General features: G+C 36.3%; 1 protein-coding gene and 2 long non-coding RNA genes across 4 annotated transcripts; 2 read left to right on the forward strand and 1 right to left on the reverse strand.

Annotated features, from left to right (window-relative positions):
• The first annotated feature begins 8,889 nt into the window (after positions 1–8,889).
• LOC148783867 (uncharacterized) lies at positions 8,890–9,999 on the forward strand. Its single transcript, XR_016056065.1, has 2 exons — positions 8,890–9,061; positions 9,706–9,999. It is a non-coding gene; the product is annotated as an uncharacterized LOC148783867 (long non-coding RNA).
• A 20,883-nt stretch (positions 10,000–30,882) lies between these two features.
• On the reverse strand, positions 30,883–34,025 carry LOC148783868 (uncharacterized). Its single transcript, XR_016056064.1, has 2 exons — positions 32,902–34,025; positions 30,883–31,886 (listed from the first exon to the last, which is right to left on the reverse strand). It is a non-coding gene; the product is annotated as an uncharacterized LOC148783868 (long non-coding RNA).
• Positions 34,026–52,878: 18,853 nt separating this feature from the next.
• Positions 52,879–60,068, forward strand: LOC18442226 (PLASMODESMATA CALLOSE-BINDING PROTEIN 5). 2 transcript variants are annotated; one of them, XM_006852449.4, is made up of 4 exons: positions 52,879–53,115; positions 53,211–53,576; positions 58,409–58,436; positions 59,639–60,068. In XM_006852449.4, the coding sequence occupies exons 1-4, from the start codon at positions 53,043–53,045 to the stop codon at positions 59,796–59,798; spliced, it is 627 nt and encodes a 208-aa protein (XP_006852511.3). In that variant the 5' UTR covers positions 52,879–53,042; the 3' UTR covers positions 59,799–60,068. The 2 variants fall into 2 exon arrangements, with proteins under 2 accessions (XP_006852511.3, XP_020527999.1); XM_020672340.2 differs by lacking the exon at positions 58,409–58,436.
• Positions 60,069–64,763: the final 4,695 nt, after the last annotated feature.

Raw genomic sequence — 64,763 nt, forward strand, 5'->3', positions numbered from 1 at the left:
CGGGGCGCGTGGGACGGCGAAGGCTGGGGCCTCCAATTCAAGGGGGATGGGATCGTTTAGGAGGATGCTTAGTTGGGACAGGTCGGAGAGGAGGTCCAGCAATGGCGGTGTGGTGCCCATAGAAGATGTAGAAAGGTGAGAGAGAGAGAGAGAGAGAGAGTATGGAGTATGAAGTTGGGAAGATGGGAGTTGGGTGCATAGTGGTAGGGAAAATTGGAGCATGGGAACTCATGGGTGTGTATGGTCTTCCATTGTGACTATGTGTTTAAAGCACAATAGAAACATGTTTTATTATCAGGCTATCACCATTACTATTATTAATAATATAATTTGTTGATATGATTTTGTTGTTGTGTGGTAGCTTTTTTTATTTTGTTATTTTTATTTGTTTCGTTTTTTTTTTCTTTTTGCATATTTATAAATACTTATAAGTTTTGAAAATAGACTGACAACTTCTTACAAGACGCAATATTTAATATTTTAAGATATGAAATTGTTTATTTTCTTTATATCCATTCTTTATTGAGGTCGAGTTGATGAATTGTAAAGTTTTCTAACTTCCAAAAACTCTATTGTATGTGTTATATTTTGGAGAAAATTAGTTTATCTGACGGACCACTACTGTCATCCACCCTCCGATTTTGGAGATCTTTACGTTTTCTTCTTTTTTTTTCCTCCCTTCAAATTTGGCATGCCATCCTCTTCGATCTTGGTGTTTAAGATCATGTTTGATAGAAAGATTTAGAATATAGAGAAGGCATTCATTCGATGAGAGATTTCCTCTAGACAATTAATATCTCAAAATTAAATTTTCTTTTTTTTCCTAAATTAGAATATAGAGAAGGCATGAATGGTCTAGAAAATTTGGGATGTAAATGAATTTTTCTAGAACCGCAATCTAAATCTTATAACTCTATTATTAGGAAAATGATATTCCATGTGCTTTTTATTTATTTATTTTCATAACCAGGTTAATCGGGCCTGAGAGGATGCATCCTTAATTTATGACCAAGCAAATATCCCAATGGGAGAAACATATGATTTTGTTTGCTCAAGTGGCGGGTTGTGGCCCGGGGATTTTACTCATCTCATACGGTACTGCACGAGATTTACATGACACTGTGTTCAATATAATGAAGTCCTAATTCACAATTGTAGGCAAAAAGATTTGTAGATAGAAAAATTAGGGTTTTTTTGTTATGATTTGAAAAATTTATTAGTTTATTATATATGAAAATTGTGGGCCTTAAGGATACAATAAGAGACTTGCCTATTAGGATTGGGAATCATGCATTACCACGCCAGTTCCTAGTCCTAATCGGCAGTTTAATATTTATGTTATATATAAAACAAAAACTTTATAACACTTAGTTGAATGGGTATTTTGGCTAGCATATGCGGCTGAAAGCATTTGGACTGGGGTTTGAACCTTCCCTCTAGTACTCCAATACCAAAATCGTTCAATTTCTTTTTTTTTGTTCAATTTTTCATTTTTTGATATTGCCTTATTGCCGATAAAGGGATTCTCGAGTTTATTTAAACAAGTCGAATTGGGATCAATGAGTGGTCGATCCACCCTATCGATATGTATTCTTAATACTGAGGTTCATCTCGTTCACCCCATATTTAGGATATTTTGTGTCAAATAAAAGATCACTTGATTCAAATAGTGACGATGTCTAACCAAATAAATTCCCAACACAAAAATTGGCAGAATATCGAAGGAACTATTGGAAATGTCTACATTGGGGCCAAAAGCATTCTCCTAACAAATCAAAAGGTGAAAAATCCCTTTAATATGATAAAAGGAAGCTTCCTGCCCAATCATGTCCAAATTGCCAATTAGATGCTCAAAAAATTGAGGCAGGGCCAAACTTGAGTCAAAAGAGATCAAAATCATAAGCTGACTGTTAAATCCCTAATCCTAGGTACCTTGAGGCTATGCTACAAAAATCAAGCTAATTAGATACCAGAAGACCAAGATATGGCCTGACGAAACTCAAAAGTCAATCTCACAACATCGATCTAATATCTAGAGATACAGTATGACTAAATCCATGTCAATTCGGTTGAATTGGTGATCAGAAGGTTTTAAACCTCAATCTAAGATTCCATGAGATCATTATCCAAAAATCAGACAGACTTGACAGAGGATAACCAAAATATAACCCGACAAAGCTCAATCGTCCATCTCATGTTATCAATCCAAGCCCAATTTACAAAGCCTCAAGAAGAGATAAAAATATAAATGGCCCAATAACTTTATAGATTGAAGGTATTAATGCAACAAGGCTACAGTCCAAATTTGAGCCCAATTCGATATCATATGAAAGATATATATCTTCTCAAATGCCTTGAATTGTAGGCAAGATCCGCTTAAATTAGTCCAACTTTACAAAAGGAATGTAATAATAAGTAGCCAATAAGCTCCAAATTTTTATGAGATTAATGTGATGCTGAGAAAAACCTTTGGTAAAACTTTCAACCAAATTTGATGTCTAGAATTGCTCTTTTTTACAACATCTTTAGTGCACCACAAGAATGGCATGTAGAAGAGAAAAAACAAAACTATATTGTGTCTGTGGTTCATTATGATCATGGGAATTACAGCAGGCAGTGAAATTTTTTACACAATGTTGGGAGCCATATCTCTCAATTCCTGTAGCCAAATGAGTACAAATTTTAATATGTTTCTCCTTGCTTCTTAACTCAGATCGAGGTCGAATTGAGCCAAACATATTAGAGGTTCGCAACAACTAATGTATATTAGTTCCCATGACCTCCACTCACTTTTGTACATTGATTCGAGCCAAATTTCACAGGGAGTTTTTGATGGAGGGCGTCATTATTTTTATTCTTTATTTTTATTCAACTTTAAAGGATATAAATTATAGTTTAGTTTTAGGATTCATTTCTAGGATTCTTTTATTTTTATTTTTTAGGGATTCTCTAGTTTTTATTTATTTTTATTTGCATCATATGTATATTCATAAATGCTATTCACGAGTATTGTTCATAGGTACTGTTCATAGGGATAAAACTGTCATTACAAAATTTAAGTTTAAGTTAAGATATATAGACTGTTATAATCATTGTATAGACATGTAATATCTTGTAACATTGAACTATACTACATAAGAGGCGGGTGGGGCCTTAAGGGTCAATTCCACACGATTTTTGGAAATTGAATGAGACAAAAGATTAGGCTTTTGGAACCCTAGCTTGGGGTATTGAGAAGAAACCCTGGGTTTAATTGAATTATGCTTGTGTTTAGTTTTGTTTCTTGCTTATTTTACTGTTCCCTCAAATTTTCTTGCATCGAATTGGTTTTAGAGCCCGCGATCTATACAGAAGTATTGAGCATTGTACAAACTTACTATAACACAGATTTTTTTGGTGCCCAAGGTCAACAACAAAGCATGTAAGTCACAGTGGGGGTCTACGGTTTGCTTATTTTCACTAAGGTTTTTCTAAACAACCTAAATCTTGAGGATTTCAACAGTTTTTTGTTAATTATTTACCTAGGGTTTGTGATTTCGACAAATCTATGGTAGCGAGAAGGGGTTGTAGAAGGTGGATTTTCATATATCCACTTTGTGATCCCATAAATGATAGGATTGAGGAACTTGAAAGGCAAGTAATGTTATACATCATTTTTGATATACTTGTATCTTCGGGATGCATAAATAAAAAGCCGGTAGTAACCTGGTCCTGCGGGTGCCAAAAACGCTGCTAGATCACGTGAACACTGTAAACATAAAGCCTGATATTGGGTGACCTCAAATGAAGTATCAGAATAGCCTCAAATTACATAAGAGCATAGTTTTAGATACCCTAAGGACACTCATAAAGTTTTGTCTCGTTCTGACAAGTTTTGAGCCGATTAAAATGAAACTCAGTTTTCAAATCCAATTCATATCAAGCTAAAAATGAGCCATATAATTACATCACTATTTTTTGGGTCTCAAAAGAGTATCTGACCATTGTTATTGGATCCAGAATGTCAAAAAAACCTTAGATACCAAATTTCGGCTCAATCGGATCCTATATGACTATTTTGGGCCTAACTGACAAAACATGGTGGGTTTTACACTATTGCGATGCAACCTCGGTGAACCAATTTTCATAAAGGGAAATTGTGTTTTCTCATTTCAGGATGAATGTCAAATGCTCATAACATGCTCATTTTGGGTCCAAATTAGCTTAAATTCGGACATGAGCTAGATCTCGTTGATACGCTCGTTTTGAAATATGGCACGCATCATGGCGTGACCAGAAACGAGAGAATTCTTAGAGAGAAGATGGGCTCAAAACTCAAAAATTCAGATTTTAAAAAGAGACACATCTTATTCTTTGGGAGGCTATAGCTCAAGATCCCGATGTCGAATCGTCGCAATATGGGTCCATTACAACCGTACTTCGAAGGACTTCAGTTTGATATAATTTTTGTGTGTGATCGGAGGCCAGATGATATCGAATTTTGAGGTTAAAGAAGACACATTTTTTTAGTCGTTGAAATCCCATTTTCCGATGACCTCCCAAATTTGGAATGCGCTCAAACAGATATTAAAATGAACAAAGTTTATCACAAAACGACTGTCATAGTATCATCTTCAATTTGTGATAAAAATGAAGTCTCAGAACATCATAGATCTTGCCAAATCGATGGTCAAAGAATCAAAACTTTATGGACTTGGCCGGATTTTGGGTTCTTCTTTAAAACTTTGTTTCAAGAAGATCAGTGGGTATCAAAATGTATGTAATAATCCAAGCATCGTATCTACAACGTTTGATTGCTCAAATTGCCACCGAAAACATCTGGAAAAGTTCTTAAGGCCTAACAATGGGAAAAGGCCTCTCATGGAGTGATGATTTTGTCATTTCATGAAAAGCGCTTAGCGTTATTTTGATCATTAATTTTAAAAATGGGATTAATATTTTTATTCATTAAATATATAATTTCCAATAATTCTAAAGGTTTTTAAGTATCTACTTATGTTTTGGGGTTACTCTATATAAGTAAAGTTAAGTCAAGTCATTTGTAAATAAGTTTTGAAAATCAATGTAAAGAGCTTGAGAATTCAAAAAGCTTAGGCTTCTTTTTTTCCTTTGATCCCAAATCCAAAACTCAAGGAGAGAGGAGAGAGAAATAATTCCTAGAGAGAAACTACCCCTAGGTACCCTTCACTCCTTAGAACTTCAAAATTCTAATTTCTTAGAATTCTACATTCCTTACTCCATACACCTTAGCTTTCTTACACCCTATCCTACTCCATACACCGTAGCCTACCCCATATACCTTAGCTTTCCTACACACCACCCTACGCCATACACCTTAAACCTACCATACACACTAACCTAATCCATACACTTTAGCTTCTGTATACCTTACGTTATCCCAACCCACAAGCCCATATACCTAGATCTTAGACCCTACCCTCAACCTACAAGGACCAAGACCTCTCTCTACATGCATGCAAAAGGGACCCTTGAAGGTACACTTAAACCCGAACCCATTCTAGGTCTACTCTCTCTCATCTTTCTCTTCTCCCTCTCTTTCTTTCCCTCTCTCTTTTTTCCCTCTCTCTATCTTCCACTCGGACCCAAGGTGGGTCTGAGTCCTCTTTATTTCTCTCTCTCTCTTCACTCCGACACAAGGCGGGTCCGAGCTCCACCCTTTCTCTCTTTGCGCTCTCTCTCTCTCTCCTTCTTTGTTCTCTCTCTCTCTCTCTCCCTCTCTTTTCTCACACTCTCTCTCGTCTAAAAGTCATAGACCCGCACCTAGAGCAAGTCCTCCCTCTCTCTCTTTTCCTTACTTTCTCTCTCTTTCGCTCTCTCTCTCTCTCATCTGGGTCACAGACCCACGTTGTGAGAGGGAGACGGCCCGTCTCCCGCTCTCTCTATTTCCCTTGAATTATTCTAACTACCGGGTTATATAATGTTCGAGCTATGAGATATTTTTATCTCTTTCACTCTCTTTTCTTCTCACCCTGGATCACTCTTAGGGGGCTCTTTGGGTTAGTGATATAGTTATGGACCAAGTCATGTAACTCCACTTTTCAAATCTTCAGGTACTAAGGCTTTGAGCCTTTGTGCTTTCCTTTGCCTCCGGTAATACCTCTTAGGAAAACTTACACCGGGAGGCTGCCCAATTCTCGGGTCATACCCTCACTTTGCTTATCTCATCATCTTCTTCTTCTTTTTTTTTTTTTTTTGGTTTTTAACTCTAAACCAAGCTCTCATTAACCCACTCTTATTTTTCTATTTATTCTCTTTCTTATCTATCTTTCATGTCACTCTAGACTTTAAGACTAGAACCACTAACCCATAAGTGCACTAAGAGGAGTTTACCATAAGCGGATTCTATCAGCAGTCTTTTAGTGAGAGTCTAAGTGAGAAATCGCGTTTTGAGGGAGGGCAAAATTCAAACCACGCTGCTGAACATCCGGAGGGCTTTCGACATTTATCTAAAAGGGCTACGGCCTGGATGCATCCCACGACTCAACCACGGTGAGGTAGGTGTTCGAGTCCACCTCTTTATCGCTTTAAAATCCTCTTATTATTTGGAAATACCTATCTGCACATGACATACAAGGCACACACGTGCAAGCTAGTCGAGCGGTTGTCCGAGAGGGGGTTCATCGAGCTCGGGTCATAGAGGGAGCCTGAGTGAGGTAAATCCAGGCCCGACCAAGTACATCAGCATATGCAACAATGCTCGAGCCTCAATAATAAGAAAGACGGTAATCTTTCAGCCTAAGAGGATCTCAAGTACAAGCCTTTTCATTTTTGCACTTTGTGTGGGGAGTCAAATGATGATGATAGTGACAGAAGACCTAGATGTGAGGAACATCACACTAGGGTTTCAATTTGGAGGATAAGATTCTTAATTTTGATATAAAAAAACAACAAGATACAGAGTGTGGTCTGCTACCAATCTTCGACACATACTTATATAAAGAATAAGATCTTGTAGGAGATCCAACGGAGAATTTATAGGTGAAGTTGTTGGTTTAGTCACTGATATCAAAGATGCACTCATGGTGTGTTCTAGAGTTGAGTCTGAAAAAATTCAGCTAGGTTATATGACTGAAGTGATGCAACTTCAAAAACTTGATGTGACTAAATATATTCTACTAACATACAATGGCCTTTTCCTCGAAGGTCTCAATTCTAATGCACAATCAATGTGATTTCATTAGTGCATCAACCATAAGTCTTAGGATCATGTTTAAAATATTGGAGTTGAATAATATTGTCGGACTAGTGCCAAATTCATCTTAGCATACTTCAAAACTTGAGGATGGGTTTTCTCCAGGGGAGACTGATGGAGGGCAAATTTATTTTTATTTTTTATTTTTATTTAACTTTATAGGATGTGTATTATAGCTTTAGTTTTGGGGTTTATTTCTAAGGTTTTTTAGTTTTTAAGGGATTTTAAGATTTTTATTTATTTTTATTTACTTCATAAGTACTATTTATGGATATTGTTCATAAGGGTAAAAATCTTATTACAAAATTTAAGTTTAAGTTATGATATATAGGCCATTTTAATCATTGTATAGTAAGGTAATATCTTTGAACATTTAATTATAATATATAAGAAGTGTGTAGGGCGTTGAGCTGGTCAATTTCATAAAATTTTTAAAAATTGAAAAAGAAAAAAACTTAAGCTTTTGGAACCCTAACTTGGGGTATGGAAAAGAAACCCCATATTATCTGAAGGGAATTTATACCATGAGACCATTTACCTTTTAAATAAGGTGGTCACAAAATTGGCAGCCCTAGATCTTTAGGTTAGAGAAGAGAGAGTATACATTCCCTTATTTGAATTATGCTGTTGTTTAGCTTTGTTTTTTGTTTATTATACTGCTCCCTCAAATTTCTCCTCATCAATTTTCTAACTCATAGACGAATGCATTAATATATAGCTATCCACGATCAATACTAATGAATGGTCGAATCATAACAAAAAGTTATATAAATATATGATACCGTAGTTGTCAAAAGAAGTAAAAAATATAAGAGCCATATCTTTTCAATCTGACATCATTTTGAGCCAAACGTTTTTGCCAAACATCGGTCTCGTGGTCTTCCATAAGAATCTGTCAGACGATTGTCAAATAGTGGCCAAATTTGAGTGCAATGACGAGGTGTAGAAATGGATATGCAATTTTTACTAGAAATGAAAATTTGAAACTTAAAATGGGTGAAAATTGGCGAATCATAGATGGTTTTCACTAAAATTTATTGCAAAATGATCGTGGTTGATTGCTCCATGATTTCATGGAAGAAAATTGAGCCGAAATAGTAAAAATATGATCCACTTCGATGGATTTTGGTAGTGGATGAAGATTTTGGTAGTGGATGAAGAAGGAAGCCTCCATAAAAGCAAATTGTTGAAAATTCCAATGTCCAGGCATCCTTTTTTGTCATTTTTAGCCTTAGCCTGAATTTGCTTTTAATAATCCATTGCCTTTTGAGCCATGCTTTTTATTTTCCACCTACCAACTTTTGATATTCCATCTATATTTTCCCATGTCTATAAAAACCTACTTAAACCTTATTTTTAAGGGTTGGAAAATTAGGCTTTTACCTAAAAGGAAAAACCTTGCCATAAAGAAAGGAAACTTGAACTCCCTGATGTGCCCCTGCCTCCATTCCATAGTCCCCAAATTGCCCCTCAATTTTACCAAAATATCTAAATTACTGCTAGTTACCCAAAATACCCCCAATTTTAGAAGAAAATTTCCAAATTGCCCTCCAACATAAAAATCCCCTAGGAACCTAAAACTTCTCATTTTTAATAACCTAAAACTCCCAAAATCCAAAAGAAAACTCACTACCCACTTCGGATTTGAAAAGTTCTTGAGCTATTGTGTTGTGGTATATCTTGCTTGGTTTTGCTCTCTCCTACCCCATTTAGTATTTTGGTTTTCCATAAAGCTTCTCATCTTAAGGAGATTCAACAGGGATGTAGATGAGTGTGTCAATGTGCTAGGTCATCCAGAGTGGCGGTGTGTTAAAGTCATTTGGAAATGATCCAAGGCAACTTGTTCCGGTAAAATGCTCCTGTTCTTGATTCACTTTGTTATTCCAATTTTCTGATTTTCAAGAACAAAAAGAGTTTGTTAAATAGCAGCAAGTTAAGATCTTTAGATTGTAATAGGTATATTTTTATGATTCTTATTATTTTAAGTTAGGGTGTGGTTTTTTATGAGGTTGCAACCTTAAACAATCCAATTAAGGCGTGCCTTCAAATTTTATTGTAATATGTAATTTTGATGTAAAAATTCTTAGAATTATCTGAAAATCTATTTTCATAACTAATTATAAAAATTTGAACTCCAAAAGTGGTTAAAATCAAGTAAATCTATGAACATATGAAAAATCTTGAAAATAGACGGTCTAGATAATGTGTTGCAAGATACACTATTTTTAGGACTCAAAATCTTTTTTTTTTCTTCTTCATATTCATACATCTTGATGTCGAGTTGATCAATTAGAAGGTTTTTCAACATTTAAACAAACTTTTCCAATGGATTTTTGAGGTGCATCTTTATTTCTACATTTAAGGTTGCAACCTTAAATAAACTTTTTCCTTTAAATTATAAGTTGACCTTTTGTAAGTAGCCTTGCTAGTATAGTTGCTGAAAATTTTCAAATACATATATCATACTTGTCTACATTGCCATCTTTTCGTAGGCAACAAAAAAATCCAAACGCTAGAATTGGGAAGAGGTCCTTGGGACACTCAATGAAGAGGCTAGATATGGAAAAGGCCACCGAACCATCACAAAGCTTCCAATGAGCATGCAGTATTCGAAGGGCGCATCTCTTTATAGGTATTTTGGATCAATGTGATTAAAAAAAGGGTGAGGTTTGTATAGGGTGTCAACTTTATATTATTGAAGTAAGGTGCATCTCGAAATTATGTTAAAAATATAATTTTAGTGCCACAAAGCCTTGTGATGATATAAAATCTATTGTTGCCCCCAATCACGAATTTGAAGTTTCAGAAATGACGACAATCAAGCATATCTATAAATACTTGGAAATATTGAAATGGACGGTCCAGATAATGTGTTAGAAGATGCACTATTTTTAAGACTAAAAATCCTATTTTTTTATGTTTATAAATGTCAAGGTCAAGATGATCCATATGACTTTTCCGGTATAGAAACAACCTTCTTTAGTGGGTTATTGAAGTGCACCTTACTTGTACCGTATGAGGTTGACACCTTACATAAACTTTTTTCAAAAAATACTCCGAAGTGGTTCCAAAACATTGATGGTCCACCACCTATAGATCACCAACCGAATAGGCTGTCGACATCTACTATTGATCTGCAAAGTAAAGTCAGTCAAACATCCTCAGAATGTGATAAAATTTGAACAACCTTCACGATATGCAAATCGAAATCTTCCCACTAGGTGTTTTAAATCTTCAAGTGACACGGAACTCTTGGGTGGACAATGGAAATAAGAGTTGGTCAAAACCCTAGTGAAAGAGCTCCAAATGGGGTTAAAGTTGGTGGAACTTTAATCTAAAGATTCTAAACTGTTCCAAGCATACCCTCTAAATGTCACTCCATTTGGACACCATTTGATCCCATTTTAAAGATTTTAAAAATCAGATGTCACAATTCCAGCTGATGGTTGAATTATTCATATAGATTGTGTATTGAAAAGGCCGTCCAATTAACAAAGCAAACCATAGAAAATGATCTTAGAATGAGATGAAACTTAGTTTATGATCTATGTTATTTCAAGACTATCATCCAAATTACAGATCATATAGGCATTATTTGGTCGCATTCTCAAAGATTCAAAGATGAAAATCATTGTTCCTTTTGACGGTGGAACTGGGAGCCCACTGGTTTCAGTAAAATCCACCGAATCTTGAATTGATGATGGATCATTTCCCCCATTTCATTTGGTATTCTGAGATGAAGTTTAATGCATATAATTCTCTTTCAATGTCTACAAACCCACATATCCATTGAATCCAATCCATTCAAGATTTGAGAGCGAATTGAATATCAAAATGGGGAACAATGAAACTGTTGCAGAATGACCTTTGAGCAATGTTTGATCCAAAACTCCTTGAATACATTGAGATTTTGTAGTGGATATTGAACCATAAGATGCCAAACTAAATTCTAATATATGGAGGAAATCTAACCCAAAGCCATGCCAAGTTAACAAAATAAGCATGAAAATCACTCAGCACTCAAGGTTTAATAGCTAAATAGACGATCGGAATAAATAAGGGAAATGTTTCTGTGGGACCCAATAATTTTGAAGATATATATGACCCACTTCTTAGCAGTTCCATCTGAATTAAATGCTAAGATTGCCTATACGATGATGTCATGCCAAACACTGTTATATATATTTTTTTTTTAACAAAATATTTGTTGATGAAATTTTGGGCCTCCCATCATAAAATTAGTGTAAACCTGGAAAAAACTAGCAGAAAAATATTTTATGTAAACATAAATGACCAAAATGCCACTAAAATTTTAAGAAGTATTTTCATAATTTTTCATCTACTAAAATATATATATTTTTTATTTATATCATGTGCGCCCTTGACTGATCTATGCAGGCCCCAAATTTTGCTTCAAAATTATTTGTAGAATAAAAATAAAAAATAAAAAACTATGAGTTGTCTGATCAAGATTGGATGCTTATAAGCTAGCTTGTAATATTGTGACTCAAACCATGCACTCAGATCTGACAACTAAGACCAAGGGTCCATAAACTATATATGTGGGTGGGTCACGTATCCCTCAATAAATAAAGCCCTACAGTTCATGGGCAAAACTCAAACTTCTCCTCAAGAGATTGCATAATTTGAGAAGAGAAAGAAGAAAGAACAAAGAAGAAAGCATCAGCCCCTTTTAATCATAACATAAAGTTAGCCAAGTCATATAATTCATGGGGTAATATCATTTTATGCCTTTATGCTTTGATTTGCCTTAGTTTTGTATTTTTTAAGTGTTAAACAAAGATGGATCAGTTGCCAAAATGCGAGTGATCACAAAGTAATAAGCTGCCCATAAAAGGCCTGGAGTTAGTCCCTTAACCTAAAAATATATAGGAATGTGATATTTCTTTAAACCTTGTCCTGTAATTGTAATGTGTTTTCTTTGATTTGATACATCTGGAGTCATAAAATATATCTAAAAGAAATAGTCTTCAAAATTCGTACCACTTTTTAGTGAAGAGAGGCGCCACTCTCTCAAAGCCAAAGCTTCATATATTCACCCTTGGACCACTGGCCTAGGATTTGAAGATTATAGGTTCTTTGTTTTTAATTTCTTTCTAATGTTGCTGTTATATGTCATTTTTGACGTACTTCTATCTCCGAGGTAAATTGTTTATGAAGAAAGTCTATCAGATCTTCCGATGAAGATCTATTGAATTTTAACACTTTAAACTAATTAAAAAGATATAAATAAAGTGGTAGAGAAAGTGGGACAGATCGAATTCAGATTTGAGGCCAAATTTGCCCGGAAACGAGCAGATCTACTCTCAAATATGTGGCAGAGTCAACATGATCTAGAGCATTAAAATACGATTATTAAGACAAGTTAACAGATAAAAAATAAATAAAAGAAGCAAAACAGTAAAAAGAAGAAGAAAGAGAGAGGAATAAATAATACCAAACTGGGCCGGATGGCTTGGGATTCTAGAGCCTTCGAGGGCTCGCCCGTATCAGAACCGATCCTCTTTGTCTCTCTGATTCAAATGTTGAGCAACAGATCTCTGGTGTAAAGGATCAGATCTAGGGTTGTTGTGCCTTAATGCTAGTTTTGGTCTAAGGTTTTTGTGCCCTAGGTCTAAGTTTTCTTAGTCTTGAGGGTTAGAACTTCATGAGGCTAGGGTTCTATATTCTCTTGGGTTTTCAATGTAGAGATTTTTCTACAGCTGTCGGCCTTTCTCGGGGTTTGGAGTCTCCAAAAAAGGTACTGTCAATAATCCCATTGGTATCAAAACCAAAAAAAGGACACCTTAGTTTTCTAAGGGGTTTTGTGATCTACAGAGGTTGAATATGAATTCTGATATTTTTTCTAATTTTTGGGATTTTTTCTAAATTTTTAGGAATTTTCCAAGGGTTTTTCCTATTTTTGATATTTTTTGGGTATTTTTTCTAATTTTAAGAATTTCTAAGTTTTTTTTGTCTCTTTTTCTCTCTCCTTTTGGGTTAAGGAGATGGGGTATTTATAAAATTCAATTGGTGATTTTTTCTAAATATTTTGGAGTTTTTTTAGAAATTTTTTGGATTTATTTTGAAGTTTTAGCCTCATCTAATTAAAGAAAATGTGTTTACTGCATCATCATATGCATTGATTGCATCATCAACCCGCGTCTAGGCCTGTCGAACCTATTACAGCCCGGCCCGGGGCCCAACAGTTGGGTCTCACATAGACTAAATTGTCATTTGTTATATCGTTTTATTTGTAGGTCTGATTCAGACGATTCTTAGACCGTTGGAAAGATCTTAGGCTCTACTTCAAATTGGGATAGGATTTGGGTAGTTTTGGGGCAATTAAATTGTGCATACTAAGATAATGTGATCCTAAGGGTTAAAAAAACCATAGATTTTGCCATATTTAAAATGGGGTGTCTATAATTGCCCATTTTTTGTACTCCCTGTCCTTCGAGGGACAGGTGATTGCCAAAGAAGTAGACACTTTGTCGTTTCATGTCCTTCGAGGGGTAGGTGAACGTCAAAGATAAAGCGGATATTTTAAACTTCTTCCTTAAGTCACGTGGTTAGGGGGCACACCAACTATCCCTCTAAGTCATTGCACTCACTAAGCTCACCCACCTAGGGCATTTTTCCTCCTAGGGTTTTTGGCGTAAGATGTCGGTGAGTTACACAAGCTTGAAACTTGAGTTTGATTTTTTAGCCATGCCACTTAACTTCAAGGGTTTTTGTAGTTTGAATTTTTAACCCTGACATTTTCTTTGATCTCCTTAGGGTTTCCTAAGGCTGTCTATAGGAAAAGGCTTTCTATAGGAAGAGACTTGTTTGGCCGAATCCGAAGTGAGAGACAACGCAGCAACGCGGCAACACGGTAATCATCATATATGGGTGTCCAAGCTCTTTCGTTTTTTTAAGATATTTTTTAGAATTTTTGAAAGTAGGCGAAGATTTGAAATAGAACCTAGAGCAAGGACATGCTACGATTTTAACAAAAAAATTAAAGTTTTTGGAAGACACAAGACATATGGTGAAAATTTTGAAAGAGAAAGATATTTCAAAAAACAACATTGGTTAACAATTTTAACTCTTGCAACCATAGAGCCCTCTAAGCAGTTTAGCGTCATGCAGCGATGGACCATATACCCGACCCTTTTACGTCAATACGGGGATAAATGGAATCCATCGAACAAGGTGGTTGTGCCATGGATACATCCAACCTTTTTGTGTCACATGGGGCTAGACGGTACCTCCCTCGACTCTTTTACGTCATACGAGTTTCACATTTTTCCATCGAACAGGGTGGTTGTGCCTTGGATACACCCGACCTTTCACGTCATATGGGGATAGACGATACCTACCTCGGCTCTTTTACGTCGCATGAATTTGACGTTTTTCCATTGAAACAAGGCGATTGTGCCCTGGATGCACCCAACCTTTTACGTCATATGGGGCTGGACGATTCCTGTCTCGGCTTTTTTACGTCGTACGAGTTTAACATTTTTCCATTGAATATGGTGGTTGTGCCCTGGATACACCCAGCCTTTCACGTCATACAAGGCTGGACGGTTCTTATCTCGACTCTTTTACGTCACACGAGTTTGATATTTTTCCTGTTTCGGCTCTTTTACATCGCACGAGTTTGATGTTTATCCTGTATCGGCCCTTTTACGTCGCACCAGTTTGACGTCGCACGAGTTTGACGTTTTCTGAATTAGACTTTGCGATATCGGGGATGAGCTTGCCTCATTTCACCTCAGGGGATCCAATCGAGAGAAAAACGCTCCCAGACGAGCCAATATCGTCATTGGCGAGGTTCACCAATCTCTAGAATGTGGTAGCTGGTAGTTATACTCATACCACCATAGAGTGTCTGGCTAGTGTCAAACCTTCATAACAGGAGTAGGAAGTTGGCTTCGAGAACGAGGCCAGATTGACTAATAGTTTAACCTCTTGTAGTGATAGAGGAAGTCTTTTCTAAAAAGGTTTTGAAAATGGAGGGTTTTAATAATCATATTGAAAAAACGCTTTTAAAAGGGTCAATCCTTACAAGTTTGCAACCTGTGGCCCTTTTCGTGGTCATTTTCTTTATTATATTTTAGGATCGTGAAAAACTCAAAAATCTCGAAGTTGTCCATGAAGAGTTCTCTGGATTCTTGTTGAGCTTCCATCTTGGAAAGGCCCCGATGTTTTTCCAGGATTCGTCGAAGTCACTTCGGTTTTCCATTCATATCACGCTCTCACATCTTTCTGAGTTGGTTCTGTTCGGAACCTGCATGGTTTATGAGGAGTCTTCGTCCTCAAGGTCTTGTGCCATATTGTTGGAACTTGCAAGTACTTTGTTTATACTTGAGTTTTTTTGAATTAGAAGCTCCTTCTTGGAGTTTTTTTTTTTTACCCGTGATGCCCTTTTAGGTTTTCACCATGTCCTTTTTTTTCTTTTTTTGATGCCTTTTCAGGTTTTTACCACTCTTTTGAGCTCGTTACGGGTAGTATTTTATGAGATACATCGCATTGATGGGGTCGTTGAACTCGCACCCCTCCTGATTCTTGATCTTGTAAGAATTGCCTGCGTGCACGTGGGTGACCACGAATGACCCCTCCCAATTAGGTTTGAACTTGCCTAAAGGGTGTGGGTTTGCAGGAGTATGGAATATTTTCTTGAGTACTATGTCCCCTTCCCTGAACTGTCGAGGAACAACTTTACTGTAATATAACCTCTCGATTCTACGCTGGTAAGCAATAATATTTTGTGTTGCTCGTAGTCGTCTTTCATCCAAATTAACGAGGGCAGCGATCCATGCTTCGATCTTTTGTTCTTCATCTGAATCTTTATGAATAAGCACTTGGAGAGACGATATCTCAACTTCAATGGGTAATACTGCTTCCTTACTATACACCAATGAGTACGGGGTCATGCCAGTAGGAGTCTTCTCAGTTGTCCGGTAGGCCCATAGCGCGTCATTTAGCTTTTCATGCCGATCTTTGCCACCTTCTATTATTTTGTCTATAATTCTGAGAAGCCCTTTGTTTATAGCCTCTACTTGTCCATTTCCTTGATGGTAGTAAGGTGTGGAGAATTTTTACGTTATCCCAACCTTTTTGCACACCTTAGAGACTTTTTCATTTTTGAGATTGGATTCATTGTCAGTAATGATTGACTCAAGAACACCGAACCTGAATACAATATTGTTCTTTATAAAACGGGCAACATGTTGCCCCTCAATTTTGACAAATGATGCGGCCTCTACCCATTTGGTGAAGTGCTTTGTAGTCGTTAATATAAAATGGCGGCCGTTTGAGGCTTTCGGTGAGATCTGTCCGATAATATCAAGACCCCACATGGCAAAAGGCCATACAAGCGATGTTGAGTTGAGTGGTACGGACGATGCATTGATGAGGTCTCAATAAATCTGACATTTGGGACACCTGTTTACGAACTTCCAACAATCTTCAGCCATGGTGGTCTAGTAGTTGCCTTGGCGTCTGATTTTCTGAGCTAAGGCGGCTGTGCCAGAATGACTTCCTTCATTGTGTAACTATGTTAGTACTTGGTCGATTTCTGGCTGATCAAGACACCGTAGAACGATGCCATTGAAGGACTTTTTGAATATGAGAGCTCCTTTTATTAATAATCCAATAGAAAACCTTTGAAGGGCTTCTTTATCTTTTTTGGTGGCTCCTTCCGGGTATAACTCATCGTTTAGCAAGGACAGAACATCGTGGAACCATGGTTTTGCCTTAACTAGTGTATTTGAAGTCACGAGAGACACTTTCACATCGTTCTCATTTTCTTACTCTATTTTTTCTTCGATCCTTGGTGGGGAAGGATCATGTTTGTTCCTGATATAGAATGGTAGCGTTGTGATTTTTGAAGGAATATCAACCATTGAAGCAAGGGTCGTAAGGGGGTCGGCGAACCGATTATTTTCCCTAATTACATGATGAAATGTGATTTTCTTGAAATATGGGATCATCTTTTCTTCTTTCACCTTCCAAATCCCTTGAACTTAGTTTATGACGAGTAAGGAGTCACCAATCACTCGTATTTATTGGATTTTCATTCCCATGGTGTTCTCGAGCCCTGCTATCAAGGCTTCATATTCAGCAACATTATTAGTGCATGGGAAATTCAATCTGATGGTTGTTGACATTAAAATCTTCTTGGGTGAGCATAGTATGACTCCTATACCTAACCCATATTCATTCCTTGCACCATCGAAGTATAGCTCCCAAATTGATTCCTCAATTGTGAAGAGGTTCTCATCAGGGAGATCCGTGTTGATGGGAGTGTTATTTGACAGTGCATGTTCAGCTAAGTGGTTAGCAAGGACTTGTCCTTTGATTGATTTTTTAGTAACATATTCGATCTCGAACTCACTCAATAACATTCTCCACTTCGCCAAACATTCGTTCAGGACTGGTCTCTCCAATAGGTACTTGAGTGGGTCTACTTTTGAGATGAGCATGACTGAATGAGTTAAGACATAGTGTCTTAACTTCTGCATGACCCACACAAGCGTCAAGCAATGCTTCTCCACATATGTGTATCTTGTCTCATAGTCCACCATAGTCTTGCTGATGTAGTATATCGTTTGTTATTTTCCATAGTCATCGTATTGTCCTAAAATTGCCTCCATGGTCTTGTTTCTCACTGACATGTATAAGAACAGGGGTTTGTCTGGACTAAGAGGACTAAGGATGTGAGGTTTCTTGAGGTACTCCTTGATTTGATCAAACACTTATTATCACTCATTATCCCTTATGAATGGGGTATCTTTCTTGAGTAGTCTATTAAACGATTTGCATTTGTCTACTAGTTGTGAGATAAAACGCCTTATGGCTTGTACGCGACATTGCAGCCCACAAATTTCTCTGATGTTCCGGGGAGAGTGCATTTAAGTGATGGCTCGTATTTTGGACGGGTCCACCTCAATGCCTCTTTGGCTTACTAAAAAGCTAAGTAATTTGCTTGATTCAACCCCAAAGGCACATTTTTACAGATTGAGTTTGAGTTGATGTTTCCGGAGTCTTTCGAAAATGATTCTCAGGTTGGTGAGATGATCAGGCCTGGTCTTTGACTTGACCAAAATGTCGTCGACATAGTCTTCCATGATGGTGTGCATTAAGTCGTGGAAGATGTTAGTCATTGCCCGTTGATAAGTTGCTCCTGCATTTTTTAGGCCGAAGGGCATAACTTTGTAGCAATAAGTTCCCCATTGCGTTATGAACGAAGTCTTGGTCTGGTCTTCTTCTGCCATGAAGATTTGGTTGTAACCTGAGAAGCCATCCATAAATGACAACATCTCGTGCCCCGCAATGTTGTCGACCAATGCATCTATTTCTAGTACTGGAAAATTGTACTTTGGGCATGCCTTGTTGAGGTCTTTGTAGTCAACACATACTCGGTTCCTCCTGTCTTTCTTGGATATGACCATTATGTTGGCTAACCATTCTGAGTAATTGATGGGGGTAATGAACTTCACCTTAAGCAACTTGTCGATTTCTTCTTTAATTTTGAGCTCAAGGTGGGTCTTTTGATGTCAGAGTTTCTACCATACAGGCTTGGCCCCTTCATCGAATATTAGGTGATGTTGCACCAATGTGGGATCTAGCTTTGACATATCATTGTATGATTAGGCGAAGACATCGTGATATTCCTTGAGAAAGGAAATCATATTTTCCTGCTCCTCAGGAGATAAGGAGCTTCCAATCTTGGTTAACTTTGGGTCCTTCTCAGTTCTTAGGTTTATGTTGATCGTCTTTTCTATGATAGCCGTTGGGTCACCATCGAACCTCTTCTTGAATTGTTCAACATGGGAAGTGAGTTCCTCAGGTTGAGAGATTTCTTCAGACTCTTGGCTCTCTTGATCTTCGTCTTGGTCATCCAATTCGTCATCTTGGGTATTGTGCAACGTTATCAGGCTATCTTGAGTATTCGTCATTTTTTAAATTCTTTTTCATTGTTTTCAGTTTTATCATGTTTTGATTTTTCAACGGTTTTTGAAATAGCACAAGAGGTGTCCCTTATGGGACTCGCGAGAGAAATGTTGAGGACTGGACGCGCAGAGTGGTTAGATGCCTTCCCTGCGCCTATCCGTTTTTTGGCACCGGGACTTAAAGGTGCTGCTAATATGCTTCTAGCGATTCTTGAAATAGGGGAGTGACTGACCAATTTCGTTCTTGGGTTTGAATTGGTGGATGAGCATGCTTGGATGTGTTAGAGCCGATTGTGCATACCTTCAAATCTAGGTAAGCAAAACGGTCTTCAATTCACAGTTCTTATATGTGCTGAGATGTGGAGGAAGAGTTATTCCGCGTTGGTGATTCAAGGATCACCTTAGGACGTTTTGAAGGATGGACATTGAGAGGATCGAGGCTTTGAATACCTCAATGTGCAACGCCCAGATCGCTTGAAGGCTTCATTCGGCTTTGCAATAAGGTGAGAGAACACTTGAGACCTCTTCAATCTCCATTTTCGGTTTTGATTCAGAAATTACCTCCGTGAAGCCTTGCCCTTGACTACTCAAGCCTTGGCCTAGTTGGAAGCCTTGGGAGAAGAGCATGTGCCAAGCTTTGAGGGACCCGAAACCATATCGAGGTTGAAATTGGATAATGTCATCCATCGATGCAAAAGTTTGCAAAATTTGAGGAACAGGATCACCGGCCTCGAGGCGTAATGTGGCACAATTGGCTTGCTTGAAGGAAGCGAGTGGGACTTCTCCGAGCTCGACTCCTATAGTTAACTTCCCGCTATGTACACTAGGATTGAGAAAAGCAGGGGTTTCAACAAATACCTTTACGACACCATTTTTAGTTGGAAATTTGAGGCATTGATGGAGTGTAGAGACGACCACGAGGTTTTCATGCAGTCACGGTCTTCCTAACAACATGTTAAAAGAAGGTTTTATGTTCAAGACATAAAACTTTATCACTTATACGGTAGGGTCGATCTTGAGTGTGAGAGGCAGTATGCCTTACGCCTTACACCTTGCCCTTGACTACCCAAACCTTGGCCTGGTTGGTAGCCTTGGGAAAAATGCATGTGCCAATCTTCGAGGGACCCGAAACCATATCGATGTTGACATTGGATAATGTCATCCATTGATGCAGAAGTTTGCAAAATTTGAGGAACAGGATCACCGACCTCTAAGCATAAGGTGGCACAATTGGCTTGCTCGAAGGAAGCGAGTGGGATTTCTCTGAGCTCGACTCCTACAGTTAGCTTCCCACTATGTATACTAGGATTGAGAAAAGCAGGGGTTTAGCACATACCTTTGCGATGCCATTTTTAGTTGAAAGAAGGTTTTATGTCCAAGACATAAATATTTATCACTTGGACAGTAGGGCCGATCTTGAGTGTGAGAGGCAGTATGCCTTCAGCTTGTCTTTTGGTTCCGTCATATGCAGCGATAGTTAGTTGACATGGCTCGAAGTCATCTGGTCTTTTGCCTATTTGCTTCACTATTTTCATAGGGCATATGTTTAAGGATACCCCATTATCAACAAGCACTCTTCGTATCTCATATCCTTACATGAACACGGTGATGTGTAGAGGTCGGACGTGAAATCAGTTGAAGCTGGCTGGGATGTCATCGTGTATGAAAACGATTGGTGTTGGTGCCATCAACTGATTGATCATTTCGCACAACTCATCTGGCTCTGTGTTGCTCGGGATGTGTGTCTTGGCAAAGACCTTCTTGATCTGGGCTTTATGTGGCTGTGAATTGGCGAGTAGCTCCAAGATGGAGATTTGAGCATAGATCTTCCCGAGATGAGCTGATAGATCGTAGGTGGTTGTAGATCCTTGAATTTCCTTGTTCGACTCATGATCTATGACCCCCACTGGTTGTTTGGTTTTTGAGGTAGTTCTTATTCTTTCATCGAGAGTATCGGCCATCAATTGAATGCATTTGAACACTCGGCTTTTTCGGGCTAAGGGGTCGACCTCGTTAGCTTGAAGCTTGATAGGGTCAGACCTAGCAAAAGTAATGGGAGATTTTGGGGTGTTGGCCTCTTCTTTGGAAGATGACGTATTTTCATTAGTCCTGACCATATCAATCTCTAGTGTGTCATCTTCATCATATCGATCTCATTTGGGAAGGTTATTGAGGTTTGAAGATGAAGGGATTCCCCTTAGGAGGCTCAAACGATCTTCTTCGGGATCTGAAAGTGATGATCACAAGCCAATATGAACTGACTATGATCCTCTTCTTCATCTCCACACTCAATCTTGTGAATAACAACATTATCTTTCGAGTTATCTCGAGCTCCCGGCTTTTCGGTCTTTGTGACAATATTTTTAGGGAGAGGATTTGTGAATATACCCCTCTTTTGATTAGGCTGTTCGACAAGTTGATTTCTAGGTGCAACAGTGATGTCCCCCCTATTGATTAACCCTTGAATCACCTGTTTCAAACATATGTTATTTGCACCACCTGCTCTTATTCGTGACTTGAAATGGTGTTTCAGATGGTGGCAGGAGATAAACCATATTCTTAGCCAAAAGTAATTCCAACACTTTTTTCTAACTGGTCTTTGAGAGGGGTGTAATTATCCTCTAGCCTTTGGTTATTATTTTGAACGTTGGCTCTAGGTTGTTTTGATTTTGATTGTTGAGTTGAGCAGTTGAACCTTGGGCCGATCCGTTAATGATGATGTCATTAACCTGGCCGGAAGCATTCCCCTTGTTTTGGTTCTTATTTTGGGGAGCTGTTATTGGCTTGTTGTCGAGCTTGGTGCTGAGGGGTGTCCCTATGGCTCTTTTATGTTGCGCCACCCGCTCGATCATGGAGTCGAAAGAGTGGGGGATAAGACCTTGGTTGAATAAGGTTCTATACTTGGGAGCAGCATTCTCTAAGATTATGGAGATCTTGGCTGGGTATGTAAGTGGACATTCTATGACCCACATTGCCGCCTCGCGGAGTGGACCGATGAAATCCTCGAAGGATTCTCCTTGGTTTTGTTTTGTTGCATTGAGTTTGCCTAGGGAGAGAGGTCATGATGTCGACCCGCGGTAGTGAGAGACGAATAGGTTGAACATTTCGTCTGGAGTGATGTGTGGTCGAGCGAACATTGTTCTCTGATGCCAGTTTAAGGCCTCACTGGTCAATGTTTGTGAAAAGATGGCCTTTAGTTGGTTAGACCTTTTTTGCAAAGCTCGAACGAAGAGTAGGTACACGTTGACGTGGGTATCTGGATTGCTCTTCCCATTGAACTTGTTTCTAAATTCTGGGACGGCAAATCCTAGGGGAAGGTCTTCCATGCCTCTAAGGGTCCCATGAACATAAGCCTTTGGGGGTAGAATTTCATGCATGCCCATTCTTACAAGCATATCATGCATTGCTTTTAAGGTGCCTTCTTGTTGAGTATTTGGCATGGCAATAGGCCCACTGGTTGGTGGGTTCCCAAGCGTAGAGTGATAAGTTGAAACTTGGGGTATATATTAGCTTGCATGGGCCTGAGATAAGCCACAGTCACCGAGGCGGTTTGATACATTGGTGCCTGAGGGGCGTACTAACCCATAGGTGTCGCCACCGGTTGCAGAAATTGCACGGTTTGTTATACTGGATTAACCAGAGGGACCGATTGAAGAATCGACTGACTCGGCGGTGCTAAGGGTTGACTTATACCACTAACTTGGTTGGGATTGACCTGTAAGCTGGGACATGGACAATGTAACCTAGGTCAACTAGAATTTTGAGGGCAACTTGACGCCTATCTGGCTTAAGGGTTGGTTTGAGTCGACACATCTGTTTCGTACAGTGTTCAAGACATCATGAGCTGTACCATGGTGGCTCGAGGTTGGGTTAGATCCCCTAGACCTAGGTGGGTCTTGGTTGTGAGATCGCTACACCTTAGAGTTATCTTAGTTCGAGTTATGGGAATTGGCTTTATATGTTGCATGAATTTCTTCCCTCACTCGACTTATACTTTGGTTGCCTAAAATCCCCCGTAGGACGATGCCTGGTCAGACTCCCTGACTATTCAAGGTTTTTCGAGTGGAGCTGACTTTTCGAGCCACACAGATCTCAAGATTGGGACTTTGCCTAATTGAAGACTTGGGCATTGGATAATGGATTGTCCTGAAGTCTGTCGATAACTCCAAGGGATTGCAGCATATTGGTCTCTAGGTTTGGGCAGGTTAGGCTTAGAGTCAGCCGTGGAGTAGTTATCATAGTCGTCTTGAATGGCTGACATGGTGATTGCTTTTGGCTAGGTTCTAAAATCTAGACTTAGGTAAGATCTAAACTCAACGACTTAGGGCAAACCTAGCCTGACATTAGGGGCAAAAACCTTAGCTAAGAGCTAGGCTTATCCTAGACTGGAACCTAGACTTACTAGACACAATGGATTTTGGTTAAGACCCTGAACTAGGGTCAGACTAGTCTAGCTCTAGAGGCAACTCTTAAGCTTAGACCTATGCTAACCCTAATGTATTATTTATTTATTTTATCTTTTTAATTTGATGAAACACAGTTAAACTAAGCATGGTGACAGCAGGGAAAATATGATTTCAGTCAAAATTAACAAACTAAAATAAAATCAAAAGGGCATAAACAAAACAGATCTATCTAAAGAAAAATATTTTTTTTATATTTTTTATATTTTTATTTTAGGTAAAAAATTGGTCAACAGGGTGCCAAAAGTTCTTAAAATGGTCCTGTGCTGGGACACTTGCAGTTGGGCGACACGGGTGGTGTTGCTGAAATAAAGCAGGGTTTTGGACAGAATGTATTCTGGTCATAACCGACTTTTGGGACCTTTTGTGATTGAAAATAGTGAAAAACAGTGAATAAAAATCATATTTTGAAGCTTGGATCAAACTCGAAATAGGCCCATGGTGGGCTCCAAACTATTTACGATGACAATCTGACAAATCTTTCAATGAAGATCTCTTGAATTTTAACACCTTAAACTAATTAAAAAGAAGTAAATAAAGTGGTAGAGAAAGTGGGAAAGATCGAATTCAGATCTGAGGCCAAATTTGCCCTAAAACGAGCAGATCTATTCTCAGATCTATGGTAGAGTCAACATGATCTAGAGGATTAAAATACGATTTTTAAGACAAGTTAACAGATCAACATAAATAAAAGAAGCACAATAGTAAAAAGAAGAAGAAAGGGAGAGGAAGAAATAATACCAAACTGGACCAGATAGCCTGGGATTCCCGACCATTCGAGGGCTTGCTCGTATCAAAATCGGTCCTCTTTGCCTCTCTGATTCAGATGTTGAGCAATAGATCTCTGGTGTAAAGGGTTAGATCTAGGGTTGTTGTACCCTAATTCTACTTTTGATCTAGGGTTTTTGTGCCCTAAGTCAATGTTTTCTAAGTCTTGGGGTTTATGACTTCAAAAGGCTAGGGTATCTATCTTCTCTAGGGTTTTCAATCTAGAGTTTTTTCTAAAGCTGTCGGTCTTTCTTGAGATCTGGAGGAGAATTTCCTTAGTTTTCTAAGGGTTTTGTGGTCTTTATAGGTTGAATTTGAATTCTAAGATTTTCTTTTCTTTGGGATTTTTCCTAAATTTTTAGGAATTTTCTAAGGATTTTTCCTATTTTTGGTATTTTTTTTGGGTAATTTTCCTAAGTTCGAGAATTTCTAAAGTTTTTATTTTGTCTATTTTTCTCTCCTTTTTTGGGTTAGGGAGATGGGGTATTTAGAAGATTCAATCAGTGATTTTTCCTAAATTTTTTGGCTTTTTTTTTGGAATTTTTTGGATTTGTATTGAGGTTTTTGCCTTATCTCATTAAAAAGAACGTGTTTACTGCATCATTAGATGCATTGACTGCATCATCAGCCCACATCTGGGCCTGTAGGGCCCGTTACAGCCTGGCCTGCGGCCCGACAGTTGGGTCTCACAGGGACTAAATTATCATTTGTTATATCCTTTTATCCGTAGGTCCGATTCAGGCAATTCTTGGACCGTTGGAAAGCTCTTGGGCTCTACTTCAAATTGGGATAGGATTTGGATAGTTTTGAAGTAATTAAATTGGGTCTACTAGGATAGTATGATCCTAAGGGTTTAGAAAACCATAGAATTTGCCAGATTTAAATTGGGGTGTCCACACAAATATGGAGAGAACCAGTAGTAACCTGGTCCCGCCGATAACCAAGACACAGCCCGACCATGGGAACACTACAATAATAAGTCTAAACCTGGGCGACCTCTAAAGAAGTGTCATAATAGCCTCAAATTGTATGATAATGTAGTTTGGGATACCTTAAAGACACCTATAAAGTTTCGTCCATTATGATAAGTTTGATGTGATCAGGACACCTATCATGCTTAAAATGGACCCTATAACTATAACTATATTTTCTGGGTCTCAAAATAGTACCAAACCACTGTTATTAAATCCGAAATCTCAAAAAACCCTCAGGTGCCAAATTTCGGCTCAATCGGACCCTCTAGGACTATTATGGGCCTAACTTACCATAAAAGGGTGGGTTTTACACTATTGAGGTGCAACCTCAGTGAACCAATTTTCACATTTATGGAAACTATATTTTCTCATTTCGAGATGATTTTCAAATGATCATAACTAACTCGTTTTGAGTCCAATTAAGCTTAAATTTGGACACGAGCTAGATCTCAATGATCCGATCGTTTTGACATAAAGCATGCGCCACGACATGGCCCAAAACAAGGGAATTTCTAAATAGAAGATGAGCTAAGAAACAAGAAAACTCAAATCTTATACAAGAGAACCGATTCTTTGAGAGGCCATAGCTCAAGATCCCGATGAGGAATCGTCACAAGTAGGGGTTCGTTGCGACCGTGCTTCGTATAGATACAGTTTGATACAATTTTTATGTATGATCGAAGACCGGATGACACTAATTTTGAGGTCGATAATGATATGCTTTTTCGATCACCGAAATCCCATTTTTCAGTGACTTCCCAAATTTGGAATATGCTTAAATGGAGACCAAAATAGACTAAATTTATCACAAAAGGATCATGACATTGTCCTCTTTGATTTGTGATAAAAACAATGAAGACTTGGAACATCATAGATCAAGCCATATTGATGGTTAAGTAATTGCAAAGTTTATGGACTTGGCCGGATTTTAGGTTCTTCCAAATAAATCCGTTTCAAGACAATCAAAGGGTATCAAAATGTGCACAAAATTTCGAGCATCGATTCTACGACTATTGATCACCCAAATTATCATCATAGATGTCTGAAATAGCTCACGATGCCTAGCAATAGCAAGAAGCCCCTCATGGAGGGATGTTTTGTCATTTGTTGAAAAGTACTTAAGGGTATTTTGGTCATTAGGTTAAAATGCGAGATTAATATTTTAATTCAATAAATATGCATTTTTTTACAATTGTGGATACTTTTGAGCATTCCACCCTTGTTTAGTAGTTGCTCTATAGAAGGAAACCCAAGTCGTTTGTATGAGAGGCCCTTAGACTCTTGGTCATTGGTAATGAAACTCTTGAGCATTTTAGAGTGGATTTCACTCTTGAGTTCTTAGTTCTTCTTTTACTTTGCTTGCAAGTCCAAGACTCAAGTGGAGAGGAAAGAAAAACATTTTTTTTAGAGAGAGAAATTGCCCATAGAACCCCATATTGTAGAATCCCAAAGTTCCAACTACCTTAGGATTTCCAACTTCCAACCCCATAGCCCCTAAGATTCTTAGCTTCCATACAACCTTAAAACCTCAACTCCTAGTCCTAACCCATACACCCTACTCTCCACTTTAGCTTGCCTACACTCTAGCCTACACTATACACTCTACACCATACACTATAGTGCCCCATGAACCTTAGCCTACCCTATACACCTTAGTTTCTATACACCATACCCTAACCTAACCCACCTAGGCCATACACCTAAGCCCTACACCCTAGCCTTGACCCACAAGAGCCAAGACCTCTCTCTCTCTCTCTCTCTCTCTCTCTCTCTCTCTCTCTCTCTCTCAAGTGTATGCAAAGGGACCAATGAAAGTGCACCTAGGCTCAGCCCCTTCTAAGTCTACTCTCTCTCCTCTCTCTTATTTATCTCTTTCTCTCTCTTCTTTTCTTATCCTTCTCTCCCTTCTTTCTCTCTCTCTCTCTATTTCTCTCTCTCTTTCCCTCTCTCTCTCACACTCAAACTCCCAGACTCGTACCTAGGGTGGGTCCGGTGAACCTTTCTCTCTCTATTTCTCTGTTACTTCCTGCACATTCCTTGCTCTTTCCTATTCTTGCACCTTCCCTGCACGCTTCTATTTTTGCTCCTTCCCTTCCCGCTTTCATTCCTACACCTTCACTGCCCGCTCCTATCCTTGCTTCTTCCCTGCTCGCTCCCATTCTTGCACCTTCCCTACCAGTTCCATTCCTGCACCTTCCCTGCTTGCTCCCATTCCTGCACCTTCCCCACCTGCTTCCATTCCATCACCTTCCCTGCTCGCTCTCATTCCTACACCTTTCATGCCTGCTCCCATTCCTGCACCTTCCTTGCCCACTCATATTCCTACACCTTCCCTGCCCGCTCATACTCCCGCACTTTCCCTACCCGCACCTTTTCTTGCACCTTCCCTACCCGCTCGTATTTCTGCGCCTCCCTTGCCCACTCCTATCCCTGCACTTTCCCTATCGACCCTTATTCCTGTGCCTTCCCTATCCGTCCAGAGTCCCAGACCCACACCATAGAGCCGATCTATCTCTCTTTCCCTTCTCTTCCATTCTCTCTCACCCTTTTACCTCATCCAAAACCCAGACCTGCACCATAAGCGGGTCCAATTCTTTTTCTTCTCTCATTTCCCCATCTCATCTACAAATCCGGACCTGCACATAAAGCAGGTCTAGCCTTCTCTCTCTTCTCTCCCTTCTTCTCTCTCTCTCGCTCTCTCTCTCTCTCTCATCTCACCCGAGGCCCGAACCTGCATCATAGGCTGAGCTAACCCTCCATCCCTTATAATCTCATCCTCCCTCACCCCCTCTTGTCCTATTGAGCTCGGACCCACACCTAAAAAGCAGGTCCATTACTTTTCCTCTGCATTCTACCTTCTTACCTTCCCCGCACATCTTGAGGTACTCGGACCCACAACATAAGCGAGTCCATCTTCTTTTACATCCTTTACCTCATTTCACCCTTGAACACTCAATTCTGGGCCTTCTTGAGCTAGCTTTTCTTAGAGGTCTAACCCTTACGTTACTCTAACAACTGGGTCATATAGCGTTTGAGCAGTGAGAGATTTTTCATATCTTTTTCTCTCACTCTCTTCTCTTCCCTCACTGGATCACTTTTAGGCGGCTCTTTGGGTTAGTGATATAGTCTTGTAACTCTACTTTCCCAATCCTCCGAGTACTAAGGTTTTGAACTTGATGCTTTCCCCTGTCTCCGGTAACATCTCTTAGGAGATTCTACGCAGGGAGGCTGCCCGATTCTCGGTTTATCCTCTTTCTCATCTTCCATCTCATCATCTTCTTCTTCTCTCTAAATTGAACTCCCTATCAATTCACTCTTATTCTTCTCATTCTTCTTTGTCTTTTCTTCTTCTTCTCTATTACTCTAACCCCTAGGCTAGATTTCCCAATCTACCAATAGGAGGAGATCCCAAAAGGTATACCCCGAAGGCCATTTTTAGTGTGCAGATTCGAATGTTGTGCAGTGTTCCGGGACACCCATATCAGGCCAACCCAGGACGACGAGAAATTTGGCCCAACCAGTTGCATCGTCATATATTCAACTCATAGTACTTCTTATGTTGTATCTCACGCATCGTTGGAAAAATGGGGTGGTTCAAATTCTAACCGCCCTGTTAATCGAAATCGACCACGGGTCAAGTCCAGTTTTGGCCGGTTTTGGTTCCGGCTAGGTATTTTTAAGGAAATTAAAATAAAAATTATATAAAATCCCAGAAAATAAAGGATTTTGTTTGTAATGTATTTTTTAATGTTTTCCATCATTTTGGCAAAGATTAAAATTTTTTTGGTCACTAATACTTATTTTTACATTTTCCCATCTTGTTTAGAAAATTCTAAAAACACCCCTGTGTACAAATCGCTTATTTAAAATCCATTTTTTCAGTAATTTTCAACTTCATTTGGATGTGTTTTGTTTAATCATGCTTAAAATATACTTTTCATATTTTATAATATATTGCTTTAAATTTTTTATTTTTTATTTTTTAACACTTTTTTTATTGCCCAGGAGTTGTCTGATTAGGCCAGTTGAACTGCTTCAGGTCCCATGTCCGATTAACCATTCCATTTTGATTTTGATTAAACTGATCTCAAGTCATATAATCTCAGTAGTTCTTTGACATCGGTTCAGCTTGTAGCTCCTTCTTTGGGTTTCGACTAGACTCACATAAGTTCATTCCATCTAATTTGGCTTCCCTTCGTTTTGGGTTTTATTTGTGAACAGATAAATTGTATTTTTCTGTATCTAGAATTGTGTACAGGGCCTCAACTTATAGGGTTACACACCGTGTATGAATGAATGCACCTTCCTAATGTGGGTACATAGAAAAGGAAAGAAGATATTACACAATAAATACATACAAGTTTCTATTAATTCACACTCCCTCTCAAACTCGAGATGGTTTGGCTGAAATCATGGAGAGTTTGGAGGGAAACCGAGAGTATTGAGTTGCAGTATGTGTTTTGGTGAAGAAGTCAGCCAGCTGCTCAGAGGAGGCAATATAAGAAAGAGAAAGTGTGCCTGCCAAGAATTCTTGCCGGACAAGGTGACAATCAACTTTAATATGCTTGGTGCATTAAAAAAACTTTAGATTTTTGAAAATGTAGATGGCGCTCTTATTGTTACAATAAAGTGGTGTGGGAGTAGCAACAATAACACCCATGTATGCAAGTAACCATTGAAGCCAAACAATTTCAGTTGTAGTTTTGGTCATGGTTCTATATTCGGCTTCTGTTTTAGATAGGGCAATACGTTTTTGTTTCTTACTTTTTCAGGACAAAAGAGAGTCACCAAGAAAAATGCAAAATCTTGTAATTGATTTGCAATCACCTGGATTCCCTGCAAAATCCGAGTTTGTGTATACCTGCAGTTTAAGTGAGGAAGAAGAAGAGAAAAACAAAACATGTTGTTTAGTATTCCTAACATAACGAATGATGCGAAAGATTGCAACTGATTGAACGAATCGAGGGGCAGTTAGGAATTGGCTAACTAGATGTACAACATAAACAATACTGGGACGAGAAATTGTTAAATATATCAATTTTCCAAGAAATTGATAGTAAAAGGTTGGATCTAGAAGTAGGTCACCATTTATTGCCCGAAGTTTGACATTCAATTTAGTAGGAGTGTCAACTCTCTTAGTATCATCCATGAAGCGAGCTTGGGAGACAATTTCTTAGGCGTACTTGTGTTGAGATAACAGATAACCAAGAGGAGAATAAGCAACGTTTAAGCCAAGAAAGTAGCGTAAGAGCCCTCAGTCTTTGATTTCAAATATTTGATTGAGTTTTCGTTTGATTTTTTGAATAGTGCCCTAATCATCACCAGATATTATCGTATCATCTACATAAAGTAACATAAGTGCTTGGTCAGTAGAAGTATCAGACACAAATAGTAATGGATCATGATGGCTCTATCGAAATCATACTGACACGACGGCATTATGAAAATTTTGAAACTAAGCAAGAGATGCTTGTTTGAGTCCATACAGGACACATTGAAGCCTACATACCCTATTCCGAAAATCTGTAACTTCAAGAAGTAACTTCATATATACTTCATCGTCAAGGTCACCACTCATAAATGCATTTTTTTACATTTAATTGATATAAAGGCAATTGTCGTACAAATGCACTAGAAATAAGTGTCCGGACAGTTATCATATGGGCTAGAAGCACCAGAGTCTATTAACCATGAAGTTGAAACAGTATTACCTAAAAAGGCAGATGCGGATTCTTTGTGCAATTGGGATTGTGAGAGCAAACATTGAAGTTGTTTCATTGTAAGAGTGATCGATGAAGAAGTAGTACCAATAGCCGATGGTGTTACGCTAATTGCTTGAGTTTTAATATTCATGGAAGATAGATCGAGACTGATTTGACTCTGCAGTTTATGTCTCCTTTTTTCTTTTATTTTTTTAACAAAAAAAAAAATATGTTACTAACAACAAGATAAGCTGTCAGAACACCAAGGGTGGTCCGTCACTCTATAAAGTTCCTTCGCTTATAAAAGATTACTACCACTCCACCTTTCTCGGAAAAAAAAGGGGTACATGTAGCAACTAAAAGAGGATGAGACAAATAAAAGAAGGAAAAAGTTTATATAAGGATGTTACCTTATAATGTAGAATTATAGATGCCTCTCAAAAATCCATCGGAAAAGGTAGTTTTAATGTTGAAAAGCCCTTTGATTGATCATCTCGACATCGAGATGTATGACTAAGAAAGATAAAAAGATTTTAAGTCTAAAAAATAGTGCATCTTACAATATATTATCTACGCCGATCATTTTCAAGATTTTCATATGTTTATAGATCTACTTGATTTTAACTATTTTTAAAATTTAAAATTTTATAATTAGATATAAAAATAGATTTTGAGATAATCCTAAAAATATTTAAGATCAAAATTATATACCATGATAAAATAGAAACAACGAGTTTAGAGTGGGTTTCCCTTTAAGAAGAACAGAGCCGAGGAAGAAGATATACATACCAAGAAGCTTCAAATTCGGACGAGGATCTTCCGATCTAGAGGTTGGCAAAGAAAATCAGAGATTCAGAGTGGATTTCATAGCTTTTTTTTTTGGTCAATATTTCAGAGACATAGTGGGTTTAAGAAACAACGGGTTATCAGAACACCAAGGGTGGTCCGTCACTCTATAACAACAAGATAGGCTGTCAGAACACCAAGATAATATGTTACTAACAACAAGATAGGCTGTCAGAGCACCAAGGGTGATCCGTCACTCTATAAAGTTCCTTCACTTTATAAAAGATTACTACCACTCCACCTCTGTGGGAAAAAAAGGGGCTACATGTAGCAACTAAAAGTGGATGAGACAAATAAAAGAAGGAAAAAGTTTATATAAAGATGCTACCTTATACTGTAGAACTATAGATGCCTTTCAAAAATCCATCGAAAAAGCTAGTTTTAATGTTGCAGAACCCTTTAATTGATCGTCTCGACATCGAGATTATGACTATGAAAAATAAAAAGATTTTAAATATAAAAAATAGTGCATTTTACAATATATTATTTACACCGTCTATTTTCAATATTTTTGTATGTTTATAGATCTACCGGATTTTAACCATTTTTTAAAGATAAAATTTTATAAGTAGATATAAAAATAGATTTTGAGATAATCCTAAAAACATTATAGATCAAAATTACATACATGATAAAATTTGAAGATACACCTTACCTCTAGCCCTACGGATATGCAAACTGCACCCATAAAAAAAAAAGAAGAAGATAGCAAGATCCAATAGAAAGGGAAAAAAAAAGTAGAGAGGGAAAAGAGATGAAGAACAGAGCGGAGGAAGAAAATGCACAGGCCGAGAAGCTTCAGATTCGGACTAGAAGCTTGGGATCTAAAGGTGAGCGAAGAAGATCTGAAATTCAGAGCGGATTTCAAAGCATTCTTTTTTTTTTTGGTTGGTGGTTACAGATATTTCAAAGACAGAGTAGGTTTCAAGAAACAACGAGTTTAGAGCGGTTTTCCTTTTAAGAAGACAGAGCTGAGGAAGAAGATGCACATACCAAGAAGCTTCAAATTCGGACGAGGATCTTCGGATCTAGAGCTCAGCGAAGAAAATCAGAGATTCAGAGTGCATTTCAGAGCATGTTTTTTTTTTTTTTTTGGTCGATATTCCAGAGACATAATTTCAGAGCATGTTTTTTTTTTTTTATCGATATTTCAGAGACATAGTAGGTTTTAGAAATAACAGGTGCCCCCCCCCCCCCCCCCTCCCCCTTCCCTTTTATTTCAGAGACATTGTAGGTTTTAGAAATAACAGGTGCCCCCCCCACTGCCCTTTTTTTTAGGGCTGGTTTTGGTGGTGGTTTATGTAGTGTTATGTTTTAATAAATGGGTTTGGGGCTCACACAAAGGATGGGTAGAGCGTTTGATCCTAATAAAAAGGGTTTCAAGTAAGAGACTGATAGATTTGATGCAATCCAAAATCATCCGTATAAAGAAATCCTATATTATGTAGAATTGAAATTGATATTGATAAGTTTCATAAATAAAATAAAAAGGTTTTTGAGATATATATATACCTATAGGAAGTTTTCTATTAGTGTGGATTCGTAATCTGCTACATTGCATCATTGCTCAATCTTATATATATGAGATGCGTGTATGAGATGAAAGTGCAGAGAATTTTTACGCTTTATTTAGGTCATTGTATAGAAAGGGTGGTTTCCTCTAGAGAGAGAGAGGGGGGCAAGGCCTCCTTACATAAGATGCAAGGTTCGTCTTAGAGAGGAGAGAGTTTCATATGGAAAGAAACATGTAGAATCTAAAGATTGAGAGGGCCTTCTATACATAAGATGTGAGCTTCTTATGGAAAGAAACATGTAGAATCGGAAGATTGAGAGGTTTGTTTCTTGTAGAGAAGTGGTTTTTAAAAGAGATTTTGGGTGGTTTTTCCTTTTAGTTAGAGAGAAAGTCAATTTATCATTACTCTCGCGTCTCTATCTGGTATTGTTGATAATGATAATGATTGCCAAAAGTAAAAAAAAAAAAGTAACTCTGGCGTCTCTATTTGGTATTGTTAGTAATGGTAATGATTGCCAGAAGTAAAAAAAAAGAAGTAACTCTCGCGTCTCTATCTGGTATTGTGGGTAATGGTAATGGTTGCTTGAAGTAGAAAAAAAAAAGTAAAAAAGAAGGTATCCTAAAATCTATGATGTAACTTTGATTGGTATAATCAGCGATTAAAAAATTGGCGAGTGGCAACGGACTCGCCCCTGTCAGCACGGGAATCGGTCCCTTCATATCAATTCTGCTAAAACACGCTGGATCGCGCGTTTTAAAGGAGAACCGACGATTCTATACAGTAAAATCGCTACATGACATCATTATGACGTGTGTACAGTAAACTCGCTACATGACATCATTAATCGCGTGGCATGACTTAAGGTAAACTCGCACGTCATTAATTGCGTTGCATGACGTGTATATGGGTTAAAATTTATCAAAGAACCTAGGGTCCACACCTCACCATGTGTCCCTAACTAAGGGCCTTTAGCTTCTACATTGGTTCGCACGTGATACGCGTTCGTAGTACAAGGAAGTATTTATTCACATCTGTCTACTTCCACCTTTTTAATGTGGGATATTGTGAAGAAAATTCGTAACATGAAAAGATGATATAATATCATATTTTATTTGGTTTGGTTACATCACATAGTGCCATGTGGTGTACCGGTTAGAGGTCGCTGTTCGAATTTTGGTAATTTTTTTTTTCTTATCTTGTCAAAAAAAATTTTCTTGTTAAAAAAACTAAAAGGTTTTTGTCAAAAAAAATAAAAGGTAATAAAAAGTTATTGTCATTTTTCTTATCTTGTCAAATTTTTTTTTCTTGTTAAAAAAAATAAAAGGTTTTTGTCAAAAAAATTAAAAGGTAATAAAAAGTTATTGTCAAAAAAAAAATGAAAGGTTCTTATCAATTTCTTTTCTTGTCAAATTTTTTTTTTTTGTCAAAAAAAATAAAAGGTTTTTGTCAAAAAAATAAAAGATAATAAAAAACTGTTGTCAAAAAAAATAAAATGTTCTTATATATATAAAAAAAAAAGGTAATACAACAAGTATTTCTTGTTGCAAAAAAAAAAGGTTCTTGTTAAAAAAAAACAAAAAAAAGATGATACGATAAACATTTCTTAAAAAAAAAAAAAAAGAGATAATACGATAAACATTTCTTAAATTAGATATGTAAAGGTAATACGTCAAACATTTCTTTAATTAGATATGTAAAGGTAACACAATATAGCCTCGGAGCATGTTAGCTCTTTTCTCTCTCTCTCTCATCTATGAATACCTATTGTTAGATTTTTTTTTTTTACCTGGGAATAAATGGTCTAATTATAGTTTTTATTTTATAACATGGTGGTCTTTAACATATCTTTAGGAATATTAATTTAAAGATACAGTTCATAAAATGAGGCCATTTCAAAAAATGGTATGCATTCTAATAATTTCTACATTGATAACCAAATCTTTTATTATGTTTATTAATTTATTTGTATTATAAATTATATAATGTAGTATTTTTCTTACAGTTGTCACTAGTATATTTTACATTAGATTATGTTATAACATATTTTGAATTTGTTATTATTTGTATAATAAAATAATTATAAAATGTAAACCAACAAATTTAATTTCAATATATAATATTTAGTTAGTTAATTTGTAATAATTTTGGATTATAGTCAGTTAAGTTGCAATAATTTGGGTTTTTTTTTAAACGATTAGGGTTCTCCACCAATTCGATATTTTGGTGGTCATTTTTTCATCAATTTAAACCATTCCTTATTGCAGTCGATGTATGATTATATACTTTATCCATGATAGTTCCACGATTTTTCTTTTGTATGATGTAAATTTAATGGTTAAAATAAGTTCATACATAGAAAGAACATCTCAATATTCGTATATTGATGAAAAAAATGAAAGTCAATAATGTAGTACCCCAATTTTTTATTGGATTCCTAAAAAACAATATTTATAATGAATTTTAATAATTTTTTTGAATATTTTATAAGGCTTAATCCAATCGATTCGGCCGATTCCTGATCGGGATCGTCGATTCACCGATACGTATGGGTTTTTGGGGTGGCCAATCCGGGGCACCGATCCATTTTTTAAACCACTGTGTATAATGGATTTCAGTTTGTTATACCCGTGGATGTAGTCACAGATATGTGACAAACTACGTAAATTTTGATGTTCTCTTTTTCTGTTATTTCTTTCCTACTTTATTTTTTCTTGCTTGTTGCTTGTTTTTGTCGATTCTTTTTTCTCATACATTATTTGCCGATAATCAACCCATCGGGTTTAGAGCTTTCGTGCATAATAGAGACGACGGTCTGCTGTTTACAAATAGTTTATAATAGCATGAAGTGTTTGCAAATATGTTGATGTGTGCAATAGGGGATTTGACCCATGCACAACAATTGATCAATTCATGGTATTATAAATCATTTGCAGATAACAAACGATCATCTCTTACTTGAAACCCTTTCCATTAAGGGCCGTTTGGGTACACAGCAATATATTATCTGTGAAATACATTACTGAAATAATATATTACCTAGAAATGAATTATTGTTGTTTGGACAGTATTGAATACATCCTGTGAGGTACGATGCTACTGTTTGGCTACATCTAGAAGAAATTTGAGAAATATAGTACCGTCATTTTGGGTTGCAAATATTACATAAATTTTACCTATAATAATATGATTTTTTTGAATGATTCTTAATACTTTTCTGTTTTAAGATAAAATATCAATTCATACAAATCCCACAGGGGTGGCAACGGGTTGGGTTGGGTTTGGGTTCGGCTGGACCCAAATTAGACCTGAAAAAAGAAGAAGAAGAAAAAGGGACCCGAACCAGACAAGACATGATTGGACTCGACTAAAAAATAAAAAATATATATTTAAATATATTTAAATGTTATATTGAATATACACATCTATTATTTAAATAGTATAACTAAATATATATATATATATTTATTTAAATATTAGTTAAATATTATTAAAATATTATATAATAGCACCATTTGGGTCGGGTACGGGTCAGCTTCACATGGATCCAAATGCAGACTCGAATATTGTTCGGGTTCAACATTTGGACCTAGACCTGACCTGGATCCAATTCTTGACCCATACCCAGACCCAGATCAAGTCTGGATGTTAGGTTCCGAGTTAAGTCCGGATTTGGGTCCATTGCCACCCCTACAATTCCAATCCACATTTTTTTAATCCAAGAACAAAACTGGGTATAAAGCGTTGTCGATTACCCCACTTAGCCATTTCATTCACCCATGTTGAAATCCCCATAATGTGCCCAAGGTCGTTGAAACCAAAAGAAAATGACCCCACGTAGCCATTTCATCCACGACCCTCGTTGAAAACCCCAAAATTCCAAGGTCGTTAAAACACAAAAGAACCTGTGAGAGACGAATGAAATGTTTTTAAGTGGACCGAGAGAGGAAGGGTGCTTTTAAGCGGACCTCAAGCGAATGAGGTGGAGTTTATATTTAAGGCGGGTCCGTGGGTATTTATACGACCAATCATGGCTATGTCATCGATTTTTTAGCCTATTAAGTGTAATCGATTTGAGGATTTTTGGAACAATATAAACACTCACTTTTCTATTTTCCGTATTCAACATGCTACCTTAACGCAAGAAATGTCAAATTTCCTTCTAATCGATTATCTCGTAATGGTAATACAGGTATCCAAATGATCCCTAATGGATCAAACCCACTACCCATCCTTTTGTGAGCCCCAAAACCATCTATTGAAACATAACATTACATAAACCCCCACTAAAACCACCCCTAACAAAAAGGGGGAAAACCGCTCTAAACCCATTATTTCAAAAACCTACTCTGTCTCTGAAATATCTGAACCCACCGACCAAAAAAAAACACGCTCTTTAAATTGCTCTAAAATCTGCTTTGAATATCTAATTTTCTTTGCTCACCCCTAGATACAAAGATCCTCGTCTGAATATGAAGCTTCTCGGTATGTGCATCTTCTTCCTCGGCTTTGTTCTTCTTAAAGGGAAAACCACTCTAAACCTGTTGTTTCTTGACAGAGTGACGATTTAAATGAAGGAATTGTGGTTGCCAGAAAAAGTTATTGGACTGATGATCAACCTCACTCTGATACCATGTGAACAGAGAAATTGTATTTTTATGTATCTAGAATTGTGTACAAAGCCCTAACTTATAGGGTTACAAACTATGTATGAATGAATGTACCTTCCTAATGCGGATACATAGAAAAAGAAAGAAGATATTACACAATAAATACCTACAAGTTTCTATTAAATTCATACTATGCTGATGAGTTTGGAGAGGTATGCTTCTCTTTTTTACTCATTTTCTTAGTTTAATCTAGTGGTTTAAAAAATGGATCGGTGCCCCAGATCGGGCACTCAAAAAACTCATACGGATCGGTGAATCATCGTTTTGGATCGGGAATCAGTCGAATCAGTTGGATTCGGTCTTAAAAAATCCAAACAATTATTAAAAATCATTATAAATATTACTTTTTAGGAATCAAATAAGAAATGGGGGTACTACATTTAGAACTTTTATTTTTTTGCATCAACATGCGAATATTGAGATGTTATTTCCCTGTATGAATGAATTTAAAATTTATCTTATATATCATCTAATTGTTTTAAAAAATTATTTACAGCTATAATAAAAATAATACATTATATAATTTATAATGTAAATAAATAAAAAAATAAATAAAATACAAGATTTGGTTATCAATGTATAATTATTAATTATAATATTTTAATAAATATGATTAAAAAAACAAAGGTGTGACCCTTACAAATAAATAAATCTACAAAAGTATAGAATTTAGAAACGTAAATTTGTAATTACATTATAATAAAATTAAAAAAATAAATAAATATCATACTTGCATTGTGGGATAATTGACAAAACAATTTTAAAATGGATTTTAAAATGATTTAGGCTAGTGTTATTCTTTCTCTTAAAATATCCCATAAATTAGTAATTTTTTTAATGGTCAATAAACTAGTATTAATATTATTTTTTGTTATTCTAATATCCTACGAGCTAATGCCATTTTTTCCTTTTTAATCTCTATACCAAAAGCTTAATACCTAATACCTAATTAGGGGTTTATTTTTATAGCAGAAGGGCACAGTTAAAAGCTCTGTTTATTAACGCACAGTTGAAGTTTACCATATTGTTTACTTGTGGACTTTATTAACACGAGGGTACAATAGACAAAAAAATATTTGCCCCACATTACCAAGGCACAAGGTGTATTGTAGAAGGCCACATGGTATGGTACAAAGGGCATAAAAGGCCAAATTGCGCATGGTACTGGCACATCCAAAAAAAGGAACACAAAAAGTTACAGTTGATTTTTTCAGAAAAAACCAAAAAAAAAATGGACTCGGATCTCGGCGATTTTTAAACCAGTGGTTTAATCATTTTACATGGCGTTAATTTTTGAAAACCATAGATTCATTTGTCTAAGGCCCTAGTTTGTTTTGCCTATTTTGTTACCAAGTCCTATATTTTTCTAGCTGTATACTTTTCTCTTCACGAGGTTTGTTTAATTTATTTTCCTTCGAAATATCCTTTGTCATTTCCGGTGTTTGTCGGGCCCGTGCCCTTGCGAAACCTGAGTTTTCTTCAGTTGGGTGTCGGATATTAAAAATAAAATAAAAAAATCAATAAAAATTTCTAAAAAATAAGGAATTTATTTAAGATATATAATTTTTGTTTTGTTTACTATTATTTTGGCAAAAATTGAGAAGTATTTTGGCCGTGAATACTTATTTTTACATTTTCCCATCATTTTTAGATCATTTCAAAAGTACCCTAAGTTACAAGTTGATTTTTTAAATCTATTTTTTTATTATATTTTTACCATCATTTTCAACATATATTTCTTATATATTTTTCCATTCTTTCATATTTTTTTAACTTTTTTTTTTTTTTTTGCTACAGTACTCGACTCTAATCGGCCGAGTTACTCAAACTCGAGTAATTGCCTTGAGCCAAAAACCGATTAATCAGTCCGAGTCGCACTTTCTAACACTCGTCATTTCCACCGCCAGGATGTTACTGCTGTCACAATGCTCTACTCCTTTCTCTTCTTCAACATCTCCTCATCCATGTGAGGATGATCCCCCTACTACTCCACTGGACCCCTCTCTTATTGTCGTCGTCCTCATTCCGCAGCACCCACGTCCTTTCCTATAATTTTGCCTGCCTTCTCTTTCTGTCACTCAAAGTGAACGCTGCTTCATTCGCTTGTAAATATTTTGATCAAAGGCCAGAATCTGCACGGCCTCAGCTAGCTCGCTGATCCTATCATGGTGAGGTCGACGTATGCAGGGGAAGGTATCCCTTCGCTTTCTGAACTGTATGATTGGAGTATAAGAATATTTCACCTCAAGTGTTCGTTGTAAAAAAGAGATGGCACCAATGACAAATTTATTATTATTATTACTATTATTTTGCATTGTAAAAAAAAGATGGCATCAATTATAAATTTATTATTATTATTATTATTATGGATAAATCAGTGATGTAGAAAGCCTTCTATTTGTTTTTCATTAATAAAATATACAAAAAATTACATTGTATTATCTTATAACTTTACAATAAGACAATTGTGCCACATCATGAAAGTAAAAAAAAATTGCCTACAGCATCAAATGTTGGCTTCCGTAAAAATTGTAGCCTTTGACAAAATTTACTATTAACAAACATCAATACACTACGAATATTGTTTCATCCTGTGTTAAAAAACACCGACAATTTGGAGAAGGCCGGTAAAATATTTTTATGCCATGCTTTACTCTTCACCTTTCGATACTCCGAATATCGTCGACAATGATACCAGGAGACATTGGTACCATTATCCCGATAGGCAACCGTTGTCCATGTAGGACCGGTGCAAGGACGCGCCTACCCTGTTAGGGTGGGCCGGGTCAATAACAAATGAAAAAAGAACAAAAGAAAAATAAATAAAAACAAAAAAGTTTGGGCTGGGCCGAAGACCGAGCCAGGTCGTCATGTCAGATTATGGCTCAAGCCGGACTTTTTGTTTTGGGCCGTGGGCTACGGGCCTCTTGCTATTGTCCACAAGCTATATAAGACACGTGGATAGAGAAGTTCTCTTTTAATATGGTCCACCCAAAGAAGGCTATCGTTTTCTTTATGCATGATATCGTGTGCGCTCCATACTTCAGGTTAAAATAACTTTTCAATTACATGCCACAGAGGGTTCAGATACAGAGGTCCATCACTGGACTACAGAACAAATTGAATTCTAGTAAGCTACCTCATCTCTCCCAAACCCCCTCCCCCCTCTCTCTAGCTATCTACCTCTCTCTCTCTCTCTCTCTCTCTCTCTCGCTCTCTGAAAATGGCTCCGGAGCAGCAATATCTCGCAACCGACCTCCTCACTCGAGGTCGCAAGTTCGAATCTCGTGGAGTGATCACCACAGCAGTGCTCATCTCCCTCTGTGTTTCCTTTCTTCTCATTTTGCTTGTTCGTCTCTGTCTCAAGTGGAGTTATTCATCCAACAGGGCAATTGGCCAAGACCCACTTAGCCCAAATGGTTCTGAAGTCACCAAGCCTTGTGATTCTGAACTTCGTCCCAACCTATTCCAGCCATAACTGGTATGGTATGGCACCTACTACGAAGAACGCCGATTACAAGGAGCTTAGAGTGAGAAAATTGTGGAGATTGAACCTACGGTTTAAGGCTTTAAGCTATTGGTCGACGGATCCATGAAAGGGTTTGAAAGCTTTTCACCTCAACCATTCAATTTAGGTGAGAATCATGTGCTTGTTCACCCAAAGAAATTGAGAAGATTTATTTTGATGAGAAAAGTTTGGATCGAGTTTGGTTCGTGACTTTGATAACTTATTGTGTTTTTTTGTTTTTCACTGGTGAGTTTCACGTGCTTATGCCTTTTCTTGGGCGATTTCAGTTAATTAAAAACACGACTTGGGGATGGGACTCGGCCGGCCAATGCCCCAGCCTAGTAATTCGGCTGAGTACGAGTTACTCGGCCAAGTCAGGCCAAGTCATGACCCATGACAAGCCAAAATGTATTAAAAAATAAAGAAACACAGATTTCCAAAAATAAGAAAAAAAGTTGAAGTAGAATTAAACAAAACACAAATTTTTTTTGTGAAAAATGGATTTTGAAACAAATAATTTGGACGGGGGTATTCTAGAAATAATCTAAAAAGAAGGTGGCCTGACCACTTTTTCTATCTTTATCAAAATGATAGGAAACAATAAAAAACATATTAAAAATAAACTTTTTATTTTTGGATTTTTATAATTTTTTGAATTTTTTTTAAGATCCCCAAGCCATATTACCCAACTCTAAGATATTCATAGCCCAGGTTAAGACTCGTCAGGGTGGCAAGTCCCAACTCTGGGATACTCATACCTGCCAGGGTTAAGATTCGTCAGGGTGGCAAGTCTGGGTTGGCTCGATCAAGTTGTTATACATGGGAAATTTATCAATTATTATCTAACATTTCAACTATATAACATTCAACGCCAGGTATGATTTTATATATTTCACAAAAATTCTTGACGCATGATGATGTGTGGCTTAATGGAATTTGATCATGAGAAGGAAATTTAATCAAGATACAACGAGCTACTTCAAATTATACCACAATAACCAATGGAATATTGAATAGTTCTACTCTTAAACGTGATTTAATGAAGGAAAAGTTTATATAAGGTGTCAACCGTACAAGTAAGGTGCACCCAAAAAATCCATTGAGAAGGTGTTTTCCTATGCTGTAAGACCCTCAAATTGATCATCTTGGCCTTGAAATTCATAGATAGAGAAGGGGGGGCAGGGGGGAATTGATTTTTTGTTCTATTTTCAGGGGGGGCAGGGGGGAATTGATTTTTGTTATAAAAATAGATCATCTTTTAACGCATTATCTAAAACGTCCATTTTCAAGTGTTCAGATTTGCTTAATCGCCACCATTTTGGGAACTTTAAATTTCATAGTTGGGGGTAGCAATAAATTTTCATATCATAAGAAGACTTTGCAATGCTGAAATTACATTTTCGGCATAGTTTTGAGGTGCACATCACTTCAATAGTATAAAGTTGACACCTTATACAAACCCCACACTTTAATGGATTCTTCCTTTTTATTATTGGCAACGGAGCCGTGTGTTATATTTGGGAAAATTATATAATAAGACCATTTACTTTTGGGTTTTGTTAGAGTGCTCAACATTTTTGGACATTTAGATACCCTTATCTTATAATGTACTAACTTTTGTCTAAGGGTATTTTACGTAATTAGTCATGGGTAAAATAAAATTTATAATAAAAAAAAAAGCATTTATTAACAATAGTGGACAATGACATCACGAACATGGTGTGTGACATCACCTTCAAGATGCATTAATTGTTTTTTAACTACTAATGATACTTTCTTATAGAAATATCCATTATATCATTCTAAATGATAAAAAATGCCCCTACTTGAAAATTTCCATATTACAATTCAAGGGTATTTAAGTGTCCAAATGTTAAGGACTTTAAAGGTATACATCACAAGTGGTGTATATATATATATATATATATATATATATATATATATATATATCAACATCATCATCATTATCTTCTGAGCCTTAACCCAACTGTTACATAAACTTTGTTCTGCCATTCTATTTTATCAATGGTCATACCTTCAGTCAGAATATAAATCACAATACCTTCTCACTACTTCCATATATATCCTTTTGGATCTGCCCTTTCTTTTTAGAGCTATGGTAAATCTTTATAATGAGTACTAATTGTATTTATGAATTAACAATGCTAATTAATTCATTCAAACAAGCTGTACTATCAATGCTAATGGATGCATCCAAACAAGCTATACTATCTTTCCTAGTCTATAAAATTAGGGGCTTTTTAAGAAAACAACCTCCTTTATATTTATTTTAATAAGAAATTGGACCTGTTCACTAATTTTTTTTTGGCTTTTACAGTTCATAAATGTCATTTTAAGGGGCAAAATAGATAAATTTACCCTCTTTTTAGAACAAAGCATTTTCTCTTCATATTTAAATTTTTTCCTCTCTCTTCTCCAACTTTTGGGAGAGGAAAAAAATTGAATCCGAAAAGTACTCCCCATCTACTACTACTCCTTGACCAATACCTCCTCTTCTTCTTTCTACGCCAAGACTAGCGAAACCGCCTCTATCATTGTTAAACTTGATGGCTCTCGAACTATTCTCAAATCTTCCTCTCAATCAGGTATTCCTTCTTCTTCTCTTCAATACCCTCAGGTCATCTTCTGAGCTTCTTTGATGGACCTTCGTGTTATTTAGCCCATGTTCTATAGGCCAAAGAGAGAGGAGGAGGAGGCGGAGCTAACTCCGAATCCATGAAATTTACTTACGAGTGGGTTGGGTTCCAGGTTTTTCAAGGAAGAGAGCAGAGAGAGAAAGAGGGGAGGTGGGAGAGGAAAGAGAAAGTGAGGTTTTTATTGGGTTTCATGCTTGTGTCTTCTAACTCTCTGACTAGCGCACGAAAGACGTGCACATAAGCTGTAAAATTGGTACTTTCTGTCATCTTTAACTCATTATACTTCCTCAATGCCATGGTTTACTTCATGAGAGAAAGTTTAGCATACTATCTCTCAAGTTTAGTACTTTATACCTCCTCTTCCAACTGGTGTACTCATCTTTAGTTTCTTGAGATAAGTCGTTAGTTGGACAACGAGGACAGTACTCATAGAGTACCTCATGCAAGTTTTCCTCATAGAGCACATATGGAATCTTACTTTTTCAGGAAGCATAGTTGGTCTCATCAAACCTTTCGGTTTTCAGGATCTCTGAGATGAAGGTACAAGCAGCCATATCCTTTTTATTCTCAAGCAAAAATAAGAAAAGACTCCTACTGTCAATCAAGTAAACTAGTTCTGATACCAATGAAAGAAAGATCTATGTGACCTTTTTATCGGGGAATATAAGTATTATTTTTTATTTCACCCCTTTATTTTGGTAAAAAAATTCACTTACATGTGGTCTCAATTACAATGACAAATAAATCAAAATAAAAGCAACTTAACAATAAAACAAAAACTTTTAACAACTTGATGCCATTCAAACAATCTATATTATGCTTGAGAATATAAAGATAAAATTGCAAGAAACAAAATTAGAGGATGCCGGAGATTACCTCAACCGAGCTTATTACACCTCACACCGAGTCACCATCATCCGATGATGCGGGATCAACGGTTTAGCTTCAATCTCGAATCGAGAAAGCTAATTTCGGCCAAACTGAGTATGCACACTTAAATCTTTACAAAACTCTAACCCCCAAAATATTATTGGCTTAACCCTAATTTCCTAACCATTAGTATTTTTGGACAAGAGAGAGAGAGAGTGGGATACATAGGTCGCAGCGTGCCCTTCTGTGGGCTTAGGAGAGAGAAGGTTAGAGAGAGAAAGTTGGAGAGAGAGACCTAGAGGAGAGAGTGTGGGGCGTGCCCTTATGGGAGAGAGAGGAGAGAGAGAGTTATGCGAGAGAGATAAAGTTTTAGAGAATAAGAGGGGGTACACCCCTATTTATAGTGCAAAATTAGGTTTAGGGTTTCTCACAGTTTGTTTCTTTTCTTGAGATTGGATACGGATCATTGATCAGGGTGACTTGTGGGGTGAGAGATCTTAGCCATCCATTCCATAGATGGGTCATCAACATTATGGAAGGTGCATGGACCATTATTCCCATTTCCTTAACCATTTTTCCATCATATGAAAATAGCTAAGTTATATCTATTTAAAATATTAGGATTTTTATTCAATAGCATAATCTTATCACAAAATATTCCAAAGATATATCAAGTCAATATTCACTTTCAAATTTTAGATAAGATATGGTCAATATATTCCATATCTTATTTGACCATATGCTACCAGATAAACTTTCCAAAACCTTTGAGATAACTTGATCACAAAGCAAACAACCAAGAGGTGGGACGAGCCACCCATGTGTGGTACGTATGGGCTCCACCCACTTGATACATGGTGGGCCCATGTACACTATGGGGCCCCATGATGTTTTTATGTAATATTAGAATTAACAAGTTAATTTCTAAAATATTATTTGAATTTTATACTTTTGTAAAATCAATATCTTTATTTTTATAAGTCCAAAAATTATAAATAAAATATCAAAAGACTCATAAAAAAAATTCAAATAATAATTCTAAAATAATTTCTATTATAAGACAAACATAATTAAATTAATTTGATGAAAATGGATCCATATGGTTTAGAAATTGAATTAGCAATCATGGGAGTATTTCACCTTCAACTGTGGACTATGGAACACACTTGCTTTATCAGACCAATCCAGTGTTTCCCATGACCCACAATCCAAGCAGGGGCTCATTAGCGGGTCACCAAAGTCTAGCCGATGAGCCAAAGGGTCGCAATCCTAGTCTATAGATTTCAGGTCCTCCCCTAGAAACGAGTCAAGGTCACCACGACCTGATGAGACTACAGCTCTATGGTGCATATGTTTATCTCTCGTACATGCATACGCTTCACCCTAAAAGTGGATTTCTGAATTTCCTGAATGATCTATCGATTTGCATGTCGTGTGATGGATCATGGATAAGGTTTTGGCCCCCGTCTCTGTAGGCCCACCATCACACACAAGGGTCGCACAGTCCCTCGGCTTACTCATCCAAGCATAAGCTCTGACCTCATTAAGGGATAACCCAGAATCCTTCTCGGTTTATTCTCTATGCCCAGGTAACTTGGATTTTTTCCAACCAACTGGCCTAGATCGTCAAGCACAGTCTGGTATCAACAAATATCGATCGCTTTAGTATGATTCACGAGGGACCATACTCCCATTGAGTTTATGTTCCACTATAACAAATGTTTATTACACACTTATAAGGCTTTTAAAAGCCACATAAAATTTGGGGCATGGCGGTGCAGGGGTAGAGAGAGAGGGGGGGCAGTAAGAGGGAGGAGAAGAGAGAATGTGAGGAGGAGAGTAAGTGAAGAGAAAGGGAGTACTATAGTTGGGCTTGGGCAGGGCCATGAACCAGTGGACGGTAGTTTCAAGAGGTGTTTTCTTCACTCTAGGAGAGAGATTACCTCGTCATCAAGAATTCGCTTCACCCATAAGAGAGAGAGTTACTTGATGTTTTAGGAGAGGAGAGATAAATGTTTGCCTGGGTGGTTGAGAGGGATGATTCTCTGAGAGAGGTAGCACAGTCGAGAGATGATTTGAGAGACAACTCTGTTAACATGAGAGAGAGAGAGAGAGATGTTACATACTTTTCTGAAAGTTCGTGGACTTCTAGACCCATGAGGTTGGGGCCTATTTTTTTAGGAAAGAAAAATATATTGATTTCTTATAAAAGAGCCTTTCTTAATTTTTAGAGAGAGGTGAACCTAAACTAATTATAGATAGAAGTTAAAGTTATGTGTTTCTCTCTCCATGGTTTTTTGATGTGCAAAAAATTTATAGCTGATTTTTCTTTGAAAAATCTCAAAAGATTTAGAGCATCCTAAATGATTTAAGCTAGCGTTCTTTAAAGAAGGTTGGAAATAAGTTATTCTTTTGAGAATGGGAGGAAGATGAAATAGTTCCCACAAGGTAACCTTATATTTTTCTCTTTTTTCTTGTTCTTAATCTTCATGTTACGGTCAGTTAATTTGAAAAAGAATTATTGTAATTATTTTTTGCATAGTGGATTTCATCTATGGTGTTCCGTGATTTTTCCCTTCTTTGAAGGGTTTTCTATGTAAATCTTTGTGTTTGATTTGTTTCTGATTTTCTGCAAAGTTTTATATTTTTATTTGTTGGAGGTTTGGTATTTTTTCTTTGCTTCACACATAGACAAGAAAGAATGCTTCCCAACAAGTGGTATGGTTATAGATCTTTTTTTTTTCTGACAAGAAAAAAGAAAAAAATAAGTGTAAATCATGGAAGCAAACACAAGCAGATGATTAACCTGAATGAAAAAAATTGGTAGATTTGGAAGTCTAAGATAGAGGATGCTCTTTATTACTAAGATTTATATGTTTCCCTTGAGGTTGAGGAAACCAAACCAACGGAGATGACAGATGATGAGTGAAAGAAGCTAAATTGGAAAGCCATTGGATGCATTCAACAATGGTTAGATGATAATGAATTTCATCACGTGTCAAATAAAACTTTGGCACTCTCTATGGAAGAAATTGGAAGGCTTTATGAAAAAAAACAGCCGGCAATAAAGCTTTCTTAATCTGAAAACTAGTTAATTTGAAGTTCAAAGAAGGTGCATCAATTGCAGAGCATTTAAATGAGGTGCAAAGCATAGTCAATCAACTTGATTCCATAAAGATAGTGTTGGATGACGAGTTACTGGCCTTATTGCTCCTCAGTTCATTAACTAATACCTAGGAGACATAAGTGGTATCTCTTAGCAACTCTGCACCACATGGAAAAGTAACAATGAATTACAATTAGTTTATTGAATGAGGAAACAAGAAGAAAATACTTGGATTTCTCTCGATCACAGGTTCTTGTCACATAAAATAGAGGGAGAATTACAAGTAGGAACCCTAACAATCGTGAAGGATCAAGAGATAGGTCCAAATCTAGAAAGGGAACAAATTGCTACCATTGTGGCAAACCAAGACATATAAAAAGAAAATATCAAAAGCTAAAGAAAGAAAAACAAGGAAGAAAATGTCAAGAAAAACAAAAACAAGAAAACAATGAGACCGTTGCAGCTACCACGGATGGTGATATTATTGCTTTCTTAGCTTGTGATATGGCTTGCCTAGGTGTTGCATTATCCATATACATTAGAATAAACTAATTCCAAAAGATTTGTTTTTCTTTGAGAACTATGTTTAAATGAAATTCTATGTTGTTTGTCAATCAAATATTGAAAACAATAATGTAACTAGGGGAGAACTTTTTTTTTTACAAGAATTTGTAGCCCCTTCTCACTCATGTGACCAAATCACTTATGCCACTAATCAGCTGATGATTTTTTCTCAACGGTGTTCACTTCATCCATACATAATCGTACATGTGTGTTGTAAAGAGTGCATCAATTCTTTCCTCTTACCACTAAAGCAAAGAAATGTTGTGGATGAAGAGGTTCTTAAAGGAACTGGGTTGAAATGAAGCATGACAACTATGTGCTTCTTTATGATAGTTAGCGTGCTATGGACTTTAGCAAGAACGCTTAATATCATGCTAGAATGAATCATATAGATGTCCATTATCACTGGATGCAAGATGTCTTGGCGAATCAGTTAATGCGAAAGAGAAAATCTGTAGTGATCGCAATCCATTAAATGTGATGACCAATGCCCTAACAAAGAATAAGCATGAGCTTTATAGAGACTTGGCAGGCAGGGGTGCTACTTGAGAACAAGTATAATGGGCATGAGATTCACTGAATAGGGGGAGCTCTCCTCATGGATCTAGAGGGGGAGATTGTTACGGACTTTTCTAAATGTTCGTGGACTTCTAAACCTATGAGGTTTTGAAAACAAGTATAATGGGCATGAGATTCACTGAATAGGAGGAGCTCTCCTCATGGATCTAGAGGGGGAGATTGTTACAGACTTTTCCAAAGGTCTGTGGACTTCTAAACCCATGAGAAAAAGAAATATTTGAAAGGGCTATTTCGAGAAAAAGAAAATGATAATAATTAGAGTTTCTGATAGAAGCAGTATTTCTTATTTTTTATAGAGAGAGGTGAACCAAAAAAATTAAAGAGAGAGGTTAAAGTGTTTTGTTTCTATCTCTAGGGCTTTTTGATATGCAAAAACAATTATAGAAGGTTTTCCTTCTAAAAATCTCATAAGGTTTGAAACTTCCTAAATGTTTAAAGTTGGTATTCTCCAATGAAAGTTGGAAAGAAGTTACTCTTTTGAGAAAGAGAGGAAGATGAAATAGTTCTCATAGACATCACCCTATATATTTTTTTTTTATTCATAATCGTCAAGTTGTGGCTAGTTAATTTCAAAAGAACTGTTTTAATTGTTTTCTACGTAGTGGATTTTATCTGAGGTTCCCTGGGGTTTTTTCCTTCTTTGAAGCGTTATCCACGCAATTCCTCTGTGTTTGATTTGGTTCTGACTTCCTGTAAATTTTTATATTTTTGACATTTGGCAGTTTTTCCTTGATTCACAGATAGACAGCAAGACACTGCTTCCCAACTAGAGAGAGAGAGAGAGCGAGAGAGAGAGAGAGAGAGAGAGAGAGAGAGAGAGATGTAGATTGAGAGAAATGACAATAGTGGGTGCGAGAAGGAATCGAAAATGGAAAAAGAGAGGGGAGAGAAAAACTTTGGTAGTGTTTTTCAGTGTGATGGAGATGGATTAGAGAGAGAGAGAGAGAGGTGTTTGCGAGGAGAGAGATCAAACACTATTGAGTACCTTGTAGAGAGAGGAAGGCGACAGTAAGGTAATATTTGCAAGGTGTGGAAGAGAATGCAATGTTAGGGAATTTTGTGCCATTCACAAAAATTGAGGTACATTCAATTTTTGCATGCATCTAGATCCAGTTGTGGAAGTTGATGGGAAAAATTAAGCTGAAAGATGAGAGCATTCTCTTTGTAGTCGAATAAAGGTCAAGACCTTAAACTTTTTATTAACTCATCCTTGGTTAAAAGAGGTGGGTTGCATTAGGTAAACAATCAGTGTAAAACTTTGCCATATTTTATCATGAATTTCAAATCTATGGAACGGAGGAATAAGATTCATGTAGCCGATCCCAAATCATTGAAAAATAGCTTGGATGATGATGATTAATATTTAGTTGTAACTCCTCTTCCTCTCTCTCCCTGTGTCTAGATCCCGTTGTAACTAGACTCTTTCCCTCTTCCTCTCTCTCTCCCCTTGTCTAGATCCATAGTTAACTAGACTCTTTCCCTCTCTCACTCTCCCCTTTTGTGTGTATCTCAATTTTTATGAGATTTATTCTCTCTCACTCATTTCTAGTGTTTGTGCCCTTAAAATTTTGTGTGATCCAATCTCTGTATGCAATTTTCATGTGATTTATTTTATCACCTCTAGTTGAAGCTGCATGTGTAAGAGGAAGGAAGAACATAATCTGTAGTTTTAAGGAAACAAGAATTGATGGAAGGACAAGTAATTTGTGAGAGAATATGAGAGGAAATGCAAACTGGATTTTCACCCAAAGAGAGAGAGAGAGGGAGAGTGAGGGGGAGGGGGGTTGGGACAAGAAAAAATGAGAAAAGGGAAAAGACTTTTTGCACTTCAGAGAAGGTAACTCTGTCCATTTCTTTTCTAAAACTGCACCATGTGGAGTAGAGAGCCTAACTCAAAAAAAATAAAAAATAAAACGAAGTCTAGTTGAGTTGGTTTTCTGTACATTTGATTGAATATGAAATGGGCAAGGTAAAGTATTGGACCCACTACTTGTGCTTTACCTATAAATATGGCCCCGATCAACCCTCCTTCCTATGCGTTTTGAATCAAGCTAGTTATATGTGTAGCATGAACCACTCACCACTATATGGCTTGGAGTGTGATGGTGAGCAGGAGAGAGTGTGTGTGAAATCCCCTTAGATGATCTTACCTTTCGAGAAAAAAAAAAAAAAGAGAAAAGAAAAGAAAAGAAAAGAAAGGGGTACTTAGATATTGATATGACTTTTAGTATGGGGTCCCACTCTTTTCTCCATCACCATCCAACCCAATATGACCAGGATGGCACAAGAGCCTGGTAGCCACATGAACCACACAAACCTTATGTTTGCAGACAACAAAATAGTACTTTTTAAAACAAAAAAAAATTGCGCAAAATACTTTAGTTAAGAGTCTTTTCAGATTCTCAAGTTTTGGGGATGTAACATCTCAAGCTATATGCTATATTCAATTAAAAGGATTTCCAAATTGCAGTCTCTATGGGCTTGAAGAAAACAATGATTGAATGGAAACCGTCCAAAATTTTAAGAGCGAGATCTAAATGTTGGAAAACTCAAAATTCAATTTTGTTCGTTTAAAAAATAATGATCTAATTTTTAGATGGTTTTGCAAAATTTTAGATTAAAATCTTTCCAAGTTAATCTTTTGCCCAAGGGAGTAAATATGTAATATGCTCTTGCAAGAGCATAGAATACGCTCTCCTATAAGGTGTTAACTAGAAGTACGGTGCGCTTTAAAAACCCACCAAAAACATTGTTCCGAGAGCAAACCCTGATCATTTGAACCTCATGAATCTAAAAAAATAATTTCAGGCCTTAAAAATATTGTATTTTTTAACACATTATCAGGATGTTCTATTTTCAAGATTTTCAAATGTCATAGATCTACTCAATTTGTAGTGTTTCTAAATATTTCAATTATATGATTAGAAATGAAAATAAAATTTTAACTATCACAAGTGTTCCACAGGACTAGAGCCGCATCTTTTGACACAATTTGAAGGCACACCTCAGATTGAAATTTTAAGCTAAAGGCCAGGCCGAGTTAAGGGTTTTCAAAAGACACTTTAAAAAAGACAAAGTATATTATGCTCCAGCGGGAATATACTGTTTTTTACTCACTCATATAAAACCTAATAGAGAATTAATCTTAATATTACAAATTTTAGGAATAAAACATCTTCAACCTATGACTAATATCACTGAAAAAGAATTTCGGGATTGCACTTTTTACTGTATTGATAAAATTGAAAAAATGCCATCTAATTGTTGGGGGGGTGTGAGATCTAGGTGTTAAAAACTCAAAATTCAAAATATTTTCTTTTGAAAACAATCATCTAGCAATTCTAAGAAGTTCCAAGATTTAGATTTAAAACAATTCTCCGAAGCTAATTTTCTAAGCAAAGGAATAGATGTGCACTATGCTCTCACGGGAGCATAGCACACGCGGTGAACAAAAGGGGTAAAAACATGTACATCAAGAACAAAAACCCTGCTCGTCCCATCCACTGAACTGCAATAGCCCAACGGCACACGCTCTCTCTCTCTAAATGCTCTCGCCTCTTTGTTCCCATTTTCTTTAAAAAAACACCTCCATAAACGGCTATTTTTGTTGGTCTTCTCTGAAAACGAGCCTCTTTCTCTCACACACACAAACGGCTATTTCCCAGATCGATGGAAATGAAGCATCAAGGCATTCTCTTCTTCGTCCTCTTTCTGTCTTCCTCCTGCAACTCAGTTTGTTTTGGTATGTCATAAATTCAATCAATTAACACCCCTTTTCTCCTTTCATTCTCAATAAACTCCATGGCGACTCATCTTCTCCTCCTCCTTCCTTCGCAGGGAAAAACAAACCCTTGATCTCAGTTACCATCACTAATCACAAGATCTTAGAGAATGGAAAAAGAAAGTTGTTGGGGGCTGACGATGATGCGACGACAGGTGGTGGTGGTGGTGGTGGTAATATAGAGCTGTGGTGCGTGGCGAAGAACAACGTGGGGGATGGGGCTCTGCAATCGGCTCTGGATTGGGCTTGCGGGGCAGGGGGTGCAGACTGTGGGGCTATCCAGCAAGGTGGTCCATGTTTTGAGCCCAATAATGTTCAGGCCCACGCCTCTTACTCCTTCAATGACTACTTTCTGAAGCATGGGATGAGCACCGATAGCTGCGACTTTAGCAACACTGCCGCTCTCACCTCCTTGAATCCAAGTCAGTCTCAGTCTCTCCCTATCTCTACCTGAATTTTTTTTTTTTTTTTTCTTTTCAAATCACTATCTCTACCTGAATTTCCACCCAACATTTTACCGCCTCTCAAGAGCACAGTTTACTGCCTTATTTCCCTGCTCATCCCAACTCTCTCTCTAGAATCTAGAGAGAGAGTGTGAATCACCCTTTTCTCTCTCTCTCTTAGACCGGACAAATTGACTGCACCGATCCGTGATCATGTGGCCACATTGTGTGCTAGACTGAACTGGAAGCACTCATAACTTCGTCCACTCCTGATCCTCTTAATTTTCATTTATGTCAGTTGTACCCCCGAGGCAGGATAAATAATAATACGAAAATAAAAAGGCTATAATAGGAAAATAAAAATAAATTAAAAAAGGGGGACAGATTACGATCCAATATCTTTTGGTAAGGGAGTACAAAAACTCTTTATGGAATCCCTGATCATTTTGTTTATAAAAGTGTTTTATTGTTGAGAAATTATCGTTAATATATCTTAATTTTAATAAAACTGAAAAAAAAAAACCTCAAACTTCACCGACACCTCTTTTTTCAATTTTAACTATTTTTTGGACAAAAATGCCATTTACAATAGTCATTTTACCGTAATGAGGATTACGGTACTCTTAGTACCGTAATGTTCTTAAACTTCTTTACCGTCATAAAAAAACCGTAATGGTTCAAAGTTCGTTGGAATTTCAGTTCTTTGACCATTACGGTCATAAAAAGACTGTAATGGTCCAAAGGCCATTGAAATTCTAGCGAACTTTGGACCATTAAAGTCTTTTTATGACTGTAAAGAAGTTTAAGACCATTACGATACTAAATGTACTGTAATGAGAGAACCCCATAAAATTTCCAGCCAATTACGAAAATTTGGCCGGATTTTGCTTAGTATAGGGTTTTTTTGGCCGGACTTTGAAGGGACCTTAACTGGATTTATTTGAGGTCTGGTTCGTTTGTGCTGGAATTTGAAGACATTTGGTTTGAATTTGAAGCGGTTTTTGCCGAAAAAGGGTTTTTTTTTTTTATTGGATTTTAGGCGGAAATGGGATTCATTTCATTCGAAGGGAGAGTTTTGTTCTCTTCGATTTTTATACTTGTTGCTTAGCAAAGGTTCAATGAATTTGGTGATGATGGTGGACCTGCTGTAAAGTTATTGGAACCCAAATATGAGCTCTTCAAAAATCATTTGACAGCTACCCTTGGGTTTCAAGTGCCAGAAATTGAGATCAAGCATTTGGTTGCAGCAGAAATTGTTTTTGTAGGGAATTGTTGATCACTCTATTGAATATGTGTACCCAGAGTTGCCGCAATGGGAGACTCCAAAGAGTCATTCGCTCTCTTGCATCTAAATCCCTCAAATCTCAACACAAGCATTTCGGTACTAAGAGTACCGTAATGTCTTTTAGTATCGTAATGCTTTTAAACTTCTCTACGGTCATAAAAATTCAAGTGGATTTGGGACCATTACGGTCTTTTTACGACAGTAAAGAAGTTTAAGAGCAATACGGTACTAAGAGTACCGTAATGAATATTACGGTATTCAAAGTACCGTAACTCTATCATGCCATTACGGTAGAAAGACTAACATAAAGGGCATTTTCGTTCAAAAAATCACAAAAATTGAGAAAAATAGTGTGGGCGAGGTTTTGGGAAGTTTGGAGTTTTTTTTTCAATTTTATTAAATTTAAAGTATATTAACGATAATTCCCCTTTATTCTTTATCGAATCACAGAATCATTTCATTTATAAAAGTGTTTTATAAGATCAAAGGAGTAGATCTTTTTACAAGATCAAACTCTTTATTGAATCATCATTTTTTTATATTAAAAAAAAAAAAACATCTTCCTTCTAAATATAATTACAAAATTAATAAATAAAATTATCAGATATATTCCTCATATATGCTTAAATTTCAAAGTATTCTTCATTTTACATTTATATCGTCTTTTTAGCTTCTTTTTTTATTCGTTATTTAACCCCGTCATGGCTATGTCACTTCTGTGGCGACTAAAACCATCACGGCTCTACAAAAATCATGGTGGTTGTCACAAACTTGACATAGCCGTGGTATTAGGCCAGGGTTTCTTCCCATTTTTTTGGCGCTAAATTTTGACTCCAAAAACCACGACGGCTATGCTAGGTCCGTGGCGCTCTTTTACCCCCCCCCCCCCCCCAACACCAATTTACTGCAATTTCGAGCGGTTCTACCATATACATTCTATTTGAGCGGTTCTTTCTACTGCTCCCACGCGCAAATCAGTTCGCCCACAGAAGAAAGCCGACTTCGGTGAGGAGACTGTATGTGTGGGCTTCAACTGGGCAGTAGTAGGGAGAGGGAGAGGTGTAGAGGCTGGGGCAGCAGGAGGGCAGCTAAAGGGAGAGGGAGAGGAGTAGGGTTGGGGCAGCAGAAAGGAGAAGGAGAGGCGAATTGGAGAGAGGCGGAGACAGGGAGATTGCGGCAAGTTTAAAAGGCACTACGGTTTTTGTAGAACCGTGACGGTTTTGGTCGCCACAGACTTGACACTATCGTGACGGTTTTGGTCACCACGTACTTGACATAGCCGTAACGGGGTTAAAACAGAAATAAAAATTTAAAAAAGCTCAAACAGGGATATAGATCTATTAAACGTAAAATGAATGTAAGTTTGAAATTTAGGCATTTTTGAAGAATATATCTAATAATTTTCCTAAATAAAAATCTATAAATAAAAATAACTTTCTCCCTCCTAAAATTTTTCCAATGAATCTTTCAATTTTTATACAAATCTATATTTCTTTTGAATATCTAACTAAATGAGTCCATGAAAATATGATTTTTATCTTTTAAGCCATGTTAATCGCAGTAACCTAATCCATGAGCCTTATCTACCATGAGCCTCACGTAAACAAGAAATACCGAAATCAGCTTTAAAAATTGGAAACTTTTATCCTACCTACTTCCCAATAAAATTAATAAAATTATAATTTTAAATTTTTTTCTATTTTTTATCTGCATCAAACCCTTTCCAATATTGGGTCAAAACATTACATGTTATATTTGAGGGTATATGCTTTTAAATTTCTAAGAAACCTAGGTACATTTTTTTAAAAATTGAAATTTTCTAATTTTCCATACTCAGTATAGAAGTCAGAATAATTAGGGATACTTCTACAGTTTTACCACCATTATCATCAGGTTAAGACTTCTATATAGGTAAAATTATCAAATTACACCTTAATTATCCTGGTTTCCCTAGGAATTTAAGAACTTTTAATTTTTTCTCAATATGTATATGATTGATGTAGGATTTTAAAGCATAAACTCAAGTGTAATTTAGTAATGTGTGATCGACATTGATAAATATTTTGAATAGATTGGATCATTTTGCAATATTAGAAAGTGAGAGTCAGAAGGGCGTTTGGGAGGAGCTCCGAATTTCATGTTAAGAGTTATTTTAGGGTCAGAACTCAATAAAACAATTATCTAAGAGCCACAAAATCTTATCAGATGATTTTTGTTAAAAAAAATTTAAGGATATTTTTAGGCTCATTATTCCTAAATCCTTTGGATTCTAACTAGGGGAAAATCTGTGAAAGCTTTTAAACTTCAGGTTTGTAACTGTAAATTCATAGAAGATATTCATTAAAGTATTCTATTTAAGAGCTTTTATTTTGTCAAATAAAAAAAGTTCACAAAAATTTAAAAGTTCAAAAGAAATTTTAAAGCATCATTATCCCTGCATCATCGACGGATTTTTAGGTGATTTGATTCTAAGTGTAGAGAAAGCTTCGAATTTCAAGTTAAAGACTGATGAATTTCAAGTATTTTATTGAAAAAGGCCGATGAATTTCAAATATTTTATTGAAATTTATCAAAAGAGAAAAACTCTAAGTAACACTCGTAATCCCTAGATTGTAATTATCTCCTTTAGTCCTCCTGTTCTGATCTAAAGTTAAGGCTACTATGTAAATAAAATTAATCAATGTGAACTATATGAAGCTTCAGGCAGCATCCATCATAAAACTACGTAAGGTAAACTTAGAGCCAGTTTTATATATGGGTTTTTTTTTTTTTAAAAAAAAAGATATTTTCACTTTAGTTGAAGTAACCTGCTGAAAATGTCATGCTTTTTAGTGAGGAATGGCTAAAATAGCTAAGAATAAATAAAAATTTAAATAATTTAATAATATTATAAATAATACAAGATACCAATAAGATAACTAATAAAATAGGAATATATACATAAGAATTTTTACTCTTGATACAAGAAAATCACAATTATTATTGAATGTTAGATGTGAAATTGGGTAGTTGGCGAAGTGTCATTGATAGACATCAACGATAAAATTTTTCAAATATTGTGACACACTTCCATTCATTAAATATCACATAAAGTAGGTGAGAATAATTGTGGCCTCTTCGTACCAAAAGAAAAGGCTCGCACAATATACAATACCAAAAAATTAATACTGCTCAGAGTATATTAATTTTTCATAAGGTAATCTATTCCAGATGAAATCAATTGTCATCTAAATAAGCCCTTAGCACATTGCACTATCCTTATGGAAGTAGCAGTTGGGATCCTAAATGAGCTAAGTTCTGGAATCCCTAGATTCAGATGCAGTAGTAATGCTTCTAGATGTTCATTGGAAATCCATAGTTTTTAAAGGATTTTGGTGGCTTGTGTCTTGATCAACACCTGTGCCTTTTTGAATCTGGATATTTCATATTTGGGTCTTTTTTGAAGCTGGACATTTCATACCCAGATCTTTATGTTTTGTCTAGAGGTGATGAAACTAATGTTTTTCTTTGTAACTGATACTTTCAGGTTCCGGGAGCTGTGATTTCCCATCAAGGTACGTAACTTAATAGTAAATGGCTTAATATCAGTGTCTTAAAATTGGATCAGTGGGCCGAATTAGTGGTTGGCCAAAACTATCTAGATCAATGAATCGGTCAGTTCAAATTTGTTTGTAGGAGAAAATTTTGTACAGAAACTAGAAAGGGCCAAAAAAAAAAAAAATGCAAGTGGTAATCAGGCAGGTCCTAGGGTTCTCTTACTCGAACTAATACCATATCTGTCTACTTTTTAAAATACTGTTTCTGAAAAAAAAGATTCATCTAAACAATTTAATATTTCACATGTTTATGTTTTGATCAGACTTGCTAATTGGGTGAAATGTTTAGTTGATATTTCCGATGCAGTTTGCTAATCTCTCGTATGAAAGGACCCACCATTGCTTTAATTATAAAGTAATCAGTACGCAGCGATGCTTTATACATAGTATGATCCCTATGTCCACCGACAATGTGATTCACGGGCATATGTGTCGTCTCTAATTCCATCAATGGATTGATGGTGATCGAGATGAAGAGTAGAACCAACCAAACATGGAATGGCCCGAGTGGCGGGTCCTGATCTCTTCTTTCCCATCCATCTACTGTTTCAACGGTCATGATGACCATGAGCTTGATGAAGTTTCAAAGGTCATTTGGATCATTGTGCACTTGAGACCTGAACTCAAGCTATTTCTTGGATATGATAAAATCGGTATCTTAAAAACTCCCGGTTGGGATCAGAATGTTGCATTGGAACTTGAAAGAGAAGCTCGGAATCACCCAATTTTCTTGATTTTAAATTTTTTATTACATTTCTTTTTTTTGGTCAAAAACCACCTATTAAGACCAACGGAATAGGGAGTTGGTTCCCAACGATTCAATCGAATTCTTGCAACCACGGTTTTAGAAAATAGATGGGTGACCCTGATCGTGTATTCGGATTTCCTATCCGATTGATCAGTTCGGCGATCCGATTTACCGAACCGGTCATTAAAAATTAAAATATTAAAAAATAAATAAAAGGGGCGGTTCTGACTGGTTTTTTAATAGAACGGTCGGTCAGAACCTCAGTTCTGTCAAAGAACCGAACCTTAGCAGAACCTGCCTCCAATGATTTTCGATCTAGATCGGCCATTCCGATCCTTATCAACATTTTTCTAAACCTTGCTTAAAACACAAGATAAAGCCCTAAACTGACCGTTCCATTTTGTTATTGCAGTCTATCAGCGAAAAATGGGAGCTTTTCAGGAGGAAGCTCAAGTGGGATGGAACCTGCGGGCCTAGGCTTGAACGGAAGCTCACTTCAAAGGAACCTTGCTCCGTTGACCTTTCTCTCTCTTTCACTAACTCTCCCCCTTTTACTCTTCTTCCCCAAATAACAAGACATGCATGTAATGGTGATTATGCATTTGTGGCAGCAAAAGTAAACAACATTTTTGTCCCAAAGCCATCTACAAGGAGCAAAATGAGAGATTTTTTTATTTGTTGAAACCCAAGTTTACATCCACTGTTTGGAGAACATATTGATGAAACCCAAGTTTCATATTTTCACTTTTTGGAGTTTGTAAAACCTAAATTTTGCTCAAACAGTATCTCCTTTGAGCTTTTTTTTTTTTTTATTTTAATAATATCTTTCTATTGCTTTCCAAGTTGTAGGGATAATTCTACTTTTTATATTTAACGAATGGAAAGAGTTTATATAAGGATGGTACCTTATAATGTAGAACTACGGACTAAAAAATCCATCGAAAAAGGTAGTTTTAATGTTAAAAAACCCTTTCATCTCGACATCGAGATGTATGACTATGAAAAATAAAAAGATTTTAAGTCTTAAAAATAGTGCATTTTACAACATGTTATCTACACCGTCCATTTTCAATATTTTCATATGTTTATAGATCTACTTGATTTTAACCATTTTTTAAATTTAAAATTTTATAATTAAATATAAAAATAGATTTTGAGATAATCCCAAGAACATTTTACATCAAAATTATATACCAGAATAAAATTTAAAGGTGCACGTTACCTCTACGCCTATGGATGCATCCGTATGCCAACTGCGCCCTAAACTTATTATGGACTTTCTCAAGCGAAAATTGAATTCCTTGAGAACATATCAAAAAGTTCTGATGAAACTACTTCTAAACTTAGCAAAGATATAGTCACACCCACTCATGTGCAATTTCACCTCAACAAAAAAACCATGAATATGAAGAAAAAAATGATTTTGGGTCTCAAAAATAGTGAATCTGACAACACATTATCTAGATTGTCCATTTTTAATATTTCCATATAGTTATATATTTACTTTATTTTAACCATTTTGGAGTTTAAAATTTTATAATTAGATATGAAAAATAGGTTTTCAGATAATCCTTCGAATCTTTTACACCAAAATTACATGTTATGATGAAATTTGGAAGTGCACCTTAATTGTATTGTTTAAGTGAAAGATCCTGATGCATTCTCAAACAAATTTTTTGGGACCTGGTTTAATTAAATTGCATAGACCAAATTGAACCAGTATGGTTTGGGGTGTTAATTTGCTGGACCTTAGTCAAACCTAGTCTCACCCATTGTATACAAAATGAAAGAAAATTTTCATTGTACATCTTATATTACATGTAACTTAATGGCTAATCATCTCCATCGTAGTTTCCCCAAATATGTTTGGCATTTTAATGAAATAAAAGTCTATTAGTACATCATATTGCATATTTTTCATAATATCTCTTTTCTATTTGGAGAGTTTAGCGATAATGTGGGAGAAATAAAAGGAAATCTAGAGATATAGATAGGAAAAACTTAAATTACAAGCTCAACTCACAATTAAAACTCCACTAATATACAAATATATGTAGTACATCCTGACCGGGCTACAACCTTTGGGAATGGGCAAATGTATGAGTCACATTATAATTGCCAAACCATTCCCTTGTTTCCTCCATAAACTACCAAAAATAAGAAAAAGAATAAAATCTTGTTTCCTCCATAAACTTCCAAAAATAAGAAAATGAAGAAAACCCTGAATTGATGAGAGGGTCACCACCAAGTAAAAACATACAACAAACTACTCAAGGAAAGTTTTGCCAAAAACTACCAGTTTCAACCTCATCTAAAACTCTTCCTTATGGTTCGCTTTCTCCCTCTACAAAAGAGGCTCTAACGCTTATTTTCAAGATTGCAATTGAGGACAAAAATTCCCCTAAACAAGAGAGAATTACACAGGGGGTAATCTTGTTATTGTCTCGTCAACTATTTCTATCTCGATACAAAATCATACTCTTACCTTGTCAACCATCTCCTATGTACAAACTCATTCCCCAAATAACATTTATGAGAATGCTTTGCTTAAATTCTATTGCCTAACCTACTCTTGTGAACTCCACTTTCAACTTTCTCATCATTGTTACTTGAGCTCATCCTATCTTCAGATGCAAAATAGGGTTTTGAGCTGTTGTTTTTTTTAAAAAAAAAAATTAAAAAATTAAAAAATTTTAAAAAAATTATTTAGGGGTATTTTTTCTTTTTTTTAGTTTTTGAGAATTGAAGGGTAACATTGAACATTTAATTTTAAAAATATAAAAAGCTAAGATTTAGTATTAACTAAGGTTTCTTATAAAACAAGTTAGGTTTTAAAGTTTATATTCTATAAATATGTTACTATTGGACTAAAAAAAAGAAGAATAATTTATACAAGATCATGTGAAAAGATCTTTTCATGGTGGAGTCCCTTGCAGGCTCCAAGAGAGAGTATAATCTCTCAACTCTTAAATTTTATCTTTATTTTTTAAATTTACCAATTTTATATCCTAGCTTCCCTATATCAATTGTACTAAAGCCTTGAGATCAAAGTATTAAGATCCATTTACCATGATGCCATAACAAATATCTATAAATCCTATAATAGAGTGTTGGGACCAAATATTTGAGTGATTCAAAAAAGACTTAGTAAAACGTATTTAGCAAAGTAATGCAATAAGATCTACTTAGCATATTGCAACTTGACGAACAAGAATATAAAGAGGTAAGTCTCAGTGTAAAACAAGTTGACAATAACCAAAGATGCTACAAAATTTGACAATGATTATGAACAAGAAGACACACTAGTTACATCATACGAATACAACCATTTGAGACTACATGTTATACACAAAGTGTTTGATGAATTAGTTTATTGAAAGAAAAAATACAAAGATGAATGGTTGGACTTCATGACCAACTATTCAAAAGCCTCTAGAGAATATGATGAATTCAAAGAGCTCGAAGTCAAGCTTCTCCCGACCTAAGAGAATGATGCAAAATAGAATTTAAGGATATTGTGGATTTTTAATTTTCTTTAGGGGTATTTGTGTTTTTCTTTTTATTGTAGCGAACAACTAGGATTTAGTATTGAATAATGTTTATTACATAGCAAGTCAAGTATTCTAATTTTCTTTAAGGGTATTTGTATTTTTTTTTTTATTGTAGAGAAGAGCTAGGATTTAGTATTGAATAGGTTTATTACCGAGCAAGTCAGGTTTTAGGGTTTTTATTCTATAAATATTTAACTATTGAACATAAAAAGGGAAGCGAACAAAATTTTATTTTAGATCTTGTCAAAAGATCTTTTTGGGGTGAACTCCCATATAAATAGTGAATGACGGCATAATCTCTCAACCTTTTTTTTTGTCTATTATTTTTTTATTTATTAATTTTATTTCTCCATTTCCTTGCATCATCTTCCCACATGCTTTAGGTGTAACCCTTACCATATACCTACAAGAACCACCGGTGATCACTCTCTTGCCACTAAAAATATTGCATAAGAGTGTCCACGAAGCCTCGCACGCGCTTAAAACCTAAACAATTCTTGCCCACATTCTCAAATGGGAAATTGTTTTATGCGGGCTGAACCGTATTTCTACATATACGCTCCAAAAAAGTGTGAAGCGTCCATCTAAATATGTGGTTCAAAAAGTGTAAAGCATCAATCTTAAAATGGATGCTAAAAACAATAAAAATTAACGGTCCAAATATTTTTTTACTAGAATTATTATTTTTAGTTTTTAAATTTTATTTATTTTTTTATATTCATCATCTCCATGTTAGAGATTACACGTCCTAAAAAATTAAGTCTTAAAATCCATCTTAAAAATAGATTTATTAAGAGGCCCGCAGCTCTACATATGCGGGCTTGGCCACATAGAAACCGGATCCTTCTTAAATACCAAAATACCAATTTCCCTTTTACAGGCAAGCTTTCTATGCTTCTCCTATAGTATAAGACTTATATGCTTCTTACTGTCCAACCGTCTATTCTAAATGGACGGCTGAGATGGCCCCAATCACAATATCATATCTCTATACTATTTTATTTTTTATTTTGTTTTTACAAACTATTTTGACACCAAATTTTGGACGTCCATTCCTCTCTTAAATTCACACTGGTAAAAAATATAAAAAAATATTCTAAACAAAGTACAATGATCAAAATACCCTGAAATATTCAAAAGGTTTTTTAGTCATTATATTTTGTCAAAATTTGTTTTCAATAATTTTTTTAGGTGCGCCCCAATGAGTCGATAGCACGTACCAAATTTCATATTCATAAAATTTGTATTAAAATTGAAAATAAAATACTCTGAGACGTCAAATCTAGATCAAATGGTTAGTGGCTCGCTTGATCTAAATTGGACGGCTAGATGGGAAGAGAAGCATATATCTTCTATACAGTAAGGGAAGTATAGAAACTTTTCCCTTGACTTTAATCTATTCTAATTTTTCTTCACATGCTAAACTACAAAACGAGGATCTCATAAAAATGGCAAATGACCTGTCTAATAGAACCCATGACAATAATTAAAGGGATTGTATACTTTGAGACCATTTATCTTTGATATAAGGAGGTTACAATTATTTCTAATTATTAGATGTCATATTGCTTGGGATGTGTCACAAAGTTCTAGAAACTTTTGTTTGAACTTTGAGCATAGTCAATAAAGCTTTTATTACTATCTGATTTGAAATCTAAGGGACAAGAATAGTTATGACCTCCTTGTATAAAAAATAAATGATCTCTTTATATCCTTTTTTATAATTAAAACATTTATCGGAACGCTGCACATTTCTCTTTTAACATAGACCCTCTCGTTACCAAACTCTAAATATTAATCTTTAAGAAAATTAAAAAATTGAGAGAATAGGTTGCACATCCTCTTATGAACATACGAAAAAGTCATTTTCTCCGATTTACGGAATATCCATCCCTTGCCTTTGCTTTGCATTGCTAGTTCTCCATTACCAAAATCATGTGCCCCTTATCAAGCTCTTTAATTGCATACAAGAGATTTACCATATCA

Source organism: Amborella trichopoda, chromosome 1 (genome assembly GCF_054954075.1).
Source record: "Amborella trichopoda isolate Santa Cruz 75 chromosome 1, AtrichopodaSantaCruz75HAP2 v2.0, whole genome shotgun sequence".
NCBI classification, from domain to species: domain Eukaryota; kingdom Viridiplantae; phylum Streptophyta; class Magnoliopsida; order Amborellales; family Amborellaceae; genus Amborella; species Amborella trichopoda.

What these genes read in the sequence shown, in the direction of transcription:
- LOC18442226 (XM_006852449.4), top strand. Translation starts at nt 53,043, where the DNA reads ATGGAAATGAAGCATCAAGGCATTCTCTTCTTCGTCCTCTTTCTGTCT. An exon ending in CTGCAACTCAGTTTGTTTTG is followed by an intron (nt 53,116 to 53,210) that starts GTATGTCATAAA and finishes CTTCCTTCGCAG; the next exon opens with GGAAAAACAAACCCTTGATC. An exon ending in AGCTGTGATTTCCCATCAAG is followed by an intron (nt 58,437 to 59,638) that starts GTACGTAACTTA and finishes TTGTTATTGCAG; the next exon opens with TCTATCAGCGAAAAATGGGA.